The sequence below is a fragment of the Mandrillus leucophaeus genome, unplaced genomic scaffold (genome assembly GCF_000951045.1).
Source record: "Mandrillus leucophaeus isolate KB7577 unplaced genomic scaffold, Mleu.le_1.0 Scaffold730, whole genome shotgun sequence".
Classification (NCBI taxonomy): Eukaryota; Metazoa; Chordata; class Mammalia; order Primates; family Cercopithecidae; genus Mandrillus; species Mandrillus leucophaeus.
The window spans coordinates 344,779-397,072 of record NW_012107920.1 but is presented as its reverse complement, the minus strand read 5'-3'; the positions used below and the strand labels follow the sequence as shown (position 1 = coordinate 397,072).

General features: G+C 41.7%; 2 protein-coding genes across 3 annotated transcripts; one reads left to right on the top strand and one right to left on the bottom strand.

Annotated features, from left to right (window-relative positions):
* Window positions 1–7,280: 7,280 nt before the first annotated feature.
* Window positions 7,281–29,406, bottom strand: TRAPPC6B (trafficking protein particle complex 6B). Of its 2 annotated transcripts, XM_011965631.1 has the most exons (6): window positions 28,790–29,406; window positions 18,355–18,422; window positions 17,184–17,301; window positions 13,345–13,428; window positions 10,889–10,982; window positions 7,281–9,837 (listed from the first exon to the last, which is right to left on the bottom strand). In XM_011965631.1, the coding sequence occupies exons 1-6, from the start codon at window positions 28,868–28,870 to the stop codon at window positions 9,806–9,808; spliced, it is 477 nt and encodes a 158-aa protein (XP_011821021.1). In that variant the 5' UTR covers window positions 28,871–29,406; the 3' UTR covers window positions 7,281–9,805. The 2 variants fall into 2 exon arrangements, with proteins under 2 accessions (XP_011821021.1, XP_011821022.1); XM_011965632.1 differs by lacking the exon at window positions 13,345–13,428.
* Window positions 29,407–34,464: 5,058 nt separating this feature from the next.
* PNN (pinin, desmosome associated protein) lies at window positions 34,465–42,148 on the top strand. Its single transcript, XM_011965629.1, has 9 exons — window positions 34,465–34,674; window positions 35,351–35,422; window positions 35,803–35,871; window positions 36,677–36,749; window positions 36,857–36,951; window positions 37,105–37,180; window positions 38,359–38,514; window positions 38,592–38,730; window positions 39,709–42,148. The coding sequence occupies exons 1-9, from the start codon at window positions 34,562–34,564 to the stop codon at window positions 41,067–41,069; spliced, it is 2,154 nt and encodes a 717-aa protein (XP_011821019.1). The 5' UTR covers window positions 34,465–34,561; the 3' UTR covers window positions 41,070–42,148.
* The last annotated feature ends 10,146 nt before the right edge of the window (window positions 42,149–52,294 follow it).

The following is a 52,294-nucleotide window of genomic DNA, read 5'->3' as shown; positions in this document are numbered from 1 at the left end:
GCCTGGCTGTTAGCATCATAATTTAATGAAGTACCATCAATGGACACTTAACCAAATAGTGAAAATCCTTATACATACAAGTTCTCATACTCATTTACTTACTTAGGTTAACTTTGTAGAAGTGGAATTGCTGAATTAAAGTGTGTTTTAAAGTTATATGTGCATTTTTAAAGTGCAAATATTTGGCTGGGAGTGGCGGCTCACGCCTGTATCCCAGCTCTTTGGGAGGCCAAGGCAGGTGGATCACTCGAGCCCAGGAGTTCGAGACTGGCCTGGGCAACATAGGGAGACCCATCTCTATTACTACAAAAAAAAATTGCCAATATTCGTTTATGTGGTATGCACTGTAAATAATTTTCCTTATTTTTTAAAATTGTGCTTTCTGCAATACAAACTTTTTGTTGTCATTTTGTTATTGTGGTTAAAAAAACATGAAATCTGGCTGGGCGTGGTGGCTTACACCTATAATCCCAGCACTTTGGAAGGCCGAGGCAGGTGAATCACCTGAGGTCAGGAGTTGGAGACTAGGCTGGTTAACATGGTGAAACTCCGTCTCTACTAAAAATAACGAAAAAAAAAAAAATTAGCTGGGTGTGGTGGCAGGCACCTGTAATCCCAGCTACTCTGGAGGCTGAGGCCGGAGAATCGCTTGAACCTAGGAGGCAGAGACTAGGCTGGTTAACATGGTGAAACTCCGTCTCTACTAAAAATAACGAAAAAAAAAAAAATTAGCTGGGTGTGGTGGCAGGCACCTGTAATCCCAGCTACTCTGGAGGCTGAGGCCGGAGAATCGCTTGAACCTAGGAGGCAGAGATTCCAGTCAGCCAAGATCATGCCAGTGCACTCCAGCCTGGATGACAGAGCAAGACTCCATCTCAAAAGAAAAAAAAAAAAAAAAGATTCTTCAGCCAGATACCCTAAATCCTGTCTCACAAGTTCAAAGTTCCACAAATCTCTAACGCAGGAGCAAAATGCCACCAGTTTCTTTGCTAAAACACAACAGCCACCTTTGCTCCAGTTCCCCAGGAGTTCCTCATCTCCATCCGAGACCACCTCAGCCTGGATTTTATTGTCCATATTGCTATCAGCATTTTGGGCAAAGCCATTCAACAAGTCTCTAGGAAGTTCCAAACTTTCCCACATTTTCCTGTCTTCTTCTGAGCCCTTCAATCTGTTCCAATCTCTGCTTGTTACCCAGTTCCAAAGTCGCTTCCACATTTTCAGGTATCTTTTCAGCAACGCCCCACTCTACTGGTACCAATTTACTGCATTAGTCCGTTTTCACACTGCTAGTAAAGACATACCCAAGACTGGGCAATTTACAAAAGAAAGAGGTTTAATTTGACTTACAGTTCCACGTGGCTGGGGAAGGTCTCACAATCATGGCAGAGGGCAAAAGGCACTTCTTACATGGCAGCAGGAAGACAGAATGAGGAAGAAGCAAAAGTGGAAACCCCTCATAAACCCATCAGATCTCATGAGACTTACTCACTATCACGAGAATAGCTGGGAAAGACTGGCCTCCATGATTCAATTACCTCCCCCTGGGTCCCTCACACAACATGTGGGAATTCTGGGAGATATAATTCAAGTTGAGATTTGGGTGGGGATACAGCCAAACCGTATCAGGCACCCTGTGGAATCCCAGGACTCCAAAAAAGTTTAAAAATCACTAGTTTTATCATGTTTTCCCACTCCAGATAAAAAATCTGTATTGGGGAAATGATTATTTTAAAATCCCAAATAGGCCAGGCACAGTGGCTCATGCCTGTAATCCCAGCACTTTGGAGGGTGAGGTAGGTGGATCACCTGAGGTCATGAGTTCGAGACCAGCCTGGCCAACATGGTGAAACCCTATCTCCACTAAAAGTACAAAAAATTAGCCAGGCATGGTGGTAGGAGCCTGTAATCCCAGCTACTCGGGAGGCTGAGGCCAGAGAATCACTTGAACCAGGGAGGCAGAGGTTGCAGTGAGCCAAGGTCGCGCCACTGCACTCCACCCTGGGCAATAAGAGTGAAACTTCCTCTCAAAAGAATAAAAATAAAATGAAAATCCAAAATAATACAGAAACTTAATGTCAAAAATTCCAGAGAATTGGCCGGGCATGGTGGCTCATGGCCTGTAATCCCTGCACTTTGGGAGGCCGAGGCAGGTGGATCACCTGAGGTTGGGAGTTCAAGACCGGCCTGACCAAAATGAAGAAACCCCATCTCTACCAAAAATACAAAATTAGCAGGGTGTGATGGCGCATGCCTGTAATCCCAGCTACTCAGGAGGCTGAGACAGGAGAATTGCTTGAACCCAGGAGGCGGAGTTTGTGGTGAGCCGAGATCGTGCCATTGCACTCCAGCCTGGGCAACAAGAGCGAAACTCCATCTTAAAAAGAAAAAAAGAAAAATTCAAGAGAACTACTGTATAATTTACTACTAATTTTCAATCTTTTTGATACTATGTATATATTCATTATATACACTTAAATATTACATGTGCAGTATCCTGTAGCAAATTTTCTTCTCTTAATACACCAGTTAACATCTTTCCATGTAAATTCATGTAAATCTATTTCATCCTTTTTAACAGCTGCACAGAATTTCCTTGTATGTTAGCATCATAATTTTTTTTCTTTCTTTTTTTTTTGAGATGGAGTAAGTATCACTCTGTCGCCCAGGCTGGAGAGCAGTGGCATAATCTTGGCTCACTGCAACCTCTGCCTCCCGGGTTCAAGCAACTCTCCTGCCTCGGCCTCCCAAGTAGCTGGGACTACAGGTGTGTGCCACCACGCCCGGCTAATTTTTTATTTTTAGTAGAGACGGGGTTTCACCATATTGGCCAGGTTGGTCTCGAACTCCTGATCTTGTGATCCACCCGCCTCAGCCTCCCAAAGTGCTAGGATTACAGGCATGAGCCACCGTGCCTGGCTGTTAGCATCATAATTTAATGAAGTACCATCAATGGACACTTAACCAAATAGTGAAAATCCTTATACATACAAGTTCTCATACTCATTTACTTACTTAGGTTAACTTTGTAGAAGTGGAATTGCTGAATTAAAGTGTGTTTTAAAGTTATATGTGCATTTTTAAAGTGCAAATATTTGGCTGGGAGTGGCGGCTCACGCCTGTATCCCAGCTCTTTGGGAGGCCAAGGCAGGTGGATCACTCGAGCCCAGGAGTTCGAGACTGGCCTGGGCAACATAGGGAGACCCATCTCTATTACTACAAAAAAAAATTGCCAATATTCGTTTATGTGGTATGCACTGTAAATAATTTTCCTTATTTTTTAAAATTGTGCTTTCTGCAATACAAACTTTTTGTTGTCATTTTGTTATTGTGGTTAAAAAAACATGAAATCTGGCTGGGCGTGGTGGCTTACACCTATAATCCCAGCACTTTGGAAGGCCGAGGCAGGTGAATCACCTGAGGTCAGGAGTTGGAGACTAGGCTGGTTAACATGGTGAAACTCCGTCTCTACTAAAAATAACGAAAAAAAAAAAAATTAGCTGGGTGTGGTGGCAGGCACCTGTAATCCCAGCTACTCTGGAGGCTGAGGCCGGAGAATCGCTTGAACCTAGGAGGCAGAGGTTGCAGTGAGCCAAGATCGCACCACCGCACTCCAGCCTGGGCAACAGGAGCAAGCCTCCTTCCCCCCGACGAAAAAAAAAAGAAAAAGAAATCCAAATCCACCCCCAACAAATGTTTTAGGTGTAAAATATAGTCTTGTTACCTATATGCATATTGTTGTGCAGATCTCTAGAACTTTTTCAACTTACATGACTGAAACTCTACACCCACTGAACAAACTGTCATTTTTTCCTCCCATTATCCTTGCGTAATCACTATTCTACTTTCTGCTTCTGAGTTTGACTGCTTTAGATACCTCATATAAGTGAAATGATGTGCTATTTGCTCTTCTGTAACTGGCTTATTTCATTTAGCAAAATGTCCTCAAGATTCATCCACGCCTATGATTTTTTTGTTTTTTTTTGGAGACAGAATCTCCGTCACCCAGGCTAGAGTGCAGTGACGCAATCTCAGCTCACTGCAACCTCCGCCACCCAAAGTTCAAGTGATTCTTGTGCCTCAGCCTCCCAAGTAGCTGGGACTACAGGCGCATGCCACCACACTCAGCTAACTGTTTTGTATTTTTTAGTAGAGACAGGTTTTCGCCATGTTGGCCAGGCTGGTCTCGAACTCCTGACCTCAGGTGATCCACCCGCCTCTGCCTCCCAAAGTGCTGGGATTACAGGTATGAGTCACCGCACCCAATGAAACATCTCTTTTAAGGTTGAATAGTATTCCAATCTATGTATATATCACATTTTCGTTATCCATTTATCCATTCATCCTTAAAGGTTTTCACCTCTTGGCTATTGTGAATGTTGCAATGAACACAAGTGAAAGGACCCCTTCGAGATCGTAATTTCAATTCTTTTGGATAAAAGCTGTTTCATCCTGGCTGAACCTGAGGCTACAGTCACCCCAAAAGAGACAGCAGAGGAATTGCCATAAGGGACTGCCCCAAAACATCTGGAAAGACGACTGGCTGGAATTCCAAAGAAAGAAGCACTAAACATCAGTGATCAGTCCAAGGGAACTTATGTATAGAGGAGGCTGCGGTATCTCCTTGCTGGGACTGGCAAGATAAGGGATTTTCTTTCTCCCTGGGTATGTTCAACCTGTGAATGTACACGATGACGGGGTCAGGGTATAAAGTTTATATGAGGGCTTAAGAAATTTGGCTCAGGGTTGGAGCTAGTTCCTTTCAGGGTTTTGGGCAACAATCTGAGAAACTTTTATCAGTGCCTGGGAATGTTCAAAGCCTTGGCTTGGGTTCAAGCCTGCAGGGCAAAACAAGCAGCTGGCCAGGACACACAATGGTTAAAAACCTTGTGTTTCTGAGTCAGGACAGAGAAAAAGTGAAGGAAACTGAGAGAGCCAACATACCCCCAAGTGAGACTGTTGGATCTTACAGTTCTACTGTTAATTTTTTAAGGAACCTCCACACTGTATTCTACAGCAGCCGTATCATTTTACATTCCCACTAACAGTGCACAAGGATTCAGATTTCTCCACATCCTCACGAATATGTATTTTTGAGTTGTTGTGTCTCTGTGTCGCCCAGGCTGGAGTGCAATGATACTATCACAGTTCACTGGAGCTTCAACCTCCCATGCTCATGAAGTCCTTCAGGCTCAAAAAATCCTCTTGCCTCAGCCTCCCAAGAAGCTGGGAGTACATGCTTGGCTAACTTTTTTTTTAAGAGATGAGCTCTTGCTACATTCCCCAGATTGGTCTCCTGAGCTCAACCAGTCCTCCCATCTTGGCCTCCCAAAGTGCTTGGCTAACAAGTGTGAATCACTGCACCCAGCCTGCTTGGCCTCTTCTGCCCTCCTGTATACTTGACTGATTGATTGAGACAGAGTCTCACTTGTTGCCCAGGCTGGAGTGCAGTGGTGAGATCTCAGCTCACTGCAACCTCCACCTCCCTGGTACAAGTGATTCTCCTGCCTCAGCCTCCTAAGTAGCTAGGATTACAGGCACCAGCCACCTCGTCGGGCTAGTTTTTTGTATTTTTTAGTAGAGACAGGATTTCATCATATTGGCCAGGCTGGTCTCAAACTCCTGACCTCAGGTGATCCGCCCACCTCAGCCTCCCAAAGTGCTGGGATTACAGGTGCGAGCAACCTCACCACCATATATTTTAAATCATCTCTAGGCCAGGTGCGGTGGCTCACACCTGTAATCCCAGCACTTTGGGAGGCTGAGGTGGGCCGATCACCTGAGGTCAGGAGTTTGAGACCAGCCTGACCAACACAGGGAAACCCCGTCTCTACTAAAAATACAAAAAAATTAGCTGGGTGTGGTGGCGCATGCCTGTAATCCCAGCTACTTGGGGAGTCTGAGGCAGAAGAATCACTTGAACCCAGGAGGCGGAGGTTGCAGTGAGCTGCGATTGCACCATTGCACTCCAGCCTGGGCAACAAGAGCAAAACTCTGCCACAAAAAAACAAAAAACAAAAAACAAAAAAAACAAAAAAAACTCTAGATTACTTATACCTGACATGTGATCAATACAGAGAGGAAAAAAATTACTTATACAAGCACACTGTAAATGCTATGTAAATCATTGTTACACTGTAGTTTTAAAATGTGTTTTATATTGTCTGTTTTTTGTTGTTGTTGTTTTTTGGAAACAGTCTCACTCTGTCACCCAGGCTGGAGTACAGTGGCACGATCTCGGCTCACAGCAACCTCCACCTCCAGGGTTCAAGCGATTCGCCTGCCTCAGCCTCCTGGGTAGCTGGGACTACAGGCATGTGCCACCACACCCAACTAATTGTATTTTTAGTACAGACAGGGTTTTGCCATGTTGGCCAGGCTCGTTTTGAACTCCTGATCTCAGGTGATCCGCCCACTTCAGCCTCCCAAAGTGCTAGGATTACAGGCATGAGCCCAGACTTGTCTGTTTTTTTTTTGTTGTTGTTGTTGTTGTTTTCAAATAGTTCAAAAACAAGGTTAGTTGAATTCTTGGTTGAACCATCAGATAGAAAGGGCCGAGTGTATATGGTTTGCAAATATTTTCTTCCATCCCTAAGTTGCCTTTTCACTGTCCTTTCTGTGCATCTTTTTAGTTTGATGTAGTCCCACTCATCTATTTCTGCTTTGGTTGCCTGTGCTTTTGTTCTTATCCAAGAGATCGTTGCCAAGACCATCGTTATGAAGCTTTTCCCCTATGTTTTCTGCTAGGATTGTATAGTTTCAGATTTTACTTTTAAATCTTCAATCCATTTTTATTTATTTTTTTTTTTTGGAGTCAGAGTCTTGCTGTGTTGCCTAGGCTGGAGTGCAGTGGCTCCATCTTGGCTCACTGAAACCTCCAACTCCCGGGTTCTAGCAATTCTCCTGCCTCAGCCTCCCAAGTAGCTAGGACTACAGGCACCCGCTGCCACATCCAGCTAATTTTTGTAATTTTTTTGGTAGAGACAGGGTTTCACTATTTGTCCAGGCTGGTCTTGAACTCCTGACCTCATGATCTGCTCACCTCGGCCTCCCGAAGTGCTGGGATTACAGGTTTGAGCCACCACACCCGGCCTTAAGTTGATTTCTATGTACAGCATTAAGGCAACGATCCAATTTCATTCTTTTGTATATGGATGTCTAGTTTTCCCAACACTATTTATTGAAGAGATTTTACTACATTTCTTTTTGTTTTACAATTTTCCTTCATGATTTCCTACATTTGTGTGTTAGGCCTTCTCGACCACAAAATCACAAAAGTATTATCATGTTTTCTTTAGTACTTTATTGTTTTACATGTGAACCTTTAAGTTTCTCCCCACCTACTCCCACAGAAGAAGGGATATTCAATTGTCCCATACTATCTTTTGAATAACCTAACTCTCCCTTTGTTTCTACTAAGAGAGGTTTCTTTTTGGCTACAAGTAACAATATACATACACCCAAAGTGAACGGAACAATATAAAGAATATCTTATATAACAAAAAGTCCACAGGTAAAGCAGTTCCAAGACTGGTTAATTCAGAAGCACAATTCAGGTGCTTTCTATCTACATCCCGCTATCCTTAGTGTGACAGCTTTCATCTCCGTACTTGTCATTTCATGGCCATCAGAAGGCCATTGCAGATTAGCTGGAAACATCCATATCACATATCTTCACTGAGAAGCAGAAAAGGGATGCCGGCAAATCGCTATCTTGTATCGGTTGTTAAGAGCAACAGAAAATTTCTTATTCAAAGTCTTCAGACTTCCTTCATCTTATTAGCCGAGATTCCATCAAATGATCAGGTAAGCCAATACCATGATTGGCACAGAATCTAATCAACACTCACCCTCTCTGGACTAGGGAAGCACCCTGTTCTACAGCACAAGGCAGCCATACAGAGTTTTAGACCAAAAAAAAGAAAAAAACATGGGGCTTTGTCAGCAAGGAAGGGAGAACGAAACGGCTGATGGGTAGGCATATGAATGTCTAACAAACCAACTTATCTGAACCCACCTTTTTCACACACACAATTCCCACACCTGTTTTATTTTGAAGTTCTCTACTGTGTTCTATTTTGATCTTCTGTGTCATTAGCTATTCCTGGGTCCTTATGACTTTTAACTTAATAAACTTTATATATGTATATTTGGTAGGAACTTTCCTAAATTTTTTCAAAATTAAAATTTTTTCCCCAAAATATGTGAGAATTAGGATTGTAGTCATGCATTGCTTAGTAAAGGGGACACATTCTGAGAAATGCATCATCATTAGGAGATTTTAAAACTGTACAATCACAGAGTGTACTACACAAACTTAGATGGTATGATTTACTATACACCTAGGCTATGACCTATTGCTCCTAGGCTACAAACCTGTACAGCATATTATTGTAGTGAACACTGTAGGACACTGTAACACAATGGTAAATACTTGCATATCTAAACATAAAGAAGGTACAGTAAAAATACAGTATTGTAATCTTATGGAACCACCACCATATATGTGGTCGGTCATTGACTGAAACATCATTATAGGGCACATAGCTAGAATTTAATAAATCAAGTTAAACAAATATCTTTGTAATACTGTACCCTTCCATGAAAGGAAAATGGTATGCCTCTAACTTGAGTTTTCTTTAATGTTCTAAAGCACATTTTTATAGTTTTTATTTCATGTTTTTCATATAATGTTTGGTTTAGTCAATCTTCTTAATCTGCCATTTCTATGGCAGAGTATCCACTGAAACATCTTGTTTGGTGTGTCAGTCACCCCCTTCTGCATAGTTCCCTGTCACACAAATACATGCAAAAGGGTAATAAATAAATGGGAAACAAAGTATAGTTTTAGTAATCAAAACATGCAAGGTTCTAACAAAAGCTGGAGATATCTGCTTATGCCAAATAATTTAAGTAAGAGAAAATAAGTAGAAGAGGTGGTAAGAAAGATATATCAGATGAGCACTGACCCCAAACCACTAAGATGATATGGTCCAAAAAATGTCAGAATGACTAATCCAATTATCCACCTCTCTGCTCAGCTGGAAGAGTAAAGAAGGGGATAAAGATGTTAGATCCTTTACCAGGACTTCCACGCATGGGGAGAGAAGCTGAAAGTCAAAACTGTAACAGGAATAAATACAAAAATTCTTTCCAAACATACCTAATATTCTTTGGCCCTAGAGTCACTGAATTCACATTTAAACTAATCTATTATTTCATTTTGATCATATTAATGGCGCTCTGAAGGAATGAAATATATTAAAGCAAAATTAAATTTATAAACAATTTAGGCAGTCATATATGTATTTATATATACACACATACAATGTATATATGAAATCCTTATACAGGTGTAAAAATTCTTAATAAATTATAAGCAGTAAAATAAAAAAATTTAGTATGTTTGCTTTTTAAAATAAAAACTTGTTCATTCTTATCACAAATAATTCTGTTGGTACATAATTTTCTCTCATGCTAATTCAACAAACCCTGAGCTTTGTTTCTCCATCTATGGCTAAATACATATCACTCTAACCAAATAAAAAGGTTTAAAATAAGGGTCCTACATCTTGGTGTCTGGTTATTTGAAATCAGGTTTTCATTTTGAATAGTTTTGGTTAAGTGTATGTCATGGCAGGATGTCCCTTTATCTCCTTTGAGTTGATCTGTGTTAAACTGATAAAAATACATGCTTACTCCTGCACAAACATCAAACAATGTAATTAAATCATCACTACTTGAAATACTTTTACACGAATAATTTATCTCTTTACACTGTTGAAGCCTTGCATTTCAGTATGTTCTACAGCTTCTGTATCATCACCTGAAATTTGCCTAAAAAAAAAAAAAAATACAAATAATTATTTGATTTTTAGATACAAAGAAAACAAGTCTAAACATCAATTTTCTGTTCCATATAGGAAATAGTGTCAGTCAAGAAATCTGCTATGTCAAAAACCTTTTCACATTCTTCATAATATTCAATAAAGTCAATTCTATTTTTTCTTTTCTTTTTGAGATGGATTCTTGCTCTGTCGCCCATGATCTTGGAATGCAGTGGCGCGATCTTGGCTCACTGCAACCTGCACCTCCCAGGTTCAAGTGATTCTCCTGCCTCAGCCTCCTGAGTAGCTGGGACTACAGGCGTCCGCCACCATGCCCAGCTAATTTTTGTATTTTCAGTAGAGACAGGGTTTCACCCTATTGGCCAGGCTGGTCTCAAACTCCTGACCTCGTGATAAGCCCATCTCGGCCTCCCAAAGTGCTGAGATTACAGGTATGAGCCACCACGCCCAGCCAGTCAATTCTATTTTTATGGGATGATTATATGGTTTGTGAGTAAGCACTTTTGTTTCTCTTTATGAATCCTACATTTGGGTACAGTATTTCATTGCTAATGATCATTGTAAATGTAAAGGAAATACAATAAAGCTCAAGGCCTCTCGGTTGGTAGCTCTGATGAAAAGATCTTTAGGGAGACATTTAGTGATAAAAGAGTATCTGGTTTTACTTAGCTGTATATAATAGGTGTATCCTAAACAATTGTTTAAAAATAGCATTTTCAATGTTCTAGGGAAATCTGCTATCTTAAAACAGTGCAGGAGATATTCAGAAGACTATCTTTAAAAAAATTAAAGTTTAAGTAACTTTAGAAGAGTTAAAAATCATCCCTTAAATTGTCTTATAAATTTGGATTTCTTTAGTCCATTATTCAAAAATTACTGAGTATGAATATAGTATGCTACATATTACTAAACGTTACATTGATAAAACTAAAATGGAAGTTTCAGCATTTTAAATTTCCTCTCAGTTAAATTAAAAAAAAAAAAAAAAGACCTGAAAACAAATTACTAAAACATCTGTAAGAAAAGTGAATTCAACTTACAAGCAGGCATTGAAGACACTTCAGCTGTTACAATACTTTTTATTCCCAAGTTTGATAAGCCACCTCTGATTAAGCCACATGTAAATGCTAAATACTAAAAGGAAAAAAAAATCATTAAAAATAGTAAGGATTTACTAAAATAGTAAAGCTATTGATAAATACAACATTACATGACTTATCATCAGTAGGTCATTCCTGTTATAAAAAAGGAGTTTGGAAGATTGTTTAAGTTACTGAAAAATATTGATAGATTTCACAGCTCCCCGGAAACTAACGCATGGACATAGGACTTAAGACTTCAGCTCAGCCAATTAAGCACTCCAGTCCAGGACTGTGAATCTAGAGTCACTGACAAAAACAAGCCAGAAACAGATAGGAATTAGTTCTGGAGGCAGTAAAGGTAGTTTGTGTCTACAGTCCATGCTGCCCACAGCATTATAAGTACATACATTCTGTGGAGTGACTTGGCTATCTTAATGGCTGCCTTAAAACTCCCCTGGTTATTGCCTATTTTTTGAGCTTATCAATTGTGTTAGCTTACAAGCAGAATTTCTTTCCTTTATTTACAACCAAGAATCTTGACTTGTTCAAGACTTATAGCTTGCCACAACAAAGAATTATCTGGTTGAAAGTATCAACAGTTTGGATGCTGAGAAATCCTGTCATACAGAAACAAAGAAAGGGAATAGGGTTGAGCTACAACACCAAAAGTCATGACAAGAACTGGATTGAAAAACTAGCAATTCAAGGAATTTTTGATTACCCACATCTATACTGCATGATGTTCAACATACTACATTATCTATGAATAATATAAATATATATATTTAAATAAATACTATATATATTTAAATAAATATAAATAATATAAAATATTATCTTACAAATAATATACATAAATGGGTACTAATAAGTAACTAGATCTGAGTCATGAAATTTTAAGCTGGAAGAGGTCTTAGAGATTGTTTATCCCAAGAGTTCTTAATCTGGGATTTGTGACCCCTATGAAAATAAAAACCATGCATATGTGCGTATTTATGGGGAAAGGTGTTCCAATTCTCAAAGATGTCCATAACTCAAAATAGTTAGAAATCACTGAATTGGTCCAACTTACTCTTTTCACAGCTGAAGAAACCAAGATCCCAAAAAGTTAAGTGAGAACCAGAAACATTAAGTTAGATGTTAGTAAAAAAGAGAAAATACGCCAGGCGTGGCCCGCAATCCCAGCACTTTGGGAGGCTTTTGTAATCACACCTGCAATCCCAGCACTTTGGGAGGCTGAGGCAGGCGGATCATGAGGTCAGGAGTTCGAGACTAGCTTGGCCAATATGGTGAAACCCCGACTCTACTAAAGATACAAAAAATTAGCCAGGCATGGTGGCACACACCTGTAATCCCAACTACTCAGGAGGCTGAGGCAGGAGAATCACTTGAACCCAGGAGGCGGAGGTTGCAGTGAGCTGAGATGGCACCACTGCAGTCCAGCCTGGGTGGGAGGGCTTCATCCAAAAAAAAAAAAAAAAAAAGCAGAAAATACACACATTAACCATAAAAATGTAGTTAGAGCCTGGATACCCCAAAAATATAGAAAATAGGCAATCAGGCCAGATGCGGTGGCTCACACCTGTAATCCCAACACACTGGGAAGCCGAGGTGAGGTGATCACTTGAGCCCAGGAATTCAAGACGAGCCTGGACAACATAATGGGATCCCATCTCTACTAAAATTTTGTTAAAAATTAGCCAGGCATGGTGGCCCATACCTGCAATCCTACCTCCTTGGGTGACTGAAGTGGGAGGATCATTTAAGCCCGGGGGGGTTAAGGTCAAGATAGGTCATGATTGCACCACTATACTCCAGCCTGGATGACAGAGCAAGACCTTATCTTAAAAAAAAAAAAAAGAAGTGATCTACCACACATCTACATGTCACTGTCATTTATAGTGTTTCTTTTTCTGAGATGGAGTTTCGCTCTTGTACCCCAGACTGGAGAGCAATGATGGCATGATCTCGGCTCACTGCAACTTCTGCCTCCCAGGTTCAAGTGATTCTCCTGCCTCAGCCTCCCGAGTACCTGGCATTGCAGGCGCTCGCCACAATGCTCAGCTAATTTTCATAGTGTTGGTAGAGACGGGGTTTCACCATGTGGGCCAAGCGAGTCTTGAACTCCTGACCTCAGGTAATCCACCTGCCTTGGCCTCCCAAAGTGCTGGGATTACAGGTGTGAGCCATCGCGCCCGACCAGTGTTTCTTTAATTGGTCACTCTATGACTATTTAGCTACAGTTTAGTGTTATTGTAACATGTCTCTCATTTCACAGAAAACTCTTTAAACAAAAAACAACACCTTAAAACATACTTTTAATTCAATAGTCTGTTATGATTAGCATTGTACTTTTCCCTGTAGTCCTACTATTAACAGAAACACCAATTATTATTAATTATTCCATTAAATACCTTAGATGCATGTTCTAAATACTGTTTTCCTGCAGACATCTGAGTAAGCAGGCGAAATTTGTTGTCCTGAAGTACATAGATGCCCTGTTCCAAAAATAGAAAAAATATCCAAAGTCAATGTAGCTAGCAATCCTTAAAATTATTTTATTCTTATGAAACAATGTAAGAGTTTTTTTTAAGTTATTAAAAGTCTCCTTCCCATTGGCCAAATTTTCTTTTTCTGTTCTTGGGAGACAGGGTCTCCTCTGTCACCCAGGGTAGAATGCAGTGGCATAATTATGCCTCACTGCAGCCTCCAACTCCCAGACTCAATCGATCCTCCCACTGCAGGCTCCCAAGTAGCTGGGACTACAGGCGTGCACCACCAAGCCCTGCTAATTTTTATATTTTTCTGTAGAGATAGGGTTTCGCCATGTTGCCTAGGCTGGTCTCAAAACTCCTGGGCTTAAGCAATCTGCCCACCTTGACCTCCCAAAGTGCTGGGATTGCAGGCATGAGACCACGTGCCCAGCCTGGTCAAATTTTGTTTAAATGAAGGAGTTTTGCAATGTTCAAGCTGAAGAGTTGCAAGTTCAATATTTTCACAACACTAATATCTACTGAACGGTTTTATACACTAAAGATACAAAGACTATATGAGACATAGTCCCCATCCTTAAAAACTCAGAGTCCAGTATGATGGAATCATTAATATATGTCCATATGAAATAAGCTATTGGTTTGTTTGTATATTTATTTATTTAGACATGAGCTCTCACTTTGTTGCCTAGGCTGGAGTGTGGTGGTACAATCACAGCTCACTGCACCCTTAAACAAAACCTGGGTGTTTGAGCAATTCTCTTGCCTCAGTCTCCCGAGTAGCTGGGACCACAGGCACACACCACCACACCTGGCTAGTTTTATTAATTTTTTGTAGAAAGGGGGTCTCCCTATGTTGCCTAGACTGGTCTTGAACTCCAGGGCTCAAGTAATCCTCCTGCCTCAGCCTCCCAAAGTGCTGAAATCACAGGTATGAGTCACCACCCTTGACCTAATTTTTATTTTTATTTATTTAATTTTTTGAGACAGAGTTACGCTCTTGTTGCCCAGGCTGGAGTGCAATGGCTCGATCTCAGCTCACTGCAACCTCCACCTCCTGGGTTCAAGCGATTCTCCTGCTTCAGCCTCCCAAGTAGCTGGGATTACAGGCATGTGCCACGACACCCAACTAATTTTGTATTTTTAGTAGAGATGGGGTTTCTCCATGTTGGCAGGGCTGGTCTTGAACTCCCAACCTCAGGTGATCCGCCTGCCTCGACCTCCCAAAGTGCTGGAATTACAGGCGTGAGCCACAGCACCCGGATTTATTTATTTATTTATTTATTTATTTACTTATTTATTTGAAACAGTCTTGCTCTGTCGCCCAGGCTGGAGTGGAGAGGCATGACCTAGGCTCACTGCTACCTCTGCCTCCCGGGTTCAAGCAATTCTCCTTCCTCAGCCTCCCGAGTGGCTGGGACAATAAGCATGTGCCACCATGCCTGGCTAATTTTTGTATTTTCAGTAGAGACAGGGATTCACCACGTTGGCCAGGCTGGTCTCGAACTCCTCACCTCAGGTGATCTGCCCACCTCAGCCTCCCAAAGTGCTGGGATTACAGGGGTGAGCCACCGCACCCAGCCTTATCTAAATCATGTCTAGAAAGTAAAAATTCAAGAGTCATTTCTTCCCATTAGCATTTCCCGTAATTCCAAGCTAAAGTTGGTACAAAATGAATTCTAGGCCAGGCACAGTGGCTCACACGTGTAATCCCAGCACTCTGGGAGGCCAAGGCGGGAGGATCCATTGAGCACAGGAGTTTGAGACCAGTCTGGACAACATAGTGAGACGTTGTCTCTAATTAAAAATAAATAAATAAATAAATAAATAAATAAATAATCCTATTGAGAGTACCAGATACATTTCTTTAATTTTTTACTTAATCAAAATTCCAAATCTACTCTAAGTATTTCCTTGAGTTCATAAAATAAAATCTAATGAAGCCGGGAGTGGTGGTGCACGCCTATAATCCCAGCTATGCAAGAGGCTGAGGCCAAAGAATTACTTGAGTCCAGGAGCTCAAGACCAGTCTGGGCAACATAGCGAGACTCTGTCTCCCTTTTAAAATTTTAATAAATACATTGTCTTCTATGTAATCTATTAATTTTGTAAGAAAATCTTTTAAGAGTAGAAAATACGACAGCAGTAATAATCCAGGAGTTACTTAAGAGTAAAATATGCTCACAAATTAGACTTTAGAAATGACTGTAAAGAATCTCTTCCTGCCACCCAAGATGCCCAAAGGAAAGGCCAACGGGAAAGAGGTGGCTCCGGCCCTTGCTGTCATGAAGAAACAGGAGGCCAAGAAAGTGGTGAATCCTGGTCAGGCGTGGTGGCTCACGTCTGTACTCCCAGCATATTGGGAGGCTGAGGCAGGTGGATCACTTGAGGTCAGGAGTTCGAGACCAGCCTGGCCAGCATGGTGAAATCTCATTTCTACTAGAAATACAAAAATTAGCTGGAGTGGTGGCACATGCCTATAGTCCCAGTTACTTAGGAGCCTGAGGCAGAATGGCTTGAACCCAGGAGACGGAGGTTGCGGTGAGCCGAGATCGCGCCATTGCACTCTAGCCTGGGCAACAGAGCAACACTTCGTCTCAAAAAAAAAGAAAAGAAAAAGTGGTGAATCCCCTGTATGAGAAAAGGCCTAAGAATTCTGGCATTGGACAGGACATCCACCCAAAACGGACCTCACTCACTTTGTGAAATGGCCCCGCTATACCAGGTTGCAGTGGCACAAAGTCATCCTCTTGTAAGCAGTCGAAAATGCCTCCTACAATTAACCAGTTCACCCAGGCCCTGCACCGCCAAACAGCTACTTATCTGTTTAAGCTGTCCCACAAGTACAAAGACAAAGCAAGAAAATAAGCAGAGGCTATTGGCCTGGGCTGAAAAGAAAGCTGCAGGCAAAGGGGATGTCCCCACTAAGAGACCACTTGTCCTCCAAGCGGGAGTTTAACACCATCACCACCTTGAAGGAGAACAAGAAGGCTCAGCTGGTGGTGACTGTACACTATGTGGATCCCATCAAGGTGGCTGTCTTCCTGCCTGCTTTGTGTTGTACAATGGGGGTCCCTTCCTGCATTATCAAGGGGAAGGCAAGACTGGGACGTCTAGTCCACAAGAAGACCTGCACCACTGTCGCCTTTACACAGATTAACTCGGAGGACAATGGAGCTTAGGTTCAGCGGGTGGAAGCTATCAGAACCAACTACGACGACAGACATGATGAGATCAGCAGTCACTAGGGAGGCAATGTCTTGGGTCCCAAGTCTGTGGCTTGAATTGCCAAGCAGGAAAAGGCAAAGGCTAAAGAACCTGCCACCAAACTGGGTTAAATATACACTGTTGAGTTTTCTGTACATAAAAAAAATTAAAATAATACAAATTCTTCAAAAAAAAAAGAAATGACTCTAAAGACAAAAAGGTGATATATTTGTGGTTCTGCATATTATTACCACTAATGAACAGTAACTAAGGAACCACATACTAAAAGCTGTTATCATCCTGACTTTTGCTACTTTAAAAAACTTAACATAGCATATAATTGGATGAAAGGAACAGCTATCATTACTGATAACTGTCCCTTTGTCTTTATTCAGTTCACACTACTGGAAGAAAAAAACTAATAACTTATTAATAACATAAAAATACTTCAAAGTTAACCAGAAATTATTTTAGGTTTTAAATAAGTCACTAAAATACGATATTTATATTAAGTTAAAGGACTTTAAAATATAGGCCTTAATTAATTTAATTACCTGATGATTTGTCCTTAGATTGTCGATTTGTTTCTTGAATACCGTAGTCCAAAAATCTTTACAAATGAACTTCATGATATCTAACTCATCCTTGAACCTTGCAGTATCTTTTGTAAACCTAAAAAGATCAACTGGAAGTAATACAGTATTTATCCTCCAAAAAAAGCAAAAGGGACTAATTATTAACTAATTTCCAAATGCCAGAACAGCACTGAACATTTACTGGGTTATTTTTAATTTTAATTATTTTTTGAGACAGGGTCTGGCTCTGTTGCCCAGGTTAGAGTGCAGCAGCATGATCTCGGCTCATTGCAATGTCTATCTCCGTCCCAGATTCAAGCCATCCTCCCACCTCAGCCTCCCTCGAAGCTGAGACCACAGGCACATGTCACCATGCCCAGCTAATCTGTATATTTTTGTAGAGACGGGGTCCTACTTTGTTGCCCTGGCTGGTCTCAAACTCCTGAGCTCAAGCAATTCTTGGCCTCCCAAAGTGCTGGGATTACAGGCATGAGTCACCACACCTGGCTGAACATTTATTAACACTCATAAAGTCATAAGCACCACGCAACGTGATCCTATCTCAATGGATTCACATTACGTTATATAAATTATGAGGCCTCAAATTAGTCTAAACATTATAGCCAAAATTTCAGGTGCAATGCATTCTAGCACATCAAAAAAACTACAAAAGAACAAAGAGCTGAGCATTATCATGACATTGTTATATAAAGTATACTCAGAGTTTTAACTATTCAGGTAGTGAGAAAGAAATACTAAAAAGAATTGATCTATAAGTTCAAAGATAATTACACACATAAACATAGACTATAGTTATTTCAATCCTATGTACATAAAAATTCAATGCAGGTTAAAGAACCCAGTAGATCTTAAGTTAAAAATGCAGTAAGATTTTAGATAGCTGTTTCAATACCTTCAGGAAGAAAGTCTAAAATACATAACACATATGTTTTCTTTAATCATTAAAATTTGAATAAACGCGTTAAAATGGCATTGGATCTAAAAATAAATTTTAATTTTTGAAGTAAAGAGAAGAAATAACATTCAGGAATTAAAATTAAAATATTCCAAGTTTTATGCAATCTTTTGAAATAGATTATCTTTGTTTATAACCTACCTGCAAGAAAATTTTCAAATCCAACCTGCTCACCTTTCTATCAATCCTTGTCCCACTCGAAACCCCATGTTTTCCAGTTTAGTAATACATCGTCCGTTTTCCTGTTTTAAAAAAGAATAGTTTTAAATACTTTTAGAGTGCTAGGATGTTAGTGTTCAGAAATTGTTTTACAATATTGGTTAAAAATATTAATGTAAACATTTATAATTTTTTCCCTGAGACATTTTAAGAAAAAGTGAATTATATGGTTGATTTTATTTATTTTACTTTAATTTTACTAACTTTACCTTTTACTATTTTTTTGATAAACAAATTAATTCATAATTTAGTTAACATATACATAATTAACCTAAAAACTTCAATAGAAGGATACATTTTTAAAATTTATTTTATTTTGAGATGGAGTCTCACTCTGTCGCCCAGGCTGCAGTACAGTGGGGTCATCTCGGTTCACTGTAACCTCCACCTACAGGGTTCAAGTGATTCTCCTGCCTCAGGTTCCCAAGTAGCTGGAATTATAAGCACCCACCACCATGTCTGGCTAATTTTTGTATTTTTAGTAGAGAAAATACAAAAATACAAAATGTTGGCCACGCTGGTCTCAAACTCCTGACCTCAAGTGATCCACCTGCCTCGGCCTCCTAATGCAGGGATTACAGGCATGAAGCCACCGTACCCAGATAGAAAGACACATTTTAAAACCACTTGGAAAGCCATCTCTATAGAAGTGATTTTCCCAGGATAGTAACCAGATGTAACCTAACCCAACACCATCTTAACTGGCAGAGGTTCAATGGGCTGAAGCTTTGTGCTCCTCCCTGACACCAAGTTTTTTAATACAAACAAATCCCTCAAGGTGCGGTGGCTCATGCCTGTAATCCCAGCACTTTGGGAGGCCAAGGCAGGAGGATCACTTGAGCTCAGTGGCTCAAGATCAGCCTGGGCAACATAGCAAGACCATATCTCTACTAAAAATAAAAATAGTTGGGCATGGTAGCATGTGCCATTTTGGAGGCTGACACAGGAGGATTGCTTGAGTCCAAGAAGTTGAGGCTGCAGTGAGCCATGATCATGTCATTGCACTCCAGCCTGGGCAACAGGTTGAGCAAGGGACCCTGTCTCAAAAAAAAAAAAGAAAAGAAAAGAAAAAAGAAATAGAGAAGAGAAAGAAAAGAATTTCACTATTGTTTCTTCTTAGGAGAAAACTCCAACCTTATGAGACCAACCACAACACAATGAAAAGTTGCACTAACTACTTCAGAATATTAGTAACAGCAGATGTTGGTACGAATAACTGGTATTTATTCTAGAGTCCTTATAAATAAAATCCCACAGTTAGCATTTGCATTATCAGCTAGAGAGTTAGTTAACATGTAGTAGAATGAGGACTTACACAAGGTGTAATACACAGCATTTTACTACTATGAAAACAAATGCAGTCCAGTTAGGAGAAAACCAAGTGGATTCTAAGTTATACATATCTTAATGACAAGACTCCCCACCATTTGTGAATGTAAAACAATTTTTAAATGTTGACACTACAATATTTAAAATAGCTATCATAAATGTACATAACGTATTCCATGCTAGGTTTTTGTTTGTTTGTTTAAGGAAACTGTAAGTTATACTGTGGTTAAGGCATGTATCTTCACTCTCGAAAAGGCCCACATTCTATCACAGTAATGTATGGTCAGACTTAGCCCCAAATGTTAAACACCTGGATCAAGACATAACCAGTTATATTGCGAAAGGAACCTATATACATTTATCAACTCTAGTTCCTTAATAGGTACCTAACAAGTCATTAACATACAGAAATATGCATCATGAGAACCAAGAAATACCACCCATCCTTTCTGCATATCAGCAATTTGTCACTCCTGAGCAACAGTGCTTATATCACTGAGGTCTATGAATAGTCACTTTTCACATTCATCCCAAGAGACAGAATGACCTTTTTTTGTTGTTTTTTTTCTGAGACGGAGTCTCACTCAGTCGCCCAGGCTGGAGTGCACTGGTGCGATCTCGGCTCACTGCAAGCTCCGCCTCCCGGGTTCACGCCATTCTCCTGCCTCAGCCTCCCAAGTAGCTGGGACTACAGGCGCCCGCCGCCACACCCGGCTAATTTTTTGCATTTGTAGTAAAGACAGGGTTTCACCATGTTAGCCAGATGGTCTCGACCTCCTGACCTCATGATCCGCCCGCCTCGGCCTCCCAAAGTGCTGGGATTACAGGCATGAGCCACTGCGCCTTGCCTGAGACAGAATGACTTAAGCACAAATGCAACATATTATAATTTCTCACCAAAAAGTCACAAATTAAACCAAAATATTTTACACAATTTATATAAAATGCCTTAAAATCTGCCTTCATTTAAGCTCGCTCTCTCCATATCTGGTGAGTCAACTGGATGTCTTTGGGTATGAGAGCCACCTCTCTTACTGTAGACGGCACACAAATTAGCATCTTCAAATCAACCCACCAGGTATACTTCACTAGCCTCCTGCAGCGCCCCAGTGACTGTGCTCTGAAACCTCAAGTTGGTTTTGAAATCCTGGGTGATCTCTCTCACCAACCTCTGGAAAGGCAGCTTCTAGATGAGAAGTTAGGTCAATTTCTGATAATGAGAATCTCTGGAAGTACTGCAGTCCCAGGCTGATAGCGATGAGGTTTCTTCACCGGACTGGTAGAGGGGACACTTTTTATCTGGCAGCGTTAATAACCTGCTGTTAGGAGGAGGGGTTCCCACCAGTTCAATTACAAGCAGTGATTTGGTTTGGGCCATTTGCTTTTACCTAACGTCAAAGTTTTAGGTCACTTCTTCAATCGCCACACTGCTTCTGCTGCCCAAGGAAAAACCACAGTGTCCAGCAAAGAATAGATGTTCCTCCAACAAAGGACCAAACTGCTATTTACTTATTTATTCGACAGGTCTTGCTCTGACACCCAGGCTGCAGTGCAGTGGCGAGATCATGGTTCATTGAAGCTTTAAATTCCTGGGCTCAAGCAATCCTCCCACCTCAGTCTCCCAAGTAGCTAGGATTACAGGCACATCATCATGCCTGGCTATTTTTTTTTTTTTTTCTTTTTAAGAGATGAGGTCTCACTATATTACCCAGGCTGGTCTCAAAGTCCTGACCTCAAGATATCCTCCTAGCTTGGCCTCCCAAAGCAGTGGGAATACAGATGTGAGCCACATCATTTTCACAAGGTAACAGGGAACTACTGCTTATCATTGATTTTCAGAAATCAAATCCTCTTTCTAATTACTCCTCGTCTCCCTCTTATCCCCATTTCAATCATTCTTCTCTCCTAGGTTATAAAACCTGGTATCACCTGATGTTCTTCCGAGTCAAATCCTTTTTGCGCTCATTAAGTTCTATTGTTCCTTGCTTCAAAATGTCTCAGAATCATCCAGGCTTCCCAGTTCTCAGTGTCTTAGCTGATTACCACACTTTGCCTTAAATCATGAGATTGCTTTGCTCTTCCTTTGACAATCTCATTCAGTCTGAAGGCTTTAAATACTACCTCTATGCTGAACACATCCAAATCCTATGGATGACTGATGGACTGTCCTCTACAATCCAGACCCCATACCTCTCTGGCCTCAACCTTCTGCAGACTCACTCTGTGCTGTCCCTTAAACATGCCAGGTACATTCCAGGGGCTTTTGCATCACCTCTTCCTCCAGATATTCACACAACCAACTCCCTCACTTCCTTTGAGTCTACTCTCATGTCACCATCTTAGGCTCATTTTAACCATCTTCTTTAAAAGTGCAACATCATACCCCTTTGGCAACTCGCTATCCTAGTGATCTTAAAAACGTGTTGGCCGGGTGCAGTGGCTCACACCTGTAATCCGAACATTTGGAAGGCTGAGGTGGGCGGATAACGAAGTCAGGAGATCGAGACCATCCTGGCTAACACAGTGAAACCTCATCTCTACTAAAAATACAAAAAATTAACCAGGCATGGTGGCACATTCCTGTAGTCCCAGCTAGTCAGGAGGCTGAGGCAGGAGAATCGCTTGAACCCAGGAGGCAGAGATTGTAGTGAGCCAAGATCGTGCCACTGCACTCCAGTCTGGGTGACAGGGCGAGACTCCATCTCAAAAAAAAAAAAGACCAGCAACATCAGCATCACATGGGAACTTCCTAAAAATGCAAATTCTCTAGTCCCACTCCCAACTTACTTAATCAGAAATTCTGGGTATGAAGCCACTAATCAGCTTTAACGAGCCTTCTAAAAATTGATTTGACGCTCAGTCCCACCTCCTTGCTTAATTTGTCTCCACAGAATTTCTTTCACCATTTAATATACTATACATTTTACTATTTTATATTGCCCATGTGCCCCTTGCTCCCCTCTCTGCTAAAATAAAGCTCCAAAAAGGCAGGGATTTTTGTATATTTTGAAGCCTGTTTGTCTCCCACTAAGGAAACCATAGGCCTTATTATTCACTAAACTTTCTTCTAAGGAACCATGCACTCTGTTTATGGTGCTGTGACTACTAAACTGTATTTCTAGAAGACTTTATTGGGCATAGACATCTAGTGGTCCCAAAGGACCTCTGAAGTATGTATATTCAACATGATATTCATTTTATTAATGTCTTCTGCCTGCTCTGCCTCCAAAATTCCCTAAATTCATTAATGGCATGACCATTCACCTAGTTACTCTAACCAGAAAACTTCCATTTTCTTCACCCCTGAGGTCCCAACCCCTACATACACTGTAGTCCAGTGGAGCCTACCTTTTTCAAGCTTTTCAAAATTCACCTTCTCTCTCTACCCTTACTTCTTCAGTAAGGCCTTATCATTTCTCTCCTGGTTTTTAACTATAGCCTTCCAACTGGTCTTGTCTCTTTTTTTCCTACTTTGTGTCATCTTCTATATTTCTGGTAGTATAATTTCTACCAAAGTAGATTTCTGGAAAAAAAAATCACATTATTCCCAGCTGGGCATGGTGGCTCACGCCTGTAATCCTAGCATTTTGGGAGGCCGAGGCGGGCGGATCACCTGAGGTCGTGAGTTCAAGACCAGCCTGACCAACATGGAAAAACTCCATCTCTACTAAAAATACAAAAATTAGCCAGGCATGGTGACACATGCCTGTAATCCCAGCTACTCGGGAGGCTAAGGCAGGAGAACTGCTTGAACCCGGGAGGCGGAGGTTGCAGTGAGCCGAGATCACTCCATTGCACTCCAGCCTGGGCAATAATAGCAAAACTCCGTATTAAAAAAAAAAAATCATGTTATTCTCTACTGGAATTTCAGCACCTGCTCCCCTTTCTTCAAAATAAAGTCCAGGCCTGACGTAGTGGCTCATGCCTGCAAATCCCAGTACATTGGGAGGCCAAGGCAAGTGGATTGCTTGAGCTTAGGAGTTTGAGGGCAGCCTGGGCTACATGTGAAACCTCTTTACAAAAAATACAAAAATTAGGTGAGCATGGTGGCATGCACCTATAGTCCCAGCTACTTGGGAGGCTGAGGTAGGAGGATGGCTTGATTGCAGGAGGCAGAGGTTGCAGTGAGCCAAGATCCAACCACTGAACCCTAGACCAGGCAATAGAGGCAGATCTGGTCTCAAAACAAACCAACCAACAAACAAAAAATAAAGTCCAAACTCCTTAGCATGGCATCATGGTATATGCTTTCCTTAAAGACCCCTGGCTAGTTAACCAAAATTCATTAACATCCATATATTCACAAACATCTTTCCCTTCCACCACTCTGAAATTTCTGCAGCAACTCCAGAGTGCCATATTCTCTTCTGTCTTCATGCCTTTTTGTATGTGCTATTCCATAGACTTCACATTCTTTAAATTCTGCTCAAGTATTACATTCTCCCAGATGCCTTCCCTGAAACTTCCTTAGGCCCTATGCTGTCATAAAACTCTGTACATACATCTATTACTATACGTATCACTATCTTCGGTTTTTCTGCTATTCTCCACACTTCTTCTCGAACATGCTTAGGATGACGCCAGGCGCAGTGCTCATGCCTATAATCCCAGCACTGTAGGCAGGAGGGTCACTTGAGACTAGGAGTCTGAGACCAGCATGAGCAACACAGCAAGACTCTGTTTCTATAAGAAATTTTGTTTTAATTAGCTGGACACGGTACCATGCCCATAGCCCTAGCTATTTGGGAGGCTGATGTGGGAGGATCACTTAAGCCCAGGAGGTCATGGCTGCAGTGAGCCAAAGTCCCAACACTGCATTCCAGCCTGCATGACAGAGAAAGACCTTGTCTCTCTCCCCACTTTTTTTTTTTTTTTTTTTGAGACACAGTCTTGCTCTGTCGCCCAGGTTGGAGTGCAGTGGCACAATCTCAGCTCAACGCAACCTCCGCCTCCTGGGTTTAAGTGATTCTTCTGCCTCAGCCTCCCGAGTAGCTGGCCCTACAGGCGCGCACCACCACACCCAGGTATTTTTTGTATTTTTAGTAGAGATGGAGTTTCACCATGTTGGCCAGGCTGGCCTCGAACTCCTAACCTCGTGATCTGCCTGCCTTGGCCTCCCAAAGTGCTAGTATTGCTAGTATTACAGGCATGAGCCACCTCGCCCAGCCTCTCTTTTTAAAAAAATAGAGACATTGTTTCACTACATTGCCCACTTTGGTCTCCAACTCCTGGGCTCAAGTAATTCTCCCACCTCAGCCTCCCAAAGTGCTGGGATTACAGGTGTGAGCCACCACACTCACCCAGATACTTTGTCTCTTTTAAAAAAAAAAAAAAAAGTTCAGCTAGAATAAGTGTCTGTAAATCATGATGCTCTTTGTGGAATAATTTGCTCTGTAGAATCACCTAGGAACATATGTATTACCAGGAACTATTGAAACCACCTTTGCAAAGATTGTAACTGTAAGTAAAAGAGATCTCACCTAATCAACTCCATCTTGCCTTTAACCTCCAAACTGCCCTTGGTCATTCCTGGATGCAGCCCAAGCTAACTTTGGGAGAAATTTAGTTTATAGTGTAACCTTAAAGCAAGAAGGATAATAGCCCTTTCCGAAACTAAATCACCTTTGCAAAACTAAAGAAAGACTATAAGGTTAGGATTATGAGAGGGGCCTGAATTCCGCTAAAATGTAGGTAGTTAAATGATAACCAGACATTATTCTGGAAGTCACAGATTTGTAACTTCCCCAATTACTCCTGTAAATAATTATCACTATTGTAGAACCTAAAAAAGGCCTTTTGAGATGTCTTTTCAGACTTTTGCATTTCGGATGACTCCAACTGGTCCTCTGGCCCCCACCTCCGTAACGGCATCCCCAACCAACCAGCAGCACCCATTCCCTAGTCCCCAGCCTGTCAAACTATCCTTGATAAACCCTAAACTCTGTATGTTTGGGGAGGCTGATTTGAGCAATAATAAAACTCTGCTCTCCAATTTAGCCAGCTCTACATAAACTCCTTATTGCAATTCTTCTGTCTTGACAGATCAGCTCTATCTGGGCAGCGGCAAAGAAGAACCCATTGGGCAGTTACAATATGCTTATATACACACTCTCAAATCCTATGATCACATGAGCTTTTGAATTAAGCCCTACTACATATTTTTTGATTTTGCTACTTGTTCATGCACTTTTGAGTAGGCACCAAATTTTTAAGAAAAAATCAACTTGAGAACATTTTATCCACTAACCTTTTAAAATCCTTTCACCATAAATTGAGAAATGCCCAATTAGTCCACTTTAAGAGAATTCCCCTTTAAGAATAGTTTGATAAACATTGATTTGGAGGGTTAGAACACTGTTTCTTTCTTTTATCTCACCTTCAAATCTTACGGAAGTTCATTTTGCTATACTGAAAATCTGTAAAACTTTATTTCACTTAAAAAAACTTTTGATAATTAAAAAAAAAAGACACATAATCCTGTTAGCGAGAAATGGATTTTATAGGTCTTTTCAGACATAAACAGCATGGTTTTTACAGATCTTTTTATGTCTGGAAAAATCTCTAAAAATCACTTCTGGATGACAGGATTATGTATCTTTTACATTTTTTATGATGAAAAATTTCAAGCACACTCAAAGTAGGGACACTAATAAGAACCCTCATATACCCGTATTTCAGTATGGGTTCTGATTATGAAGACTACCACATAACTGTTATTTATATAATTTTTGCTTATTATGTACTTTCAATTTCCCCCCAACATAAATACATTGCAGTAGAAAAAGAAAGTTATTTTTAGCTTAAATGATTCAAAACTATGAACTTCCTTTCTCTTATATGATTAGTTCATCTCTTAAAATTATCAGGCCTGAGTAGAACAGCTCTGTTCATTTTAATAAGGATTAACCCACTGGGGGAAAAAAAAAGAAAGGCATTTTAAAAAGAAGAAAAATTATTATTCTAGACAAGAGTCAGAAGAGGGCCAGGTGCAGTGGCTTACTCCTGTAATGCCAGCACTTTGGGAGGCCAAGGCGGGCAGATCACCTGAGGTCAGAAGTTCAAGAACAGCCTGGTCAACATGGTGAAACTCTACTAAAAATACAAAAAAATTAGTCAGGCATGGTGGCCGGCACCTGTAATTCCAGATATTCAGGAGGCTGAAGCAGGGGAATCACTGGAACCCAGGAGGCGGAGGTTGCAGTGAGCTGAGATCACACCACTGCACTCCAGCCTGGGAGACAAAAGCAAAACTCTATCTCAAAAAAAAAAAAAAAAAGAGAGAAGAGGAAAGGTAAGAAGGGAGGGGAGAATGAAGAGAACTGAATACACAAGTGGTTGGGGGGACCGGGGGGTTATAACAAAAAAGTAAAAGGGGTGTGTTAACTGTTCTACAGGGAAAAGGAAGGCTAGCTTTGCACAAACAGTAAACACTGATGTCAATAATAAAGTCAGAAGTTTGTAACTTGAAAAAAATCTCTATTATAGATGTGTCATTTGAATAAGAATAGAATTTGCTTCATTTCCAATAACGTTCCAAATGTATCCTGCCTATCCTTCTTGTGGGTAAACTGGCAGTATCTTTTTCTGGATATCATACAGGTACCTCAAAAGTTCAAGCTGCCCCGAAATAACTCATTATCTTACCTCCTTATTTTTTTACTCTCCTTTAATCCCTTTTCTGATTAATAGCACCACCATCCAAACCAGCTGCTCAAGCTAAAACCTGACAATAATTTTCAACTCCCACTCCCATCCTTAAACAAGACCTACAGAATTCCACTTTCTACCTCTCAAATCTGTTACCTGCTTTTCTCACTATCCCTGTCTTAATTCAGATCATCATCATCTCCTGCAGTGACTCCCGTAATAAAGGATTTTCCCCCTACAAGGATCTTCCCTATCTAGCCCAAACACTGGATTACTTTTCTAAAATGCAAATGATCCACATCATTCCCTTCCTCAAAAATATTCCCTTGAAAAGATCCGAATTCTTTAATTACACAGAGCTTTCTAACTTCACCTCTCAATTCTTCTTACTCTCCCTCTATTCAGTCTAGTCACAAAGAAATGCTTAAGTGTCTTTAAATCCACCACTCTTTCGTACCTCTACGTCTTTATCTTTGCCTAGGATACATTTCCTATCCCCACTCTCCACCCATTTTTTATCAATAGCATTAAAGAAAGGGCTCCTGACTTGAGCACGACTTTGGACTATTTCTAAAATCCGTTACAACTCCATGATTCTACCAGCCAATACTCAAGTGTTAACTACTCATTAAATCACTATTCCCTAAAGACTGTGAGGCAGAAGTTTTATTTTATTTATCTAGCAGTGTCAGCAGCGACAGGCCCACAATGACTGAATAAGGATTCCCACATATTAGAAGTAACCGCTACATACTATCACATTTCGGAGTAAGTTAGATTAAAAAAAAAAAAAAAGTAATCTCTACAACTCTACAAGGATGGGGCCATTGTTCCATTCACTACTACATCCCTGGCACCTAGAACTAGCTCTGACATAACGGGCACTAAATAAGTACTTTCTGAAATAATTAATTTGTGTTCCCTAATTATCCTAACGCCTGCAAACTTTCCCCTGCAAACTCAACCTTCATTAGGCTTCAGTTCTCAAATTGTGTGGAGTTGCACTGAGCATTAGGAATGAGGAAGGAAGGACAGGTCTGTCCAGTGCAAGGCTGAAGTGCTGGAGGTGCCAGCAAAACTAAGTAGTGGTGTCAAAATCAGCTCTGCAGTTAACCCTCCCGTAAACAATGGCAGGGACAACACTAAAAGTACCAAAATCTGTGGGGTGTAAGACAAACGTACGGGAGTAGACAAAAAGGAATCAAATGGAAGATACGAAAGAGAAAACGATGAAAGATGACGGTTCAAAGGAGACAACTGACAGGTTCCAGGGTTTAGGATACCTGGAGGTGGACCATTTTCTGTACACCTCGGGAGGCATCGGGTGGCATGGGACAGGGGTTGAAGGAAAGCACTGAGGGCAAACAAGGTGTGTCACCGCAAAAGGACCGCAAGGACGTGTGGCAGCACTCACCACCTCCCCCTGCTCCGCGGACTTGTACACTCCAGACACCATCTCGTTATGGAGAAGCAAAAACAACGCCTCATCCGCCATTTCCTGCTAATTCTTCCAAGCTCCGAGTTTTGGCTCCCGCTTGAGCTGGTCTGGGGATTCCGGCTAGCGCCTTGAGCGACCTGGCCGGCGCCGCGACTCCGTCAGGCCGCCATTCTGTCCCTGTGGCTAAGAGACCGAGGTATTCACACAGCTTCCCAAAGGCTGGTACTGAAGTGAGTCTGGTACTGGAGACAGCCCACACTCCGGGGCTACCAAGTGCTAGGGGCCGAACGAAAGTTTGACACGAGCTCTAACCCAAGAGAACCAGCTGAGATGCGATCTCGCCGCTGGGCGGGGGCAAAAAAAAAAAAAACCAACTTCCGGTCCCCTCTACCCCGGCATTTGGCCAGCTCTATGATCACTGAGTTCCTCTCTCCCAAGCCCAAAGAGGCCAGCGCCCGGAAATGAGGAAGGTTCCCCTCCCACCACGATGTCCGGGTCGACCAAGATAAGATAAGACCTAGAGAGCTTCTGCCTGGCCCCGGCACGGTGGCTCACGCCTGTAATCCCAGCACTTTGGGAGGCCGAGGCTGGTGGATCACCTGAAGTGGGAAGTTCAGACCAGCCTGAAAACCCCGTCTCTACTAAAAAAACAAAATTAGCCGGGCCTAGTGGTGCATGCCTGTAATCCCAGCTACAGGCATGCGCCTGGCATGAGTCTGAGGCAGGAAAATCGCTTGAACCCGGCAGGCGGACGTTGCGGTGAGCTGATATCGCGCCACTGTCCCCCAGCCTGGGCAACAAAAGTTAAACTCTGCCTCAAAAAAAAAAAAAAAAAAAAAAAAAGAGCTCCCGCGGCCACCTTCGTGTGAATTAGCAATAGAAGTTAAAAAAATTCACAAGAATTTATATTGGCTTCATCAAAAGCATTCACTTCTCGCCATATGTTCTTCAAATATGAAAAGTTGTAAAAAGAGTTTAAAATATCATAAATTTTCAGAGTTCAAATTTTTTAAATATTGAGAAGTTATCCCAATTCCTATTGAATTAAGCCCGGGTATACAAAAAGAATTAGAGCCATTTTGACCACCAGGAATTTTCCTGTTAGTGGAGTGCAACGGACAAGGGAAGTGGAGCAAGCGAAAAACAAGATACACTTGAACCGGAAAATACAGACTAATCAGAGGATTAGGTGAAAAGTGCTACAGAATTCAGAAAAGCGATGTCACTGCAGGATGGAGTTCCTAATCATTTACAGCAGTGTGAGACAACTGTAGGAATTGTCTCACTGCATATGCAAATAAATATACATGCTACATCATAGTATGTACATCTTAAATTTAGCAAATTCAACATTAAGCATGTTGCTTAGCCTGTGATTAGTTCTTTCCTTGGTAATTCACAAAACAAATTTTTTTCCCCAATTATCCCAGTTGTTTTCCCCCAAATTAACATTTTGGGTTTTCTCAAATTGTTAACAATAACTTCTCAACTTTTCATGCCTGAGCTGGGCGCCGTGGCTCATGCCTGTACATTCCAGCACTTTGGGAGGCCGAGGCCTGGGGAGGATCACGAGGTCATGAGTTTGAGAGCAGCCTGGCCAACATAGTGAAATCGCGTCTCTACTAAAAATACAAAAATTAGCCGGGCTTGGGGGCAGGTGCCTGTAATCCCAGCTACTCGGGAGGCTGAGGCGGGAGAATCACTTGAACCCGGGAGGCGGAGGTTGCAGTAAGCAGAGACTGTGCCACTACACTCCAGCCTGGGCGACACAGCAAGACTTCATCTCAAAAAACAAAACACACACACACACACACAAACTCTTCATGCCCTTTCACAGGAATTTAAGATCATGTTCCAAAATTTTAATTGTGGTAGGTTTTTTTTAAAAACACGTCCCTTCTAATATTTGAATCAGTTTATTCCATTCATCACATAAATCCAGTATAAAACTTCCACTTAAGCCTTTGAAAACACTAAATTGTCTAATTTTGAGGAGTATTTTGCAACAGTAATCTTAATTTTTCCAGCACTAAATTTTCCCTTATGTGAAATCAGGTCCTTTATGTGTAGATTACATTCTTGCCCTCATCACTACCACCAAGAAAAAGGTGTCCAAGTTCACCACACAAGTCAAAAAGTAAGTAATTGGCCAATTTGTCAAGGTTGACTTCTCCAACCACAATAACGTGAGGCTTTTAAAGTATGTTTTTGGATAGAAAGGAAACTGATATTTAATGAGGACCCACTAACTATTGAACACAACATCCTACTGATCCTTCTTCATAAAGTTAAATTGCCAAGGCTCCTAGGAATAGATCCTATGGAAGCAAGGAGAGAGAGAGAGAGAGTGTGTGTGTGTGCGTGTGTGTGTCACAGAGACAGTTTTGCTCTTATTGCCCAGGCTGGAGTGCAATGGCACCATCTCAGCTAACTGCAACCCCCACCTCCCAGGTTTAAGTGATTCTCCTGCCTCAGCCTCCCAAGTAGCTGGGATTACAGGCATGCACCACCACGCCCAGCTAATTTTGTATTTATAGTAGAGACGGGGTTTCTCCCTGTTGGTCAGGCTGGTCTCAAACTCCCGACCTCAGGTGATCCGCCCTCCTTGGCCTCTCAAACTGCTGGGATTACAGGTGTGAGCCACTGTGGCCGGCTGTGTGTGTTTTGTTTTGTTTGAGGCAGAGTCTCACTGTTGCCCAGGCCAGAGTGCAGTGGCAAGATCTTGGCTCACTGCATGCAACCTCCAGCTCCCGGGCTCAAGCAATTCTGCCTCAGCCTCCCAAGCAGCTAAGACTACAGGCGCTTGCCACCATGCAGGACTAATTTTGTATTTTTAGTAGAGACAGGGTTTCATCATGTTGGCCAGGCTCGTCTCAAACTCCCAACCTCAAGTGATCCGTCCACCAAGACCTCCCAAAATCCTGGGATTACCAGTCCAACCATACATGGAAATATTCTTACACTTGCTGAATAGGCTCTACTATTATCACACTCTCATGCCTCAGGTACTGCCTAAGGTTGAACACAGATCTGTAATAAGATCAATAAGGCTAAGCATGCTCACAATCAGAATTAAATAATTGTCAATCTTCTTCCCTGTTATTCATCTCTACATTTTTTTCCTTCTATAGTACTTTCTGCTTTCTAACATGCTATACAATTTATTTATTTATTTACTTATTTATTTATTTTTGAGACAGAGTCTCACTCTGCTGCCCAGGCTGGAGTGTAGTGGCACAATCTCGGCTCACTGCAACCTTCACCTTCCAGGTTCAAGCCATTCTCCTGCCTCAGCCTCCCGAGTAGCTGGGACTACAGGTGTGTGCCACCACACCCAACTAATTTTGTATTTTCAGTAGAGACGGGGTTTTGTCATGTTGGCCAGGCTGGTCTTGAGCTCCTGACCTCAGATGATCAACCCACCTCGGCCTCCCAAAGTGCTGGGATTACAGGTGCGAGCCACCATGCCCAGCCAATGTACTTATGTTTATAATCTGTATCCACAATTCCTCCCGTGAAGGTTTTTCAGAGATAACTTTTTTTTTAGAGACGCGTCATGCTCTGTAGCCCAGGCTAGAATGCAGTGGTGTGATGACAGCTCACCGCAGTCTCAAACTCCTGGACTCAAACAATCATCCCGCCTTAGCCTCCCCAGTACAATTTTTTAAATTTTTATTTTGAGAGACAGGATTCTTGCTATGTTGCCCAGGCTGGTCTTAACTCCTGGGCTATAGCGATCCTCCCACCTCAGTCTCCGAAGTATCTGGGATTACAGGCACAATCCACTGGACCTGCTCAGATATCTTTATTGTACACTGGTATACCCAAGTGCCTAGAATAGCACCTGGCACATAGTGGGCACTCAGTAAGTATTTGTTGAACTAATGAATGATCATTGCTCTTCTGGAAGCCTACAAAATCCACAGAAGCAGGAATCACAACTATCTTGTTCTAGGCTTTATTTTCAAACCCTAGCTTACTGCTGATACACAATGGAAGCTCTAAAAGATGACTGGATTAAAGTGGTAGCTTGAGTTAATTAATACACCGGGCCCACTAATGCTTTGTACAAGGAAGATAGATGCCTGGCTGAGATTATTTATAGCATTGTTTCTGTGGGAAAGTGTTTTGGTTTTTTTGTTTGTTTGGGACACAGTCTCACTCTGTCACACAGGCTAGAGTGCAGTCGTGCAATCTCGGCTCACTGCAACCTCCTCATCCAGGGCTCAAGCTATCCTCCTGACTCAGCCTCCCGAGTAGCTGGGATTACAGGTGTGCACCACCACTCCCGTCTAATTTTTGCATTTTTAGTAAAGGCGGGGTTTCAACATGTTGGCCAGGCTGGTCTCCAGCTCCTGGCCTCAAGTTATCCACCTGCCTCGGCCTCCCAAAATGCTGGGATTACGGACATGAGTCACTGTGCCTGGCCTGTGAAAAAAATGTTTTCTGAGCTTCCATTTGTGTATATATATATTTATAGAACAAAACTGGTTCCCACATTGGCAGTGCAGGTAGGGCAGAACCAGAAGCAGGACAACACACACAGACACCACTAACAATAGGGCCGCTCCCTTAGGCCTGGTCTTAACCAGCTCTAGGCCAGGTGAAGAGGCTAACTCAACCATGACTGCCTGTCTGTCTCGCCATTGCTTTCTTTTCTCTAGTATAGATGCTCAGGGTTTAATCAGAGACTGATTCTCAACTGGCGCGACCAAGGGACAGTTATATTATCTCCAGTCTCAATTTCCTTATCAGTAATAACAGGCATTTTTATCCACACTTTTAGTTTGTGAGGAATAAGGCATGTAGAGGGTTTCACAGAGGGTCGGGAACAAGATCAACCCCTAACCAATGTTAGCCATTATGATTAATGACTTTTCCTAGTTTTTATTTTTGTCTTCCTTCTGCTCACTTTAGCCTAATCAGGGTGGGCGTGGTGACTCAAGCCTGTAATCCCAGCACTCTGGGAGGTAGAGGCGGGCGGATCACCTGAGGTCAGGAGTTCGAGACCAGCCTGCCCAACATGGTGGAATCCGGTCTCTAATAATACAAAAATTAGCCAGGCGTGTTGGCAAGCGCCTGTAGTCCCAGGTACTCGGGAGACTGAGGCAGGAGAATCGCTTGAACCCGGGAGGCGGAGGTTGCAGTGAGCCGAGATGGTGTCACTGCACTCCAGCCTGGGGGACAGAGCGAGACTCCGTATGGGAAAAAAAAAAAAATTAACCTAATAGAGGAAAGCACGCGCCCACCCCCTCTCTGAGCATGCGCACCAACAGAATAGCCGCGCCCTTTTCTAATTAAACCATTAACCAAGGTGAGGGTAAGGAAGAAAAGGAGGCTTGGCTAAGTCCCACCCTGATGTGATCAGGTTAAAACTGTGTAAGGCACATTACATCATAGGTTAAAAGGCCTGGAAAACTCCGCGCTCTCCTTGCCAGAACTGCAGGCTCGCGGGCCAAGTCTCTGAGAACTCAGGGATTGTGAAACCCGCCCCGGCTCTGCGCTAGCAGCGGGATCCAGGCACCCGCAGCTAATTGGGGAGGGAGGTGACTGCCTGGCTGACTTTTCATTGGCCCAGAGTCACAAAGGCTGCAGGTTCTTCCCCCTTCCGGTCGCTGAGTGGTTGAGGCCGGAAAACAACGCTCATCGTCATTGGCTGAGCCCGGCTGTCAGTCCTTTCGCGTCTCGGCGGCGCGCCACAGCCCGGCGCGGCCTGTAAAGCAGTCTGAGGCCTGCTGCAGGGAGAAGATGGCGGTCGCTGTGAGAACTTTGCAGGAACAGCTAGAAAAGGCCAAAGAGAGCCTTAAGAACGTGGATGAGAATATTCGCAAGCTCACCGGGCGGGATCCGAATGACGTGAGGTAAGGGCTTAACGGGAACTCGGAGCTCGGAGAGGCAGCCCTCTGGTCGGGGTGAATTGGGGGCGGGGAGGGCGGCCAGCCTTCAGAAGGCTGGAACCTCGAGGCCTGTTCGCGGGGCGGCGGGTAAAACCATATTCTCGCCGAGGTGGAGAAGCCCCAGGCCCCCATCGTAGAGCGCTGGTCTCAGGTTCCTGAGAAAGGAGAGCGAGTCCTGGGTACGCCGGCATGGTTTCTCAGGCCTGTGAGAAGACCCAGACTACTGATTCCCGCCCTCGGCCCTGCAGGCCCGGAACTGCAGCACAAAGCCCCTTCCCGCTCTGACGGGCACCCGGCCCAGGGCTGGCCCCGAGACCCTGCCGGGACGCCACCAGGCGCTTCACCCCAACCTCTTGCCCACGTGCAGCTTCCTCGGGGATGGCGGGATGGGGACCTGATTCAGGCTTTTCAATGTGTGGGGGCATCGAGGTGATTATAATTTCTGTGATACAGGTCCTGGAGAAACGAGGAAGTTAAATGAAATAGTACGTCCTGTCCTGTTTCAGACACTTGGGTTTATTTGAAACTATCTTTTTGGAACTTTTGCGATTTTCTCCTTGTGATCCATATCTCTGAAAGTAATTGGTGCAACTATGTGTGTCTGCATATGATCTTGCACTGATTTGTAAATCTCTTACAGGCCCATCCAAGCCAGATTGCTGGCCCTTTCTGGTCCTGGTGGAGGTAGAGGACGTGGTAGTTTATTACTGAGGTAAGATTTCCTTTGGACTTTACTCATGCTGAAACTACTGGTACTTTACTTATAAATATATTGGCTTGCACAAAACCTGTGATAAAATCGATAACCCAGTGTTTGTTGTCTTTGTTTAATGCTTGTGATAGACTAGGTTTCCGTATAAATACAGTTATCCTGAAAAACTGGAGGTCGAAGAATATATTAAGTGTACCAATTTTGAGTGAACTTAATTCTTATAGTTTAAAGTAACACTAAAAGCATTTTGGGAATGAATGCCCATTTAAGGCTACTTTAGTTGGAAAGGTTTTTAAAATTTCAACCATATTCTCTTGTCAAATGGAAATACCGTTTATCTTGTATTTCATGTGCTTTATGTTGAACATTTTAAATTTCAGGCGTGGATTCTCAGATAGTGGAGGAGGACCCCCAGCCAAACAGAGAGACCTTGAAGGGGCAGTCAGTAGGTAGGTCTATAAAAAGATTCCTGAAGTCTTCTTTAGTTTCTGATGTACGACACAAATACAAATATTTATTAATAATAATGCTGTTTGAGCAATATTACAATTGAGTAGTGTGCCACTTCCCCGCCCCCACAAGTTCTCTTGGTATTTGATTGAACTGAGTCAGTTCTCTCAAAACACAGTTCTGCACTCACGATAACCCACAGTTTATCAAAATAAAGGTCAAGTGAAGAGTAAATTTGGAAAAATTGTCAATTAGTACCATTTTTTTCTGACTTGTAATTGAAATACTTAACCAGTTTGAAATACTTAGAAAATACAGGAGAGCAAAGTTAGTTTGGGTGTTAGTTCACATGTTGTATTTTTTCTCTGCTGGAGGAAAGAATAAAATGGAATGGAGACTTGATAGAACAAAGCTTTTGGAAATGAGTCCTAGAAAGAGAGGGCATTTGCCTTTGGTGTGCAGTTACATAAATACCTCTGGTCATTTAAATTAATTTCTGGCCAGGCACAGTGGCTTATCCCTGTAATCCCAGCACTTTGGGAAGCCAAGGCCAGCAGATCACTTGAGCCCAGGAGTTCCAGACCAGCCTAGGTACATGGTGAAATCACATCCCTACAAAAAGTACAAAAAAGTTACCCAGGCATGCTGGCTCACGCCTGTAGTCCCAGCTTGGGAGGATGAGGCAAGAGAATCACTTGAACCTGGGAGGTCGAGGCTGCAGTGAACTGTGGTGGCACCACTGCACTTCAGCCTGGATGGTATAGTGAAACACTGTCTCAAAAAAAGTAATTTTGTCTATGACAGGCTGGGCGGGGAGCGTCGGACCAGAAGAGAATCACGCCAGGAAAGCGACCCAGAGGATGATGATGTTAAAAAGGTATTGAGATTGAAGGAACTTAAACGAATGTAGTACCTTCACTTTACTACATTTGAAAGCACACCACTCATATGCTAGTTAATTACTGAGATTTTCTTTTTCTGCAGCCAGCATTGCAGTCTTCAGTTGTAGCTACCTCCAAAGAGCGCACGCGTAGAGACCTTATCCAGGATCAAAATATGGATGAAAAGGGAAAGCAAAGGTATTTCCCTGGGGGAAAAAAACTCTTGTGAAATAATACAGTTATAAGGAAAATTAGGGGATTGTTCGAGTGTCCTGTAGTGTTTCTTAGAAAGTGATGGGTTTAAATGAAATGGATCCTGTTGACAGTAAATTTTCTTATTCTGTTCTTTAGGAACCGGCGAATATTTGGCTTGTTGATGGGTACCCTTCAAAAATTTAAACAAGAATCCACTGTTGCTACTGAAAGGGTATTTATCCAAGTTTTGTTTTGCATCATGTATTTAAGTTATCAAAGTAGTGGATTAATTTTTTTTTTAAGCCTTAAAGCTGTTTTAAGACTTAATTGTAAACCTAAAATAAAGCCAAATGAAAACTTGGTTTAACTTTCTATAGAACAGCCTTACTTAAACATTGTGTTGCAATATAACAGTTGTTGATATCATCGCTAATAGCCTTGAAATTTAGGTATGTGGGAAAAAAAGCCTCAGTCTCCATTTCATTAAAGACAAATTGCAGTCAGTACCAAGTGCTAAGTTCTAATTAGTTGGTATCCTGAATTGAAAATGTGAAGTGGCCGGGTGCAGTGGCTCATGCCTGTAATCCCAGCACTTTGGGAGGCTGAGGCGGGTGGATCACCTGAGGTCAGGAGTTAGAGACCAGCCTGGCCAACATAGTGAAACCATGTCTCTAGTAAAAATACGAAATTTAGCCGCGTGTGGTGGCATGCACCTGTAATCTCAGCTATTTGGGAGGCGGAGGCAGGAGAATCACTTAAACCCTGGAGATGAGGTTGCAGTGAGCCAAGATCGCGCCATTGCACTCCAGCCTGGGCAACAGGCGCAAAACTCCCATCTCAAAAAAAGAAAAAATGTGACACATTTGCAGATACTTTTTTTTTTTTGGGGGGGGGGTAGAGATGGGGTTTCATCAAGTTGCCCAGGCTGGACTGAGCTCAAAGCAATCCATCCACCTCAGCCTCCCAGAGTGCTGGGATGACAGGTGTGAGCCACCATGCCTGGCCTGCAGATACCTTTACATAGTAAAAAAAAAAAAAAAAATTTGAATCGGAGTTTGGCTCTTCTTGCCCATGCTGGAGTGCAGTGGCGTGATCTCAGCTCCCTGCAGCCTCCGCCTCCGGGGTTCAAGTGATTCTCCTGCTTCAGCCTCCCAAGTAGCTGGGATTATAGGTGGGCATGACCATGCCCACTAATATTTTTGTGTTTTTAGTAGAGATGGTGTTTCACCATGTTGGTCAGGCTGGTCTCAAACTCCTGACTTCAGATGATCTACCTACCTCTGATGTTTCACATAATTAGTATGTGTAATAACTTTTTATTATAATTGAACTGAAATCATATATACCTTGTGTGTATTTCTTGTAACTATTTCAACACATAAGTATTAAAGCAGGCTACTTAACTTTTAGCAAAAGCGGCGCCAGGAAATTGAACAAAAACTTGAAGTTCAGGCAGAAGAAGAAAGAAAGCAGGTTGAAAATGAAAGGAGAGAACTGTTTGAAGAGAGGCGTGCTAAACAGACAGAACTGCGGCTTTTGGAACAGAAAGTTGAGCTTGCGCAGCTGGTGAGTGGTAATTTGGAATTCTAAGATTGGTAATCCTTTATGTTTACAAAAGCACTGACCTTTTACCTTTTCTTTAGCAAGAAGAATGGAATGAACATAATGCCAAAATAATTAAATATATAAGAACTAAGACAAAGCCCCATTTGTTTTATATTCCTGGAAGAATGTGTCCAGCTACCCAAAAATTAATAGAAGAGTCACAGAGAAAAATGAATGGTAAGTGTGTGAAGAGGTCCATTGAATTGTTCATAGCGGGTAAGGTAGTATGTTCATACGCACAAGTTTGTTTTCTAAAATACTTATGATTCAGTGATTGGTTTGCTGTGTTTGGTTTTTTAAAAAATACAAGATACAAGATATTCTAGGCCGGGCGCTGTGGTTCACGCCTGTAATCCCAGCACTTTGGAAGGCCAAAGCAGGCCAATCACGAGGTCAGGAGATCGAGACCATCCTGGTTAACACAGTGAAACCCCGTCTCTAGTCTCTACTAAAAATACAAAAAAAAAATTAGCTGGGCATGGTGGTAGAAGCCTGTAATTCTAGCTACTTGGCAGGCTGAGGCAGGAGAATCACTTGAACCTGGGAGGCAGAAGTTGCAGTGAGCCAAGATCGCGCCACTGAACCTCCAGCCTGGGCAACAGATCTAGACTCCGTCTCAAAAAAAGAAAAAAGATACATTCTGAGGTGCTGGTGAGTTTGTAGTATAGGAATATTTGTGTCATGGAGTTTAATGTGAAAATTATAGACAGTGCTTATGCATCTGTATTCCTTAAGCATTTGTGTATAATTTTTTTTTTTGCATGCTACTCTTATTCTGATAAAATGCTAAGAAGACAAATGTGAAAACCAACAGTTTCTAGATGGAACACACATGGAAGGATAGACACTGCTAAGATGATGATTTGTCTCTTTGGGATCAGAAAAATTAATACATAAAGATTAATCTGTTTTATCAGTTAGAAAATGTCTAGTTCTGTCTGCCACTAATTTCTAGTATGTAGATTTCCCATGGATCTTTGCTTTTATAATTTTATGTCAGTTTGTGATTACTTAATTGCCATAGTAGTATTTTGTCATAACTCTACAAAAACAAATCCAGATGAAGCTTAATGACAATTTGTGACCAGTTGTAAAATTGTGGCTTTGAATTTTGTTAATCGGTAAATTTTACACATGTAAATTTTTATTCTTTAGCTTTATTTGAAGGTAGACGCATCGAATTTGCAGAACAAATAAATAAAATGGAGGCTAGGCCTAGAAGACAATCAATGAAGGAAAAAGAGCATCAGGTGGTGCGTAATGAAGAACAGAAGGCGGAACAAGAAGAGGGTAAGGTGGCTCAGCGAGAGGAAGAGTTGGAGGAGACAGGTAATCAGCACAATGATGTAGAAATAGAGGAAGCAGGAGAGGAAGAGGAAAAGGAAATAGCGATTGTTCATAGTGATGCAGAGAAAGAACAGGAGGAGGAAGAACAAAAACAGGAAATGGAGGTTAAGATGGAGGAGGAAACTGAGGTAAGGGAAAGTGAGAAGCAGCAGGATAGTCAGCCTGAAGAAGTTATGGATGTGCTAGAGATGGTTGAGAATGTCAAACATGTAATTGCTGACCAGGAGGTAATGGAAACTAATCGAGTTGAAAGTGTAGAGCCTTCAGAAAATGAAGCTAGCAAAGAATTGGAACCAGAAATGGAATTTGAAATTGAGCCAGATAAAGAATGTAAATCCCTTTCTCCTGGGAAAGAGAATGTCAGTGCTTTAGACATGGAAAAGGAGTCTGAGGAAAAAGAAGAAAAAGAATCTGAGCCCCAACCTGAGCCTGTGGCTCAGACTCAGCCTCAGCCTCAGCCCCAGCCTCAGCTTCAATCTCAGTCCCAACCAGTACTCCAGTCCCAGCCTCCCTCTCAGCCTGAGAATTTGTCATTAGCTGTTTTGCAGCCAACACCCCAAGTTACTCAGGAGCAAGGGCATTTACTACCTGAGAGGAAGGAGTTTCCTGTAGAGTCTGTAAAACTCACTGAGGTACCAGTAGAGCCAGTCTTGACAGTACATCCAGAGAGCAAGAGCAAAACCAAAACTAGGAGCAGAAGTAGAGGTCGAGCTAGAAATAAAACAAGCAAGAGTAGAAGTCGAAGCAGTAGCAGTAGTAGTTCTAGTAGCAGTTCAACCAGTAGCAGCAGTGGAAGTAGTTCTAGCAGTGGAAGTAGTAGCAGTCGTAGTAGTTCCAGTAGCAGCTCCAGTACAAGTGGCAGCAGCAGCAGAGATAGTAGCAGCAGCACTAGTAGTAGTAGTGAGAGTAGAAGTCGGAGTAGGGGCCGGGGACATAATAGAGATAGAAAGCACAGAAGGAGCGTGGATCGCAAGAGAAGGGATACTTCAGGACTAGAAAGAAGTCACAAATCTTCAAAAGGTGGTAGTAGTAGAGATACAAAAGGATCAAAGGATAAGAATTCCCGGTCTGACAGAAAGAGGTCTATATCAGAGAGTAGTCGATCAGGCAAAAGATCTTCAAGAAGTGAAAGAGACCGAAAATCAGACAGGAAAGACAAAAGGCGTTAATGGAAGAAGCCAGGCTTTCTTAGCCATTCTTTGCAGCAGAAGATTTCTTGATATAAAAGGATTACCTGTCCTTGTAAGGAGGATGCTGCCTTAAGAATTGCATGTTGTAAAAAATCTTTTTGGAAAATACAGACTGTTTGTTTACCAGACATTCTTGTACTTTTTGCATAATTTTGTAAGAGTTATTTATCAAAATTATGTGAGGTTCCAAAATATGTAAAAATGATAATAATAAAAAAAGATTAACATCCCTTGTCATCTTTTTTAAATATCCTATACTCTTCAGTAAGAATCTGTATATTTTAATAGGCAAATCTTTAAGTCTGTTCCCTTCTAATTCTGTATCATACATTGCTTTTGTAGAAATAAATGTGTGCTTATTTCATTATTTTTGGGATGTCCTCGTTGACACTTGTATAATAAATATCCTCTTTATCATTTTCAGCTTTTAACACTAGATACTGCACGTGATTAGAATGTTTTTGAAGGTTTCCTCGTTTTTATTTGCCTTGGACAATTTTGAATTGTCAGAGAGCTTTGCAGCTTTGAGGGGGAACAGTTCTCTTTAAAATCATTTGCTATTTTCTAATCTCCCTTGTTATTTTAATCTAAGCATTTTCCCCGTTTCTCATTTTAACCATATGTTTGGTAGATAACTTTAAACAGTATGATCTGGTTGGCATTTTCTTCCTGATCATGGGAGCGTCATTCTTTTGTCTTCATGGTTACTTGTGTGATATACATCTGTTAAAGAAAATCCACTTCTTTCTAGGGGAGGGAGGTAGAAAAGTACCTTTCAAACTTGGTTTTTGAGTTTGTGTCTTGTCTTAACTTTTGTGTTGGCTCTAACTGAAACATGCCGATATGTTTTCAACAATTTTGTTTAAGGAAGTATTGTATGGAAGTCCACAAAATGAAGGAAGTTCATCTAGGTTTTAATATGTAAGCAAGATAACACACAAGTGTACCAAGTTATTATTAACTTTGTTGTTTTACAAATTTGTATGAATTTGGAGTATCTGTTGCCCATTACTATACATGTGCAAATAAATGTGGCTTAGACTTGCGTGACTGCTTAAGACTAGTACTTGTATTAACTTTCTGATGCTTTATACAAGAGAGCACTTAAATTGCAAATGACCTTTTTTGAGTTTAACATTGTAGCTTTAGCCTTGACTTTGAATATTCATTATGCCTTCCCTTGATAAGTAAATGGTTACAGTGAAAATGTGAAGAAGCATCTCCAGTTAGTTTTTGTGTGTATATAACTCACTTGTGTAAGTGGATGTGTTAAAAGATCTTTTAAAAATCCTTTTATTTGAATAATAATTAAAACAGTAAATGCATAGAGCTTTGCAGAGCAATCTGTATCCGTGAGCCAGTTTCACCATTAGTATCTTCATCTGTGACTTATCCAGCAAAATGTTTCATTTCCTGTGTTCCCTGGCAGGAAAGAGGTTGGTAAATAGTGAATTAAAGGGGTGATCATAAAATTTAACCTGGTTAAAAAGCACCTTATTTGATGACTGTTTGTGTGCACTAAAATCCTTTGTACAAATTAAGTTTTGTCCACTCATTTGTACCTGGAAAATCTGAACAGTATTCATGTTCATGTTGCTTATAGAAAAGACTAGTATTGGCTTGAAGGCCTACTATTGGAGGGGTAGTAATGGGGGTATAATGAATGCTTGAGGGGAAAGGAGTAATTTTCAATAATTTCAGCTAAGTGCTACTGATGATAGTATATGAAAGGAATTTTTATATGGAATGCTTGATGGATTTGCGTGTCATCCTTGTGCAGGGGCCATTTTAATCTGTTTCTTTTTTTTTTCCTCAGAGACAGGGTCTTACTCTGTCACCCAGGCTGGAGTGCAGTGGCACAAACCATCTGACTGCAGCCTTGACCTCCTGGGCTCAAGGGATCCTCCCACCTCAGCCTACCAAGTACCTGGGACTACAGGTGTGCACCACCATGCCCAGTTAATTTTTTATTTTTTGTAGAGACAGGATCTCACTATGTTGCCCAGGCTGGTCTCGAACTCTTTGGCTCAAACGATACTCCTGCCTTGGCCTCTGAAAGTGCTGGGATTACAGGCATGAGCCACCACTTTTGGCCTGTGTTGTTCCAATTTTAGTATGTGCTGCTGAAGTGAGCACAGGAATTTTAATAACAGATTGTACTAACATTTTCAAGTGGTATGCATTTTTAGGTTGGAAGGTTTAAGTTTTAAAATATAAGATTATATATTTTTTCGTTTCCAATCAATGCTTTATCCTTGAACTAAAATTTTATGGAACTTGATGTTTAGAGAACCATGGAATTGTTCACTTGAAAAGACACAAGGAATAAGTTAGAATATAAAAGTAATGACAGTTGCCCAGGGGGAAAAGACATGCAGTAGTCTTCCTACTGGAGATTATAAACTAGTGTTTATGGTTGAGTGCAGTGGCCTGTAATTCCCAACACTTTGGGAGGCTGAGGTGGGAATGTTGCTTGAGCCCAGGAGCTGAAGACCAGCCTGGGCAACATGGCAAAAACCTGTCTACAAAAAGAAAAACTAGCTGAGTGTGGTGGCATGAGCCTGAGTCCCAGCTACTCTGGAGGCTGAGGCAGGAGGATTGCTTGAGCCCAGGAGGTTGAGGTGCAGTAGCTATGATCACACTACTGCACTCCAGCCTGGGTGACAGAGTGAGACCTTGTCTAAAAAATAACAAAAAAAACCCAAATAGTGTTTATGGAAAACTTAGGAGCTGAAAGGGGATAGAGATGGCGAGTTAGGACTGCAATCAGTTTAGAGCTGTATTAGGAAAGAGGCTGGGTGCTATGGCTCACACCTGTAGTCCCAGCAATTTGGGAGGCTGAGGCTAGAGGATGGATGGCTTGAAGCCAGGAGTTCAGCACTGGCCTGGGCATCAGCAAGACCCTATCTCTACAAAAAATAAAAAAATTGCCGGGCGCGGTGGCTCAAGCCTGTAATCACAGCACTTTGGGAGGCCGAGGCGGGTGGATCACGAGGTCAGGAGATCGAGACCATCCTGGCTAACATGGTGAAACCCCGTCTCTACTAAAAATACAAAAAACTAGCCGGGCGAGGTGGCGGGCGCCTGTAGTCCCAGCTACTCGGAGGCTGAGGCGGGAGAATGGCGTGAACCCGGGAGGTGGAGCTTGCAGTGAGCCGAGATCGCGCCACTGCACTCCAGCGTGGGCGACAGAGCGAGACTCCGTCTCAAAAAAAAAAAATAATAAAATAAAATAAAAATAAATAAATAAATAAATTTAGCCAGGTGTGTGCCTGTGGTTCTAGCTACTTGGGGGGCTGAGGTGGGAGGATTGCTTGAACCCAGGAGTTAGAGGTTATAGTGAGCTTTGATGGTGCCACTGCATTCCATAGTGGTGACAGACTGTCTCAAAAAAAAAAAAAATTCGGCAGGGACATCTAAGGGTCTTTTAAGGAAACATGTTTTAAGATACCAAGGTTTGGATAACCACCAAAAGAAAGATAGTTTGAACTTCAATGAGTTGTATTTCCAATCTAGGGTCCTTCTACACACTATCTAGAATGATAATGATTTACATGATTACTCAGGTAATTTGGGCAAAGCAAAATCCACCACACCAATAATGTATTGACAAAAATTCAAAAGGGAAAAGGGTAGTGATTACATGAGTCAATGCTATTAGAGTCAGTCATTAAGATGTGGGTTTAAAGTACATAAATAAGAATTTCTAGGCCGGGCACGGTGGCTCACGCCTGTAATCCCAGCACTTTGGGAGGCGGAGGTGGGTGGATCACGAGGTCAGGAGATTGAGACCATCCTGGCTAACAGTGAAACCCCGTCTCTACTAAAAATACAAAAAAAATTGGCTGGGCCTGGTGGCGAGCACCTGTAGTCCCAGCTACTTGGGAGGCTGAGGCAGGAGAATGGTGTGAACTGGGGAGGTGGAGCTTGCAATGAGCTGAGATGGCGCCACTGCACTCCAGCCTGAGTGACAAGAGTTTTGCTGTTTCCCAGGCTGGAGTGCAATGGCGTGATCTCGGCTCACTGCAACCTCTGCCTCCCAGGTTCAGAAATTTCTTTTATGGCTACTATTGTGTAAAAAATTTTTTATGACTAGTCAAACTTTAAAATCTCTTCTGAAATCCAACTGGACAAATCCAACCCATTTTTACTTTTTGAGGTTAAAATGAATGCCATTAAATCACATAGCCCAGGAAACGTAGCTATGTATTTGGTTCGATACCACTGCTCTAGGAAGCCAGTGGGGTAGAGACTACAACTAGGTAAAAATAAACAAGAGGAATCATCTGAGAATGTTTTTCTTACGCCTTTCTTTGTCTCACCTACCGTGACTTTTTTTTTTTTTTTTTTTTTTTTAAAATAGAGATGGGGATCTTGCCCTGTTGCCCAGGCTGGTTTCAAACTCCCGAGCTCAAGCGATCTTCCCATTTTGGCCACCCTAAGTGCTAAGATTACAGGTGTGAGCTACCATGTCCAACCAATCTTTTTCAAAAAAGGAACTTAAATAATGATACTAAAAAAATATGATGCTCAAATGCCTGCAACTCTGCTTTCCATGGCCAGTTGACTACCCTATTCAAATTTGTAACAGCTACCACTCCTTGCCATGACTGTCCCAAAATCTTTGGTGTTTTTTTCCGTAACAATTAGCACTGTATTTTGTAGTACTTCTGCTTATTGTCTGCTTCCTAATAGAATGCAAGCTCCATGAAAATGGGAATTTTTAATTTCTCCCCCCCCACCGCATTGTATTACACAAACCTAAAATACTACCTGTGCAAAACAGGTTTTCAGTATTATGAATGAATTATGACAGGTCTATAACATGGCTTAAGTGACTTGGTCTCTGTCTTTCCCACTTTCTTTCCTCTTCCAGCACATCCAAATATGTTTGTTTGAATCAATGAGCCAAGTCAGATCCTGAAATGTGTCTTCATTTTCTTCCAAATAATGGAGACAACAGTTTCTGTGACATTTTTTGTAAATATTTTGTGTGCTGTGCAGCTAAAGGGTAACCAGAGCGCTGCTTTTACATAATAGATCTGAAAAGGAGTATGGAGACATCAAAATTATTTGGGGCTCTTTGTCAAATTACTCAGCCTTTTTGGATATTTCAGATATAGCCCAACCCTTTAAGGATCTTTGTTGTCTTAGTGAACTAATGTTACCTCTTTAAATATGTTATATATTTCTGTTTTGATGGATGAAGAACAAAGTTATCTAGGAACTGAGATTATAGGATGAAGAACAAAGTTATCTAGGAACTGAGATTATATAATGAAGATTAAAAGGGCTTTTGTTTCTCTTCTAATTTCTTATTTATGTGAATTTAGTTGCCTTACATACCCTCAGACTTATTTTTAATCCAGGTACCCACTCCCTCAAATCACACTCCTTTTGTCCAGTTTTCTGTATTAAGACCTGCCATTTGTGATGTTCTGGACTCTACATCAAATAATCCTGACCTTTCCAAAAATTTGCTTTTTGACAGCCAGCATGTTAACTATAAGGAATGGTCTTTGATTGTGGAATTCAGTGTCCCCTGGTGCTCCAGAGTGAAATAGGGGTGAGTGGGGAACAGACCACAAAATAAATGCACCCTTCAAATTTAAGTTTTCTGTTAATGCTTGTTGGGCCTTTGTTCTCACAGCCCTGTGTGTGTGCTTCTGTTTATAGGTACATATCCACAGAGCAATATGTTCAAGGCTGCTGACCTTTGTGTTAGAAATGCAAAATGCTAGGCTTGGTATCATGGCTCACACCTGTAATCCCAGCACTTTGGGAGGCCGAGGCAGGCAGATCACCTGAGGTCAGGAGTTTGAGACCAGCCTGGCCAACATAGTAAAACCCTGTCTCTACAAAAATGGAAAAATTAGTCTGGTGTGGAACCTGCCTGTACTCCCAGCTACTTGGGAGGCTAAGGCAGGAGACTCGAACCTGGGAGGTGGAGGTTGCAGTGAGCCGAGATTGTGTCACCACAATGCCCACTCCAACCTGGGCAATAGAGTGAGACTCCGTCTCAAAAAAAAAAAAGAAATACAAAATGCTGTTCTCATGCAAATGATGTGATAATTGGGTCACCAGGGAAGGCTTTGCAGGTGAAGTGACCTGGAAGAATAAAGAAAAGCTATTTAATAGCTCTTGAGCATATGTTGTATTCCAGGTACTGTTCTCATTACTGAGTTACGACAGTGAACAAAACAAAAATTTCTGCCTTCATAGAGCCTACATTTGCAGGAGGGACAGAAAAGCGCCAAATGAGAGTGGTAAATGTTAAAGAGAGAAAGGGAAGGAGGGTTAGGAGTACTGAAGTGGGATGGCTTTGCAGTTTTAGGTAGGATGGTCAATGCCTTGCTGAGGTGACATTTAGAGATCAGATAGGTAAAGACGCAGGCCATTTGGATATCTGAGGGAAGAGAATTCCAAGCAAAGGAATAATAAGACGTCCTTTCAATAAACAGTAAAGAGCCCTGTGGCTGGAGCAGTGTATGCGAGGGAGGAAAATGGTAAAGTAATTCAGAGAGGTAATAGTCAATGAAAATGGCTGAGGATTTGCTACAACTGGAGAAACACAACAAGCCCATGGTCTTGAACCCAAGTTGGATAAATATTGACAACCAAAATAAGTGACTGAGGCCTAAGTCTTAGTCATCGAGGTTTATTGAACTAGCTTGAGGGCATGCCCGGCGGAAAAAAAATCTTGTAAAAACTTGTTTCACGGATGTATCTGGCTGTTTTTTTCCCAAGAGGTTCTCGGGAGGTTTAGTATTTATACATTTTCCTTTAAACGTCTGAGGAGGGTGAGGATGGCAGTGAGATGAATGATTACAGACTTATGAGACTTTAGTTAGTGCCCAGTAAATCTGCATTTTACATAAGGTGAGGTGAACATTTGAAGAAACAGGAATAGAGGAAGCAGAGGGGTGAAGGACTGATTAATCTTGTCTTTGTTCTCTTTCTGGGGAGATAAGCTAGTAATTGACATTATCAATGTGGAGTCTTGAAAGGGCTGCTTTCTGGTTCGCCCTTGGGGAGGAAAGCCTAATGGCAGTTGGTGAGGGAGTAGGTATAATGAGGCATGTTGGACCTCTCATCCCCTCATAGCTGCGAACTCAGTTTCCCAGGTTTCTCTGGGGTCCCCTTGGCTAAGAGGGAGTCCATTCAGCTGGGGACTTAGAATTTTATTTTTATTTCTCAGTATAAAAATCACAGTGGGCCAGGTGTGGTGACTCTCATGCCTGTAATCCTAGCACTTTGCGGGGCTGAAGTGGGCAGATCGCTTGAGCCCCAGGGGTTCGAGACCAGCCTGGGCAACGTGGCGAAAACTGCCTCTACAAAAAATAAAATTAGCTGGGCATGGTGGCAGGCACCTGTAGTCCTAGCTACTCCAGAGATGGAGGTGGGAGGATCACCTGTGCCTGGGAGGTTGAGGCTGTGGTGAGCTGTGATTGTGCCACTGCACTCCAGCCTGGGTGACAGAATGAGACCGGGTCTCAAAAAAATAAGTAATTTTTTAAAAAACCATACTTGGGCACATCATAATAAAACTTTTGAAAACCAAATAAAATCCCAGATGTATGAGAATTTCTAATTATCTTTTTATTATCTATTTCTAGCTTAATTCCACTTTCATTAAAGAGCATTCTCTGTATAGTTTCAATCACTTAAAATTTGTTGAGAGTTGCTGTTGGGCCCTGCATATGATTAAGTTTGGAAACTATAGGCGTGTGGCCCCGAGAAAAAAGTTGATTCTTTAGCTATTATATGCAGTTTAGTTTGTGCCAATTAGGTCAATTTTATTACTCGTATTATTTACATCTTTTATATCCTTACCAAGTCTTTGTGGGCTTGTTCTATCACATACCAAGGGAAGAATGTTAAAATCTCCCACTGTGATTTGTGGATTTATCTTTCTCCTTTATATTTTTCTTTTTCTTTTTCTTTTTCTTTTTTTTTTTTTGAGATGGAGCCTAGTTCTCTCACCCAGGCTGGAGTGCAGTGGCACCATCTTGGCTCACTGCAACCTCCGCCTCCTGGGCTCAAGTGATTCTCCTGCCTCAGCCTCCTGAGTAACTGGGATTACAGGCACCTGCCACCATGCCCAGCTAATTTTTGTATTTTTAGTAGAGACGGGGTTTCACTGTGTTGGCCAGCCTGGCCTCGAACTCCTGACCTTGCAATCCACCTGCCTCTGCCTCTCAAAGTGCTGGGATTACAAGCATGAGCCACCACACCCGGTCTCTCTTTTCTATTTTTATTTTACATATTTTGAGGTTATTATAGTAGGTGCATATACATTTAAAATTGCTTCATCTTCCTTATGAATTAATCCTTTTGGAATTTTCAGATGTCTGTATTTCAAACAAGGCTTTTGTCTTAAAATCTACTTTGCCTGCCATTAGTATAGCTACTTAACCTTTCTTTGGGATAATGTTGGTATGGTTTATCTTTTCCTATCCTTTTACTTTCAAGCTTTCTGTAATCCTTTTATTTAACAATGTGTCTTATAAGCAGGTTTTTTTCAAAAAAAAAAATTAGGACAGCCTTTGTCTTGGCATAGTCTGCTTAAGTTTATTGACACGTTTAGGTTCAAATCTACCATTTTACTAATTGCTTTTTTTTTTTTTTTTTTTGAGACAGGAGTCTTATTGTCACCCAGGTTGGAGTGCAGTGGTGCAATCTTGGCTCACTGCAGTCTCCACCTCCTGGGCTCAAGTGATTCTTCTGCCACAGCCTCCTAAGTAGCTGGGACCACAGGCCTGCACCATCACACCTGGCTAATTTTTTGTATTTTTGGTAGAGACAGGGTTTCGCCATGTTGGCCAGGCTGGTCTCAAACTCCTGAGCTCAAGCGATCCAGTTAAATAGATCTACCCACCTCATCCTCCCAAAGGGTTGGGATTAGAGGCGTGAGCTACCGAGCCCCAGCTAATTGCCCTCACCCCCGCCTTTTTTTTGTTTTGCCTATTTTGTGTATCTTTTTCTTCCTTTGAGCTGGATGAATAATTATTAATCTGTTATCCCCCTCTATTAACTCGATACTTCTGCATTCTTTTACTGTTGCTTCAGTGGTTTTCAGTTTTCCTAGAATTTATAACACACATCCATGCATGATGCAAGACCCTTAGAACATTTTACGCCATTTATAGTACTTTTTCTATGTAGTTTGTCTACTTATATTTTAAGTCTCACAATACATTATTATTGATTTATACAACATTCAGTATTCATTTATTGAATACTGCTTTTTAACATTGCTCTTCATACCTTCTTACATCTGTGGATCTTGCTCTGTTGCCCAGGCTGGAATGCCGTGGTGCAATCTCGGCTTGCTGCAGCCTTGACCTCCTGGGCTTGAGGATCCCAAAGTGTTGGGATTACAGGCGTGAGCCACCACACCTGGCCACTTATGATTTATTTATTGTAAGAACATTCAAAATCCTTTCTTCTAGCTATTTGAAATTTACAATGCAGCCTGGGGAACTGGGAAAAACCCCAGCTCTACAAAACACACACACACAAATTAGCCGGGCATAGAGGCATGCACCTGTCATCCCAGCTACTCGGGAGGCTGGGGTGGGAGGATCACTTGAGGCCAGGAGGTAGAGGTTGCAGTGAGCCGAGATTGTGCCATTGCACTCCAGCCTGGGCGACAGAGTGATACCCTGTCTCAAAACAAAAAGCAAATAACAAAATGCGTTATTGTTAGCTATAGTCACCCTACTATACAAGAGTACCAGAACTTAGTCCTCCTATTTAACTGTAACATTGTACCCATTGACCAACCTCCTTCCATTTACACCTTCCTCCTATTCTCCCCAGTCTCTGGTAACCGCTATTCTATTCTCAACTTCTATGAGATCAGTTTGGTTTAGATTCAACATATGAGTGAAAGAGGTCATGTGTTGTCTTTCTGTTCTTGGCTTATTTCATTTAATATACTGTTTTCCAGGCTCATCAATGTTGTCGCAGTTGACAGGATTTTATTCTTTTTTAATGCCTGAATAGTATTCCATTGCTCATATATGCCACATTTTCTTAGCCTGAAGAACATCTTTTAGAATTTCCGTTAATGTGGATCTTCTGGTGATATTATCTCAGTTTTTGTTTGTCATAAAATTACTTCACCTACCTTTGTGGAGGATATATTTGTTCAGTGTGGAGTTCTATTAGTGAGTATTTTCTTTCTGCGATTTGAATTATTGTTTTAATTATCTGTTTTCTGCATTCTATCGTTTGTGTTGAGAAGCCACATGACAGTCTCCTTTGAAGGTAATTCAAACCTTTTCCCTGAAGGGAGATGGAGGCAGGGAGTAGATTAAATACTCAAGTCCAGAAGATTTCATTAATTAATTTTATCAATTTATACAAATTCTTACAGAGAATAGAGGAAAAGGGATCACTTCTTAGCTCATTTAATGAGGTGTATGTGACCCTGATAGCAGGAGGTCACAAAGATATCACAAGAAAGGGAAAATTACATGGTAACCTCACATATATATGTAAAAATCTTACACAAAATATTAGAAGATTTAAGTCCAGCCATATATGAAAAGGATACACAATCATGTAATATTGAACACTTTCCCCTTGAGATTGGGAACAAAATAAGATATCCACTATTCCTGCATGTATTCAACATTTTACTGGATGAAACATCTTAGTGCAATAAGGCAAGAAGATGAAATAGATGGGAGGAAGATTGGAAAGGAAAAACGAAAACTGTCTACGCAGAAGACCATAAAAGATTGAGAGAAATTTTAAAAGAAATAGGTAGAAGAATGTACCAGGCTCAATCCTTAGAAGATTCACTATAATAAAGATGTTAGCCGGGTGCGGTGGTTCACTCCTGTAATCCCAGCACTTTGGGAGACTGAGGCGGGCGGATCACGAGGTCAGGAAATCGAGACCATCCTGGCTAACACGGTGAAACTCCGCCTCTACTAAAAAATAAAAAGAATTAGCCGAGGGTGGTGGCAGGCACCTGTAGTCCCAGCTACTAGGGGCGCTGAGGCAGGAGAATGGTGTGAACCCGGGAGGTGGAGCTTGCAGTGAGCCAAGATCGCTCCACTGCACTCTAGCCTGGGCGACAGAGCAAGATTCCGTCTCAAAAAAAAAAAAAAAAAAAAAAAAAGCTGTTAATATTCATCAGGCTGTTTTTGAGATTCAATACAATTCCAGTAGAGATTTCAGCAGTATGTGTA

Coding starts and splice junctions, on each gene's coding strand:
- PNN (XM_011965629.1), top strand. CDS start 34,562: ATGGCGGTCGCTGTGAGAACTTTGCAGGAACAGCTAGAAAAGGCCAAA. Junction 35,423..35,802: donor CGTGGTAGTTTATTACTGAG/GTAAGATTTCCT, acceptor TTTAAATTTCAG/GCGTGGATTCTCAGATAGTG. Junction 38,731..39,708: donor GTCACAGAGAAAAATGAATG/GTAAGTGTGTGA, acceptor TTTATTCTTTAG/CTTTATTTGAAGGTAGACGC.
- TRAPPC6B (XM_011965631.1), bottom strand. CDS start 28,870: ATGGCGGATGAGGCGTTGTTTTTGCTTCTCCATAACGAGATGGTGTCT. Junction 13,429..17,183: donor ATCTAAGGACAAATCATCAG/GTAATTAAATTA, acceptor TTTTTGGAACAG/GGCATCTATGTACTTCAGGA. Junction 9,838..10,888: donor AGTGTCTTCAATGCCTGCTT/GTAAGTTGAATT, acceptor TTTTTTTTTTAG/GCAAATTTCAGGTGATGATA.